The following is a 72,089-nucleotide window of genomic DNA, read 5'->3' as shown; positions in this document are numbered from 1 at the left end:
CTCAAAAAATTTCATGAATTTCTTTTAATGTATGAGCATTTCACAATGAAAATGGCAAAACATGTAAAAAATATACACAAGTCAAAGATCAATAGGACAGGTCAACATTTTTCCATGCACAACTTATGTAACCATGCCTATAAAAAACTAGAGAGAATTTGGGATCCATCAAAAAAATCCTCACTATTTTTGGACTTATAATTAATTTTTTATGAATTTTATAAGTTTGGTTAGTTTTTGAAATAATTATTTAAGTGTTATTTGAATTAATATGGAATTAATGGCACAATGGTAAATACTAGGTCCAAGGCCAAAACGCAGCGTAGCCACTTAACGCGCTGGCATGCTGTGAGTGGAAGGCTTCCGCGGGAAACAGCATTCGAATTTGGCCAGGCACTGTAGCAAATCAAACACACAAAAAATCCAGAACTCTTCTTCTTCTTCGCGCGGCATACATGTTCATCACCTTCCAATTCGGTTTCAATCATTCCTCAACCAAAATACGCAAATGATACATCGTTCTCTTCCTCTTCCAACTTACATCAAGAATATGCTAACTATTTCGCCTAAATCTCACTACACAATCCGGATCGAGCGTTTAAAGATATGAACACAAAACTTCAAATCGTGATATCTCTCTCAATAATCAACCAAATCAAAAACTACGAGTTGCAGCATGCTCAGCAATGAATGAACTACAAAAACCATATCTCAATTCAATAAATAATGAGATTCGAATTCGCACCTTAGTTTGATGACAACCGTGATTCCTTGAGCTTTTGCGCGCAACAATCCAAAACAGATGAAGAAGATGCTTCAGGAAGGTAATTGGAGAAGATAGAACAGCTCGAGGATGCTCCAATTATGAGAAATTGCAATTTGCCATTGATGAGCTCCTTTGCAACAGTTGAGATTCGTGAGGTTTCTTGATGCAACTTGCCAAAACAGTTTGAGAAGAAGATGAATGGAGGAGAAAGCAAAAAGAATCACACGATTTGGTGAAGAATTGGAAGAGTTTGGATGAATTTTGCTCTTGAATGTTCTTGATGAATTGTGAGAATTGGAGGGAAAATTGGTTACAATTTCTTGTGAAATGTGATTCTGATCAAGAGTTAGTTAGGATTAGATGTTTATACCTCCAACTAATCACCTCTTAATCATCAATTTAACCAAATGTCATGTGATTAGCAAAATGCAATTTCCTTAAGCAAGGGCAAAATGGTCTTTTCACATAAGCCCTGTGACAGCTGTATGACAGCTCACACACCCTCCAAATATCAGTTATGATGAGTTGGCATTGGTCCCACCTTGATTGGCCATGTAATTTTCATTTTCCACATGTCATGCCACTTTATGCATTTTTAAAGGCAAGTTCAAAAATGACTTAACCAAATAATGAACCTTGACATGTTATGACCATTCAAACAATTTCTATTTATCATTTGTGAGGTGTTGCAAAAATCCCCATTCCAAAATTCTCATTATTTCTCAAGTTGGACCATTTTGCCCCTGGATTTTTAACTGTACACTTGAAAATTGACTTTTTGCATTGACCATTTTTGATGAATTCCAATTATGCACCAAGAAAGGACATGTCAAATGGAGTTTGCACATAAAAAGATCACTCAATTTGGACACTCCGTGTGGAAGTTATGCCACTTTGATTATGGGTCATTTTTGAAATTGAATGGACCATAACTTGCCAACCATACATGGGAATTTCAAGTTCTTGGACTTTTTAGAAAGGTGAGATCAAGATCTACAACTTTCATGTTGAACAAATTTTCATTTGAAGCTTCCTTGGACATGTAATTTTGAGGTCAAAAACTTTCCATTTTTGGAAACTTCCATTACAAGTCACTTTCTATTTCTGGCAATTTTTTGTCTGACTTGATTTTCTCCATTCTTGAGCTTTGCAATGTCAAATAACACTTGTTCCAACATGAATGAAGTGTATCCAACTCATTTCCACCTCCAAATCCATTAAATCATGCACAGTTGACCACAGTTGACTTTTCCAACTGATATATGAATTTGGCAATGCATAGATCAAACTGAGCTCCAATTCTCTGATGAAATGGCCCAAGGATGAAACCCTAGATTCAATAATCTCAATAAAACCATGGGATGATCCCCATATACATCATAGACCCCATCTCCTGATCATGCCCTGATTGGCCCAATGCAACTGATTAGGGTTGACCAGTGGTCAAAACCCTAATCTCAAGGAACATGCTTCAAACACTTGATGATGACAAACCATGATGATGATGATGTATCACTTCAATCAAGATGAAGACCAATCTCCTTTGAGAATCACAAAACCCTAATTTGGACCTCCACATCCTCAGATGATTAATGACCAGTCCAATGAACCCTAGCTTGCACCATGACCTCTCTATCTTCTGACCAAGACTTGGGAGAATGGCTTGCACAATGTAACCATATGATATGCAATATGCAATGCCTAATGATCTAAAATGATATGCAAATATGTTAAGCTAGTCCCAAGAGAGGAGGGCAAATTTTGAGGTGTTACAAAACTCATCAAACTTATTTTCCGCCCTCGTGCGACCCCAAAAACATTTTCTGAAAAGAGTATGCAGCATCTATTTTGATGTGAAACAAACAAAGACTTCAGCCTCCAAGAGTGAGCAGCAAGTAAAGGTTTAATCGCTCAAATGTGATCCAAGCATCACTCTCTTTAAAAGCAATCCATCTAGTAGTTCTCTTTGGGTAGAACTACGTATGCCTTGAGTTCTTCATAGCACCTGGAGATACGTAGGAGCAGGATTGCGAAATCTTGTCAGGCACATTAACATTAAAAACCCTAAGTCTTTCCTTCCTTTCTTTCTCTTTCCTCACCCGATAAGTAGAAGATCGCAAACGATATCACGCTAACACTCTAACACGAAACTAACTAAATGGGTCCCATCGAGTACGATGGATGTGAGGGGTGCTAATACCTTCCCCTTGCATAACCGACTCCCGAACCCGATTTGGTTGCGACGACCATTCCTTTTTTATTTTTTGTGGGTTTTATCGATATTTCCCCTTTCCCTCTTTGGGAATAAATAAAGTTCGGTGGCGACTCTGTTTTATTTATATTTCGAGCGTTCCCTACGCTTGGGTATTTTTTGTGTCGCGATAGCTGGCGACTCTGTTGGGGAATAAAGTCCTCCTAAGCGAGTCAACCCTAATTTAGTTTGTTTTGTGTTTGAGTTTGCTTTTATCTGTTTGCTTGCTTCTTATTTATTTTATCTATATATGCCTTTATTATCTGTATTTGCAATTACTGTATTATTGATATATGGTATCATTGGAACTTTCTGGAGTATTGGCATTTGTGTGAGGAAAAGCTTTATACCCGAGCTATGAGAAAAACTTAAGTTAGGATGGTGGTTGTGTAGTATTGACCTGCGAGACATCGGACTCGTTAGGTTGATGCGAGAACCCCACTCAGATGAGATCCCTTGAAAGTGTTATTGTCTTACGATTAGTCGTTTTGGCGGTGATACTTTCAACCTCGATCTATGATTATGAGGACCTTTTGTAGAACCCTGAACCTATGGCTTTTAGGACCGATGGTTGTGTAGTTTTAACCTATGAGACTTAGGACTCGTTGGGTTAATACAAAGACCTCACTCAGAATAGATCATTTTTGAGGATATTGTTGTCTTACGAGTAATCGTTCTGACGATAATATTATCAGGTGTGATCCATGACTCTGGGAACCGTGTCTAGAACCGTGGAGTCGATGGTTGTGTAGTATTAACCTACGAGACTTAGGACTCGTTGGGTTAATACAAAGACCTAACCTGGAATAGATCCTTTTTAAGATATTATTGTCTTACGATTAGTCGTTCTGACGATAATATTCTTGAATTGGGTCCATGACTCTAGGAACCTTTTAAACCCTAGAGCCTACCTGTTTGGTTTTCCTATTCCTGGAACCTTTCCTCCATGAAGTAATTAATCAGAATGTTCCAATGATCACCTACCCAATTGTACATACATAAACATAAAACATTTCATAATCATAACACATATGACATGTGCATATTTTCAAGGGACCTAAAGACTCGTTTGATTTCAGGCATTCAGAAGACATGGGTAGCAATCAAAAAAGTACTTATTCATTCAAGTTCAGAAATCCAAAGCTAGGATTGATTAAGGGGTTGATCTCAGATGTGAAAAAAATCAGAAGGAACAACTTTTGTGTTGAGTATGGTGACCTGTTGACTATCATGAACACCGAGGTGGATGCTTGGGCCATTTTCACTTTGGCACAATTCTATGATCCTCCCTTGCGGTGTTTCACATTCCAGGACTTCCAGTTGGCGCCAACACTTGAAGAGTTCTCACATATAGCAAACATTGGTATCAAGGATGAAATCCCTTACATCGGTCTAGGGGAACTTCCTACACATCAACAAATAGGTTCAGCTATACGTCTAGATAAAGCGGAAGTGAAAGCTAATCTTGGACCAAAAGGAGGCACTTCAGGTTTCACTTTGAAGTTCTTAGTGGGAAAAGCTTCAGATTTCAAAAGTAAAGAAGATTGGGTCGCTTTCAATGTTGTGTTAGCCTTGATACTCTATGGGATTGTCTTGTTCCCTAACATTGATGACTTCGTGGACATGACTGCTATACGCATTTTCTTGCTCAAGAATCCCATTCCCACCTTGCTTGCAGATGTTTATCACTCTATCCATTGGAGAAATGAGAAGAAGGGGGGGATGATCCAGTGTTGCGCTCCTTTACTGTATAAATGGTTCTTATCTCACTTACCAAGCGAAAGGCCTTTTATTCAGAACAAGGATAACCTCAAGTGGTCTCAAAAAATCATGTCTCTCACTGCCAATGACATCGCCTGGTACTCTCGTGTTTATGATGATGTGGACATAATCGTCAAATGTGGCAACTTCCATAATGTGCCACTCATAGGAACTCGAGGTTGCATCAATTACAATCCTGAGCTTGCTATGCGGCAACTTAGGTTTCCTATGAATGACAAACCAGAAGACAAGTTGTTAGAAGGTTTCTTGCTGGGAGAAGGAGTGAAGGACGTTGATCTGGTGAAGAGGATAGGTCGTGCCTGGACTAAAGTTCGTAGAGAAGGAAAAAGGGAGCGTGGAAAGAAGAATTGTATGGCTAGAGAGCATATACAAGTTGGGTCCAAGCCAGAGCTTCTCAAGACAAACTACCATACCCTTATGAGCCTCCAATGCATATAAATCCTCCAGAACCTACTCACGTCACTATGGAGGAAGCTAAAGAGCTCAAAGTTGTCATCCAAAGTTTGGAAAAAGAGAATGAAGAGCTACGGTTGAACCTTCTCCGGATTACTGAAGAAAGGGATAATCATAAGTGGGAGCTTGGGCGGAAGAAAACACAACTTCAAGCAAATGTGGAAAGGACTGATAAGGAGGAATATAAGAGAAAAAGAGTCAAACAGGGGTTAGATCAGGCTGAGAGCTGTTTGAATACCGTCAAAAGCCAACTAAAAGAGGCTGAGAGGGATTGTCGTGAGAAAGAGAAATGGTGGAAGCTCGCCACAAAACAAAAGAAGGAGATAAGAGAGACACTTGAGGCTGAGATAGCCAACCTCAGTGTTTCACTCCGTGAATCAAAAGAAAGGGAAGAACGAGAACGCCGCAGTAAAGAGAGTGATATGGCTGCTACTCAGGTTACACCTGAAATGTGGAATGGAAAGTGCCAGGAGGCTGAAAATGCTAATGAGTGGGAACGATACTGGAAAGGCCGACATGACTCTTTGCTACAAGAAGGTGAAGATTGGATGAACGCAGGGGCAAATGTGAATGCTAGTTTGGCAGCCTTCGAGGAAACCATCCAGTTTTTACATGAACAAAGAAATGAGTATCGAGACAAGTTTGCCAGTTTGATAGACTTCTGTAATGGCATGGCTACGAATGTGCCTTTGATGCTAAGATGTGCTTTGGAAGACATAGACAATGACAATATCCCTCGTTCAGTGACTGAATTTATTTATCTTTGTGAAGACATGATAAAAAGGTTCAAAGGAGAGTTAGAAGATCTCAATAAACAGAAGCCTGCAGTTTGACCTTTTTTTTTGTACTTTCCTTTATGTTTGAAAGAATATTTTGTACTCAATCCTTGTACTCTATTTTAAATTGAATGAATGAAGGATTTTGAGTTTCTTTTGTACAAAAAAGTTTGGTTCCATTCTTGTTTTATTCCCCGTGATCTCTTTGAATGATTGCTAAGTTACAAGGAATCTAACACGGTTCCCTGAAAATAAAATTGAACATAAGCATAAAAGACATTTTTAAATCCACGTGCATTAACATATGCATCATGCATTTCATTTCTCAAAACAAAAACTCATTCCATTTTTCCTCGTGTCCAGTAGTTCAAGCTGATTCCTCAACGTACATACGCTACTCGCTCTAACACAAGAAGAATCATGGATGTAGTTAGAGAAGAACAAGTTGCCTTCAGAGAGGAGATGGACTTTGTCAAAAGCAAGATCGAGCAGATCTTTGAGGCTATACAAGCTCTGGCTAGAAGGGAAGAAGAGGCTCGTGTTGCCGCTGCTTCAAGGAACGATGCTCTGGTTCAAGGGGTTGCTCTTCAGTCAGGACCTTCAGTTCCTATTCCAAATCCCGTTGTCTACGGTCTTCCTCCATGTTTTGTTCCACCGTCTGAAAGAACTCATGTTCCTCCACCTGCGCATACTTCTGGAGTAGCTGATGGAGTCGCTGCGCAAGGACCTCCGATAGTCAATCAAGTAGTCATGCCCCGCACTGATGAAGAGCTCCAGGACGAGTTTGAAATGCAGAATTACAATGGAGCTACTCCAGTGGTCATGCCTACTGCTGCCCAAGATTCTGAGACTATCTTGATGTGTCGTGCTCTGGCCGAAAAGCTAAGAATCTTTGAAGGACATAACTCAACCCGTTTAAGTGCCTTGGAGATGTGTCTAGTCCCAGACGTTGTGATTCCTCCAAAATTCAAAGCGCCTGAATTTGAAAAATACAAAGGACTCACATGTCCTAACATACATTTAAAAATGTATTGCAGAAAAATGGCTGCCTATGCCAGAGATGATAAGCTCATGATCCATTGCTTTCAAGACAGTCTAACTGGGGCATCTTTGGACTGGTACATGCAGTTGGAATGTAGCAACATCCACACTTGGGATGAGTTGGCTGAAGCATTCGCAAAGCAATACAAATATAATACTGACATGGCACCAAACCGTACTCAGCTTCAGAGTATGGCCCAGAAAGACAATGAATCTTTTAAAGAATACGCACAACGCTGGAGAGAATTGGCTGCAAGGGTGCACCCGCCGCTGGTTGATCGTGAATTAATTGACATTTTCATGGGAACCTTGCAGGGCCAATATTATGAAAGATTGATCAGTAGTGTGTCCACAGGATTTTCTGACATGGTGATCGTGGGAGAAAGAGTAGAAGAAGGACTGAAGAGTGGTAAAATCCAGGGAGGTTCCAGCAGTCAACCAATCTTGAAGAAACCTTTCAACGGATTCAAGAGGAAGGAGGGTGAGACTAGTGTCATTTCTTCTCAGAGGGGGCGACCACCATACAAAGCTCCTGCTTCTGTGCCTTATTATCAGTACCCTTACGTAGCGGCTGCTCAATATCCAACCATGCCTTACCGTCCAATTTCTCCTGTTCCTATTCCAGCTCCGGTACCTCACTATCAAGTTCCAGTTCCTCAATATCAAGCTCCACAACCTCAATTCCAGGCTCCTCCACCTCAACATCAACAGAATAATCAACCACGTCCAGTTCAGCAGCAACGACCAAATCAACAGAGGCCATATCAACAGTACAATAATGTGAATACCACTCCTATCTCAATGACTTACACTCAATTGCTACCGTATCTGATTCAGAATGGGACTGTCGTGCCAAGGGCATTACCTCCAATGTCGAAGCCGCATAAGCCTTGGTATGATGAGAATGCTAGATGTGCCTTTCATGCTAATTCAGAGGGTCATACAACAGAGAATTGCAAGGTGTTCAAGCTTCGGGTCCAAGAGTTGATAGATCAGAAAATATTGTCTTTTGCTGATGTTCCAAATGTGGGGAACAATCCTTTGCCTAAACATGATAGTTCAGGTGTCAATGCTATAGAAAGTTCAACTGATGATGGATTGATAAAGGATGTGTTCAAGTTGAAGACTCTTTTAACAGTGGTCCATGCTAGATTGATGGAAGCAGAATTGATGAATGGAGTACATGATAATTGTGTGGTATGTTCGTCCAACCCCGATCAGTGTGGTGAATTCAAAATTTATCTTCAATGTTTGATGGATCAGCGGGTTATTCAGTTCACTAGAGCAAAGATTGATGAGGACGTTGCTGTGATTGTGCCTGTGTTTGATCAAGAGAGGCTTCCCAAGCCTTTTGTGGTCCCTTATCAGAGAAATGTTGACCTAGAGCCAGTGAAGAAGATTGAGCCCATGGTTATCCATGTTCCCGCTCCATTCTCATTTGACAGTACCAAAGTCGTGCCTTGGAACTATGAGCCTGTAGTTTATGTGGGTAACAAACCAGTAATCTTGAAAGAGCCAGACGTGACTAACATCGCTGGAGCTAGTGGTGTGACTCGAAGTGGAAGGGTTTTCGCTCCTGAAGTGATCCCAAACAAAGAAAGTGCACCAACAGTTGAACCAACAAAGGGGAAAGAGGTAAATCCTCCAGAAGAAGGAGAAGGCTCATCTAAGAAAGTAGTGACTACTGAAAAGGATAGAGAATTCTTGAAGATTATCAAGAAGAGTGATTACAAGGTCGTAGATCAGCTCAACCAGACTCCTTCAAAAATCTCCATTCTTTCTCTACTTATGAGTTCTGAGGCTCATAGGACTGCTCTATTGAAGTTCTTGAACGAAGCTTATGTGGCAGAAGACATCAGTGTTATTCAGTTTGATAATGTGGTTGCTAATCTCAATGCTAGTAGTTGTTTGATGTTCACTGATGATGATTTACCCCCTAATGGGCGAGAACATAATATGGCGCTTCATATCTCCATTCAGTGTACAGATGTTACTTTGGCTCGAGTACTGGTGGATACAGGTTCATCCTTGAACGTGTTACCTAAGACTACCCTGGCACAATTGAATATTGAAGGGGTGCAGATGAGACCCAGTGCTTTGATAGTTAAAGCTTTTGATGGGTCTAAGCGAACAGTTATTGGGGAGATTGACGTCCCAATCCTGATTGGCCCTCAAACTTTCCGTGTTACCTTTCAGGTAATGGATATTAGGCCTGCCTATAGCTGTCTATTAGGTAGACCTTGGATCCATGCTGCTGGAGTTGTCACCTCGACACTTCACCAGAAGCTGAAGTTTGTTACTTCTGGTAAGCTGGTATCAGTATCCGGAGAGGAAGATATTTTCGTCAGCCATTTGACTTCTTTCAGATACATTGAAGTAGGTGAAGACATTGTTGAAACTCCTCTCCAAGCCCTTGAAGTGGTCAATGTGGTCCAGACTAAGCCGAAACTTATTGAAGAACCCAAGGGGGTCATGACCTCGTGGAAGAGTGTGAAAGTTGCAATTGAAGCTGGTTGCCCTGGACGTTGGGGCACAATGATTGAACTACCAGAGAAGAAAGACAAGTGTGGATTAGGATATCAGCCGTCTATTGAACTTTTCAAAGATCAGAATATACATCAGGGGAAGGTTCCTAGCATCCAGGAAATATTCTCCAAAGCTGGTTTCCGAAGTGATGATCAAGTGAATGCTCTTGAAGATGAAGATCTAGATTTGTCCAAGATGGTGTTTTGTGGACCTCCGGATGCTGCTCTCACTAACTGGAAGGCAACAGATGTTCCGGATATAGTTTCTTGTTCAAAGTAATTTACTGTTTTCTAAAACATCCAATGCCATGCCCAAGGCATATGGATAGCTTTGTAGGGCCCATTTTGTGTTAATATTTAAGCCTTATCATCAATACAAAGCACATTTTTTGAGATCCCTGTCTTTCATCTTTTTAATTTATTTATTTTTTTTACGAACAAATAAACAACAAAAAATGGCATTTTTTTATTTCATATCACTTTCATTTTTCAAAATCTTCCTCTAAAAAGAAAAATCATTTCCATGCAGATCATTAATAACTGGATCCATTGAACACGACAATGCTATAATTCCCTATGACTTCGACCTCCCGATTAACCAAGCTGAAGAGGATGGCAAGGAAGACTGCGAACTCCCAGAAGAGTTGACCAGACTTTTGAAACAAGAGGAAAAGATGATTCAGCCTCATCAGGAACCAGTGGATGTGATCAATCTGGGGACTGAGGAGGATAGAAAGGAAGTCAAGGTCGGAACTGCTTTGAAAAAAAATGTGAAGGAGGAACTAGTCAAGCTACTACATGAATATGTGGATGTGTTTGCCTGGTCATATCAGGATATGCCAGGACTCGACACCGACATAGTTGTGCACAAGTTACCGTTGAAGCCGGAATGCCCGCCCATCAAGCAGAAGTTGAGAAGAACTCGACCAGACATGGCTGTCAAGATCAGAGAAGAGGTCAAGAAGCAGTTTGATGCATGTTTTCTAGCTGTTGCAACTTATCCACAGTGGATTGCTAATATTGTGCCAGTTCCAAAGAAAGATGGGAAAGTTCGAATGTGTGTAGACTACAGAGACCTGAATAGAGCTAGTCCCAAAGATGATTTTCCTTTACCTCACATTGATGTATTGGTAGATAACACAGCTCAGTTCTCTGTATTCTCCTTCATGGACGGATTCTCAGGATATAATCAGATTAAAATGTCTCCCGAAGATATGGAGAAAACAACTTTCATTACACCATGGGGCACTTTCTGTTATAGGGTAATGCCTTTCGGCCTGAAAAATGCTGGGGCAACCTATCAAAGGGCCATGGTGACTCTTTTCCATGATATGATGCACAAGGAGATTGAAGTCTATGTGGATGACATGATTGCTAAGTCTCAGACAGAAGAGGAGCATGTTATTCATCTGAAGAAGTTGTTTGTAAGATTGAGGAAATACAGATTGCGCTTAAACCCTGCTAAATGCACTTTTGGAGTAAGATCTGGAAAGCTTCTAGGATTCATTGTGAGCCAGAGAGGCATAGAAGTTGATCCTGACAAAGTCAAAGCTATTCAAGAGATGCCAGCACCTCGGACAGAGAAGCAAGTTCGTGGTTTCTTGGGCAGATTGAACTATATTTCCAGATTCATCTCGCATTTGACAGCCACTTGCGAGCCAATATTCAAGTTGTTAAGAAAAGATCAAGCTGTTAGGTGGAACGATGATTGCCAGAGTGCATTCGATAAAATCAAACAGTATCTGCAAGAACCACCAATCTTAGTGCCACCAGTTCCAGGAAGGCCTCTCATTATGTATTTGACAGTACTAGATGAATCCATGGGATGTGTACTGGGGCAACATGATGAGACGGGTAGAAAAGAGCATGCTATCTACTACCTGAGCAAGAAGTTTACAGAATGTGAAATCAGGTACTCCATGCTAGAAAAGACTTGTTGTGCATTAGCATGGGTTGCTCGTCGTCTGAGACAGTATATGATTTGTCATACAACAATGCTAATATCCAAGATGGATCCCATCAAGTACATCTTCGAGAAACCTGGATTAACTGGCAGAATCGCTCGCTGGCAAATGTTGTTATCAGAATATGACATTCAGTATGTAACTCAGAAGGCCATTAAGGGTAGTGTGTTATCAGAGTACCTTGCGCACCAACCAGTGGAGGACTATCAATCGATGAGACTCGACTTCCCAGATGAAGACGTCATGTACATAAGAGACTATGAGATTTCAGGCCCGGAAGAAGGACCCGAACCAGGATCGCGGTGGACGCTCGTGTTTGATGGTGCCTCAAATGCATTGGGTAACGGAATTGGGGCTGTTATAACTTCTCCAAAGGATTTTCATCTTCCCTTCACGGCAAGGTTATGTTTCCAATGCACCAATAACATGGCGGAGTATGAAGCATGTATCTTGGGAATTGAAGCAGCTATTGACCTACGAATCAAGATTCTTGAAGTGTATGGGGACTCAGCACTTGTCATCTATCAAATCAAAGGAGATTGGGAGACCCGCCACCCCAATTTGATCCCATACCGAGAGCATGTCATGAAGCTAATCCCCTACTTTGATGAGATTAATTTCCATCATATTCCTAGAGAGGAGAATCAGCTAGCCGATGCCTTGGCTACTTTGTCATCTATGTTTAAGGTCAAGTGGGCTAACGAATCACCTGTTATTACAATTCAACGTCTAGACGAGCCAGCACATTGCTTGGCAGTTGAAGCAGAAATAGATGGAAAGCCTTGGTTTTATGACATCAAGCGATATCTTGAGAAGCATGAGTATCCAAATGATGTATCCATCACAGACAAAAAGACCTTGAGGAAATTATCAACCAATTTCTTCCTAAGTGGTGGTGTTCTATACAAAAGAAACTTTGATTTAGTTCTGCTCAGATGCGTGGATAGACACGAAGCCGACCTACTCATCAAAGAAATCCACGAAGGTTCTTTCGGCATTCATGCAAACGGACATGCAATGGCAAAGAAAATCCTTAGAGCTGGTTACTATTGGTTAACAATGGAAACAGATTGTTACCACTATGCCAGGAAATGCTACAAGTGCCAAATTTATGCTGACAAGGTGCACGTGCCACCTACTCCTTTGAATGTTTTATCAGCTCCATGGCCATTCTCAATGTGGGGAATAGACATGATTGGTATGATTGAGCCTAAAGCTGCAAACGGACATCGGTTCATTCTGGTTGCCATCGACTACTTCACTAAGTGGGTAGAAGCAGCTTCTTATGCCAATGTGACAAAGCAAGTCGTCACTCGGTTTATCAAGAAAGAGATAATTTGTCGCTACGGAACTCCTAGCAAGATTATCACTGATAATGGATCAAATCTGAATAATAAGATGATGAAGGAGTTGTGCGAGAATTTCAAGATTGAACATCATAACTCGTCACCTTATAGGCCAAAGATGAACGGAACTGTGGAGGCAGCTAACAAGAATATCAAGAAGATCATTCAGAAGATGGTGAAAACTTATAAAGATTGGCACGAGATGCTACCCTTTGCTTTGCAAGGATATCGAACAGCTGTTCGCACTTCAACAGGGGCAACCCCTTTCTCACTAGTCTATGGCATGAAGGCTGTGCTACCGATAGAAGTTGAGATCCCCTCATTGAGAGTCTTGATGGAGACAGAATTAGAAGAAGCTGAATGGATTCAAACCAGATTTGACCAGCTCAATCTAATCGAGGAAAAGAGGATGACAGCGTTGTGTCATGGTCAGTTATATCAGAGGAGACTCAAGCGGGCGTTTGACAAGAAGGTCCGACCTCGAGAGTTTAATGTGGGTGAACTAGTTTTGAAAAAGATAATCTCCCTCCAGAAGGATTCACGTGGCAAGTGGAATCCAAACTATGAATGACCATTTGTGGTGAAGAAAGCTTTCTCTGGTGGAGCTTTAGTTCTCACGAACATGGACGGAGAAGAGTTGACACACCCTGTCAATTATGATGCAGTCAGAAAGTATTATGCGTAAGAAAAAGATATGGATAATAAAAGCTTGCTAAGTTGAAAACCCGAAAGGGCGACTTAGGCAAAAAATGAGCATCCCGGTGAGTTGAAAACCCGAAAGGGCGGCTCAGGCAAAAATTAGGGATAAACAAAAAAATTAAGCCCGGTAAGTCGAAAACCCGAAAGGGCGACTTAAGCAAAAAAGGGTAAAATCTCCCGGTGAACTGAAACTCTTAAGGAGCAGTTCGCGCAAAAGTTAGGGAATATCCAAAAGCATAATACTGCAGCGACATAAGTCAACACTACAACGAAGCTCAGACGGAAGAAAACAGTCCAATTACCATCTCCAGAAGCAAAGTAATAAGGACTAGAGGACATAGGGGAAAGTAGCAAAGTTGTATTTCGTTGGAAAATCAGTTAAATTTTTTGTTGCCATTTACTTGCTTTCTTTCTCTGTAATCTCCTCTTAGAGGGGTTTACATCTTCATGAACCTCATGTATGAGTTATTCTTCTCATCAAATAAAATTGTTCAGTTGAACATTGCTTTACCAATTGTTTCTGTTTTTCTGCTTAATGTCGCTTTTTATTTTTGATAAGATAAAAACATTAAAATAGTGGAAACGACAAAGCTTTTGAAAACTTTAAATTGTTTTGATTTTGAAAGTATAAAAGGAATTTTTGTTGGTTTACAATAACGCATCTGGTTCACAAGACGTGGGACATTTCCTGGATCATTGTAATCTAAAGCAAGTTTGAAGTGGATTTTCTTCCAAAAGCAAGAAGTCCTCATTGAAGCCCGCTTGGCGGAAAAGCAGAAATCAGAGTTTTTCGCAACAAAAAAAATTATTTCATGGTGTCACTGCTATTCAAGACAAGGCGTTGGGGAATCCGAGCTTGATACCTACAAAATGCATAAACTAATATATTCATGCATTCATATTCATTTTGCATATCATGTACAAAAACAGATCATGCATAAACCTCAGCCGGATTCAGCAACCTCTAAAGGAAGTTCAATATAATCCTCAGCAAACCAAGATGCAAGAGGTGTTCTCAAGAGTAGAGCAATTATCTTCTCCAGCACTATAGTATTTTCAGAATACAGTCATTGTTGGTAATGATTCTTAAGACGAGTTTCTTCTCCAGCAAGGTGATTGATTTTCTTCCGTTGGAACTTTGGTGTAAACAGATTTTCTACTTGGTTTCCCCAGTAGATATCTCCACACAGAGTTTTTCCAACATTGTATTTTCTCCAGCAAAATTTCATGAACTCCCCAGCAAGTCTCTGGGATCTTCTCATTCCCCAAAAGAGTCTTCTGTCAGCGAAGAGCAGCTGAATATGCGGTTATTCCCCAAAGGAAGCATTTTGTTTATTTCCCAACAATTCGCTTCAACCAAGAGTAGTTGAATGCATTAGTTTCAGCCAAGAGCAGTTGAATGCATTAGTTTCAGCCAAGAGCAGTTGAACACTATTTTATTTTATAGTTTTTGCTTCAACCAAGAGTCGTTGAGTGCATCAGTTTCAGCCAAGAGTTGCTGAATATGACATCTTTAGCCAAAAGCAGTCGAATATGATCATTTATTCCCCCAAGAGTGTCTGCCTTCAATGAAGAACGTCTGAAGACCAGTCGAGCATGTTACCTTATAACAAATCCATCCCAGATATCTAATTTTAGTCAAGAGCAACTGAACATGATTCTCTCATCCCTAGTCATTTGCATATCATCTGAGAAATCAAGAGCATTTCCCAGTACATTTACATTCATGATTAAGAAATTAAGAGTATTTCTTAACTCATCCACATGCCATATGAGAAATCAACAGCATTTCTCAATTCATTTACATTCATGATTAAGAAATCAAGAGTATTTCTTAACTCATCTGCATGCCATTTGAGAAATCAAGAGAATTTCTCAATTCATTTACATTCATGATTAAGAAATTAAGAGTATTTCTTAACTCATCTGCATGCCATCTGAGAAATCAAGAGAATTTCTTAATTCATTTACACTCATGATTAAGGAATCAAGAGTATTTCTTAACTCATACTCATATGCATTATCATGATTAAGAAATCAAGAGTATTTCTTAACTCATACATATTTCATTTACATTCATGATTAAGAAAACAAGAGTATTTCTTAACTCATACATATTCATTTACATTTATGATTAAGAAATCAAGAGTATTTCTTAACTCATACATATTTCATTTACATTCATGATTAAGAAATCAAGAGTATTTCTTAACTCATATGCATGTCATCTGAGAAATCAAGAGCATTTCTCAATTCATTTACATTCATGATTAAGGAATCAAGAGTATTTCTTAATTCATTTGCATATATTCTAAGAAATCAAGAGTATTTCTCAATTCATCTGCATTTTCATTCAACCATATGATTAAGAGATCAAGAGTATTTTTTAATTCATTCAGCTGTAAGGAGTCAAGAGCACTTCTTAGCATACATAACATTTTTCATTCATATAGTTGAGAAATCGAGAGTATTTCTCAATTCATGCGCATTCATTTTTAAGGAGTTAAGAGGACTTCTTAACCTTCATTTACATGCATACCACCAAACGATTAGGAAATCAAGAGTATTTCTTAAATCTCATTGCATTTATTCGCATTACCGTCAGCTGATTAAGAAATCAAGAGTATTTCTTAAATCCAAGTGCATTCGGTCATAACCATGAGCTTATCATTCTTCTACATAAAAAGGAAAAATTTGGGTCTGTTTGGTATTTAAACTATCTTTCACCATGACGATTTGAAGAAGATTTCTTCATATCCTCTAGTTAAAGATGTTTAAATAGGGGCAGCTGTCATACCCTAAATTTCACCCTGAGTTTTTCATTTGCATCAGCATAGCATAAATCAATCCGTTTTGTCGTGTATTTCATCAATTTAAAGCATTCGTCAGGGTTCAGGCAAAAAGTCCGGAGTTCTGGCATTTCATCTGGTCTTGATGACATTTATTCAGTCATCTATTGATTAAGAAATCAAAAGATTTAATTTCTCAAATCTCAGTGCATCATTCATGCAGTTGCATCTTGTTTCAGAGGTTCAGAGATTGATAAATCAAGAGTATTAACATCGTATGAATCTTTGTAGGTTTTAATTGTGATGGAGAATCATAAGTAAATGGTCCAAGGACGATTCATTTGCATCTGATTGTCTGTTCACGATTATTCAGTCAATAATTCAGTTCATTTACATGAAATTTGCATTTTTATACTTGTCACAACATGCATTTTGTTTTGCATAATGTTTAAAATATCAGCCAAATAATTTTTTCAGATCTACAAACAAACCGATTGAATCATTTCCCAAATATACGTCGAATTAGTGGCCGAAAATTGAGCTTTCAGACGTCAGTTTTATTGATCTATGGGTTGCGTAGTTCAACCTGGCATGCTCATTTTATTTTATTCGACTACCTTTCAGTCGCATTTTTTATGCCCGCCTGAGCCTTTTAATCGATCAATTTTTATTTTAAATTTTGATCAAAACCTGTATGTTTCCGAGAAGTTTATTTTGCGCTGATCATTTTTATGCTGTCATTTTATTTATTTTTTTATTTTTATTTTTTTTATTTTTTATTTTTTATTTATTTTTATTTTTTTTATGCCCAATTTTTATTCCTTTTTTATCCGATTATTCTTTATCTTTCGCCAAAATAATATGAGGAATTATTTAGAATTATCTATGTTGTCAATTTTATTTTATTCATATTTGTATTTATTTATTTATTTATTATTTAAATAGTAAGAACAAAATTATTTAATTTTTTTACCAGCGACCCAGAAAATTATTTATTTTTATTTTAAAGTCATTTTTTAAAAATTAAAAAAAAAAAACTCCTTTAGCCATTGGTGGAGTGCTACTTGGTATTATTTTCATTTTTCCTTTTTTCCTTTTTTTTCTTTTTTTTTTCTTTTTTTTTTCTCTCATAACTTCTTTTCCTTTTTTTTTCTTTTATTTTTTCTCTCTCCTCTCTTTCCTTCTTTTCTCTCTCCGCGTATACTTCTTTTTCTCTCTCCTCTCTTTCCTCCTTTTCTCTCTCCGCGTATACTTCTTTTTCTCTCTCCTCTCTTTCCTTCTTTTCTCTCTCCACGTTTCTTCTTTTTCCTCTCACTCTCAGTATTCTTTTTTCTTCCTTTCTCTCTTTCCTCTTTTCTTCACATCCACACTTACACACAAAAAAATATCTAACATAAAATATATTAAACTTCTTTCCTCAAAAAACTCACTCTTTCTCTACTATTCATAACCTTTCCCCATCTTTCTCCTTTTCCCTCACGTGCACTTTTTCTTTTCTTCCTCCTTCACATCAATTTCTTCTGCTACACCAATGTTCATCATCATCTCTTTCACTCACACCTCACATCTCTCACATCTCTCACAACTCTCACTCCAAAAAAATTAAAAAAAATATAAAAACTTAAACCTCTTTTCTTTCTCTTCACCCTTTAACGCCATATAACTATCATCATATCTTCTCTTCCCTCACCACACCTTATCACTAAAAAAAAACTAAAAAAAGAAACTTCATAAACAAAAACATCATCACTCTAAAAACTTCGAGCTTCATAAAACAACAACAACACCATCACTCAAAATCTTCAAGCTTCATAAACCAAACAGTTCCATTATCACCATCATCCACAGTTTAAACACACAACTCCATCACCACGAAATATAGTGAAACCGACGGTTCAAACACGTCATCGCCATTTTACGACATCGCCGAAAAACTTGTCATTCCGTCTCCACTTGCGAAAACGAGCTTTGACTTGGTAGTCGTTCTCTTCCTTTTCATTGTTTTGCTTTCATAAACTTTTGCTTTTGCTTTGATATGAGAGTTTGTTACTTTGAAATTTTTAAAAAAAATCATGTTGTTCCCATTAAAACCAAGTGAGAGAGAGAGAGGTCTTAGAAGCAATCAAGTTTTGTTTTTGTTGAATCTTCATGCTGTTTTTTATTCACCATGATGAGTGGGGCTTGAAATAGATATAAATTTTGTTTTGTTTTTCAAGAAAGAAAAGAGCAAAGATGGTTGTTTTATAAAAAGAAAATGAAGAAAATATGTTGTTGTTACTGTAAGAGTGTTCCAAGGATTAAGGAGAAGTGATTTTTTTTAATTAATTAATTAAATGCTCCCCTGCCACGTGTCAGACAGGGGTTGGTGGTCTTAAAAATCATCTTTCTCACTCTCTAATATCCAACGTCCCACTCATTTATTTATTTATTTATTTATTTATTTTTATTCTTATTTTATTTTATATATTATACTGATTGTTGTTATTTTGAGTATTATAATATTATTACTATTATTATGATTTTTTTTCTTTCTTTATTATTTCCATTATTATTGTTATTATTATTATTATTATTTACTATTTCTATTATTATCATCTTTAATATTATTATTAACTTATTATTATTATTATTATCATTATTATAATTAACCATTATATATTATTGTTATTTAGTATTGTTAAATGTATTATTAATATTATTGGATTATTTATTAAATATTGATATTTAAAGTTTGTTATTGATCACTGTCATTATTATTATTATTATTATTATTATTGTTCGTTAATTATTTATTTATTTATTATTTTTTTTTCTTTTCCAGTTATTATTATTACTATTATTATTATTAATGTTTATTGTTTTTTCTTATTTATTATTATTAATATCTATTTGTTTTCTAATTTATTATTTATTTATTATTATTATTGTTAATATTTATTATTTTTGTTTATTTATTGTTATTATTTTGTTAATATTTATTATTTTTGCTTATTATCATTATTTATTTATATTATTTTTAATTATCATTATGTATTATTATTATTGTTAATGTTATTTATTATTATAAATTAATTATTGTTGTTAATTTTTAATTTTTAATTTCTGATTTTAATTGTTAACAAAACGCTAATTTTCTTTTAAGTTTAATTTCTGATTTTAACATCGAGTCCCTTGGCTTTCTCTTGGGCCTTCTTACAACGAGATTCTTTTATTTTTGCAACTGTCTTTTAAAACTTGTATGATTCAGTTATTGTGTTGTATTCCCATTCGATAAAATGTACCCCCATTCCCGAAAATGTGTAATAAATTTTACTGCTTTCGTTTATTTTTATTGTATTAGTTGATTGTTAATTCCAAGATTAAAATCAACCCTTTTTTAGAAAAGAACAAAAACAAACACTCGATCCAACGTCGAGTGTTCTGTCCTAAATGAAATCCAAATTGATTACAAAGTCAAATATACCCCCGCCACATCCAAATTATTTTCATAAGTTAACTTCTGACACTTGATCCAACGTCAAGTCGTCCCCCTGTTTTAAAAATCTTTTCGCAATAAAAATGGAAGAAACTGATTAAGTTTAGACTTTCTCTGTTTCGAATGTTAGGATACTGCTGTAGAGCTCAATGTCCAAACATTTGTCTTCCATATTAACATACAGTAATTACTAGAATTAGGTCATTTCTCTTATAGAAGAAAAAGATTGATTGGGTATCGACCTTCTCTTTCCCGATTATTTGGACACTGCTGTAGAGCTCTCTGTTTGATTAATCGTCTTTCGTTAATGAATTTTGACCTAATTTGCCACACATTTTCATAACAAAATTTTGGATGAAAAAAAGAGTGATTGGGCTTAGGTCTCTTCCTTTTCGAGCATCTGAGTACTGCAGTAGAGCTCCCTGCTTAGATGCTTGTCTCCGTTTAAAATAAACTCAAACTCATCAAACTTATTTTCCGCCCTCGTGCGACCCCAAAAACATTTTCTGAAAAGAGTATGCAACATCTATTTTGATGTGAAACAAACAAAGACTTCAGCCTCCAAGAATGAGCAGCAAGTAAAGGTTTAATCGCTCAAATGTGATCCAAGCATCACTCTCTTTAAAAGCAATCCATCTAGTAGTTCTCTTTGGGTAGAACTACGTATGCCTTGAGTTCTTCATAGCACCTGGAGATACGTAGGAGCAGGATTGCGAAATCTTGTCAGGCACATTAACATTAAAAACCCTAAGTCTTTCCTTCCTTTCTTTCTCTTTCCTCACCCGATAAGTAGAAGATCGCAAACGATATCACGCTAACACTCTAACACGAAACTAACTAAATGGGTCCCATCGAGTACGATGGATGTGAGGGGTGCTAATACCTTCCCCTTGCATAACCGACTCCCGAACCCGATTTGGTTGCGACGACCATTTCTTTTTAATTTTTTGTGGGTTTTATCGATATTTCCCCTTTCCCTCTTTGGGAATAAATAAAGTTCGGTGGCGACTCTGTTTTATTTATATTTCGAGCGTTCCCTACGCTTGGGTATTTTTTGTGCCGTGACAAGATGAAGGCCACATGATTATTCTAAAGAGCTTATATGAGCCAAGGTTCATTTCGAAGCAACTTTACCAAGTGGTAGAGGCCCAAATTCATCAGTGCATCTCCAGGTCATCTGAGGCCCATAAAAGTCAACTGTGCAGTCAACTGAGGGCTTTAAGGTGGAGAAATGGTTTGAGACTCTCATTCATGTCCAAAAGAGGCTTATTCATCATGTCAAACACTTACCTTGAAGATTTTGAAGTCAAATCAAAAGTTTCCAAAAATGGAAAGTGACCTGTAATTTCAAGTTTCCAAAAATGGCAAGTTTTTGGACCACATTCAACTTGACTTTCCAACATCAAAGAAGCTTCAAATGAATTTTTGTTGAACATGAAAGTTGAATATCTTTCTCTCCTCTTTTCAAAAAGTCCAAGATCATGAGCATCTGATGAAGGGTTGAGAAGTTATGAGCAAAGGATCACCAAGTGTGCATGGAAGTTCAAAATGCCATAACTTTTGATCCAAAACTCCAAATTGAGTCACCCTTTTTGCAAAATGCTTCTCATGACCTATATTTTCCAAATCCATCATTGCATTGCATGAAACAACATCACGTGATCATTTGTCCATGCATGAGTATTTTGGAGGGAAAATGCCTAATTCAAATTTGGTGCATCATACATGCTTAATTCCAATCCAATTGTGTTCATGAACTGATTTTAAATGATTTTACACACTCACATGGCACTGTTCACGTCCATTTTGCCATGCATAAGGTGCACTTACCAATTTTGCATCACACTTCATATTTTGTTAATCTTTCATTAGCCAATGCCTAATTATCATTACAACTTGATTAACATATGGTATAAAAGCTTAATTGTAACAGAATTGCTCAGATGACACATTCTAGATCTAGAATTTTCTTTTCCCTCCAAATTTTCTCTCAATTCAAACTTCAAAATTCTTCATATAACACATCCATTTTCTTGCATATTCGTGTTCATTGATCATCATTTAGTAGGAATCAAGGCCTGGATTGGTGGATTTGGTCAAGAATCATGCATGCTCAAAGCTTGAAGATGAAGATGGTGTTCTGAAATTAAGCAAGATCCAAGCCTTTTCAGCTGATAATTCGTGCATAAAGCTTCAATACACAAGTTGAGGAGAAGATCTGGACATTGCTGGAGCTTGAATCCACTGTTTCATCATTCTGTTCTTCAAGAAGGTTGGATTTCGAATCTCATGATTCTTCATTCTATTGCCATGTTTAGGTAGAACTTTCAATGCTGATGATCCTGATGCTTTTAGATTTTGAAATGGCTAAGTATTGCATGAGATATATGAACTTGAACTTTTGGTATGCAAACTGTTTTCACTCGATCCGTGCTTGTTATTAAGAATTAGATCAAATAAATGTTGGATTCGTGTTCTACGTGAAAAGATCTTTCGATCCATATATGCCATGCTTGATTCTGGAAATTTTTCTGATGTTGCTCCGCCAAACTCAACGAAGAAGACGGTGGAAACCACCGTCCTCCACCGTCCTGGAACAATACCACATGCCTCTGGTTCGTGCGTTAGGGCTTTACTGTAGAAGCGCCCATAACCTATGCGTCCTGCGTTCGAATCCGCTCCATGACATGTTTGAAATTCCAATTCCATTTTATTTTCCAAACCAAAATGCTGCGTGTTGTGCCTGCCGCGCCTATAACCACTGAAACCTCTGTTCGAATCCTGGCATTGTTATTTTGTAGATTTCATCTGTTTTTACTTGAAGCGCCTGTGATCTGCATGGCGTGTGTTCGATCCTTGCCTGTGATTGTTTTGAATTGCTTTAATTGTTTTATGGAGTGCTTCTCTTGACCTGTTGATCCTGAGTTCGAACCATGGCTGAAGCAGTTTCCAATTTCATTTTTAAATAACATTTTCCACATGTTTTCCATTATTTCCATTTATTTACATCAAATTACAAAAATCATAAAAAATAGCATATGAGTCCAATTTAATCCATTCTTTTTTCCACATGTTCATTTTAATGTCTATTATTTTGTGACATTTATTTTTTGATTTGTGCCTTGCTGGAATTTTGAATGTGCTGGTTGTTTGAACATGATGCAAAAATGACATGATGTGCTATTTGATTTGTGAAATGCTAATACTTGATCCAATTGCCTTGAAATTTGACATTCTTATTCTATACATGTGACATGATCTTTTGGCTTTTGTTTGGCATTTTTAGCATATTCCATCTCTGTTTTGGACACATGAATATATGGTGTGACAATGTGTGTCACACATTTGGGTGTTGCTTGTGTTCATTTTCATATGCATGTCAATTGAGCTCTTATGATTCCAATTTTTGGTATGATGTTTGTGTTTAACATGTTGTGTGCACATAATTTTTTTCATGATCATTAGATTCATTTCTGTTTTAATATGGGATTTTTATTCTTGATGTCCAATTGTGAACACCATTGTGTGCCTTTGTGTTATCTTGTGCATGTGAGGGCTTTGCCTTATGATTTGAGCTTGATCCTTTTTAGGACATGTTCTTGCTTGATTAAATGTGCTTCATGTGGAATATTGACTTCTGTTTTGACTTTTTGCTTTGCCTTTGACCCTAGTCTTTGCACTAGTGGTTTGTACTCACCTTTTGAGCTTTGTATTTCAGGTTCAAGCAATTAGCTCTAGTGGTTGATGTGATCTCATTACTTGAGATGCAAATTACTTTGTCCACTAACCTTTGTTGTGTTGTAGGTTCATTGGTGATGAACTCACTTGAGTTGTTTACACATAGGACTTGTATTGTGCATATATTGGAAATGTCCCACTGTTGATTGTCTGTTTGGTTTGTCTGAATACAATATTGACTTGTTTGACTTTTGTACAGGTACATTAGTCGCTTTTAGCTCATTGCTTGAGCTTTGCTTTGCTTGTGGTTGGTTTACCACATAGGTAATCACTCTCTAACTCCATGTAGTCTGGAAGCCCTGTCGTTTCTTTTGGCAGGCATTTGGCTGAAGTCCTCCTTAAGAGGCAATGATTGTGCTTGTTTATATTTGTGCTAAAGACCTCCTTGTCGAGGCATGTTACTTGTTAAGTCCTCCTAAGTGAAAAGGCAATTGACAGATAGAAGGGACTAGCAATCAGTCCCCTGTTAGTCGTTGAGTCGTTCATTATGCTTGTACTACGTGCTGATGCTCTTGAACCTAACCCGAGATCTTATATATAGAGTCAGTCCAATGGAGTAGGGTCCCTCATTCTGGATCCCCACGTCTTCATTGATTCAAGCTCACCCAGGCCCGGGTTAAGAGCTATGAGGTCTTATCCTCATTACCTTTCATCTGCTCACCCTAATGGTCAATGTCAGTGGTTAAGAGCCCTCAGATACCCTTCCAGGTGGCTTGTTTGTCGAGGTTGATATGACCCCTCTTGACTAACACCCGACTTGTTTGTCGAGGTTGATATGACCCCTTGACTAAAGCCTTACCCTTTGATGTTTGAGCCCCTTGTTGGTGTGTTTATTTCATGTTGTATGTTTTTGCATGGTGTGATTGTATCCCCATAAGATTGCTAGACTTCGTATAGTCTCTCGTTTGTATGTCAATTAAGGTAGCACGGTTCCTTCGTCTAGGACTTCCTTTCTTGCGTGAGCATTCTTAAAATACAAATAAACTTTATCTTCTCTTAAGGACACATTGACTCCTTTTACTACAGGTGAGTAAGTCTCCAAAGGTCGAGCATCTGGTAGATTGCGTAGTAACGTCGTTCACCTAAAAAACACAAAACAAATAGAAATAGTTTAGCCGAACTACGGCAACTCTGATTCTCATGTTCAGATGAGATACGTAGGCACGAGATGCAATGTCTTGTCGAGTTTGACTGACGACTAACATTTAATCCTTGCTGGTTTTCGCCCTCATTGCGATTCTTTTCTCTCGCCCTCGTTGCGATCGAGACCTTCCTTTTCTCTTGCCCTCGTTGCAATCGAGACTCTTTTTTCCTTTCGTGTGTGTCTGGAGTCGGATGTAAGCCCATTTATTGGCATTTTGTTTCCTGTTCGCGTTTGTTGTTTGGAGTTGGATGTAAGTCCATTTATTGGCATTCTGTTTCCTGTTTGCGTTTGTTTGTTCGGAGTCGAATGTAAGCCCATTTATTGGCATTCCGTTTCCGTTTGTGTGTTGTTTGACGTCTCAGCGTTTTGTTTCAGCGTGCATTAGCCGAGATACGAGTGCTCTGATTCTTACTCTGGTTAGGGAAGATACGTATGCATAGGATGTGATATCCTAGCGAGCACGTTCCCCATTTCCCCGAACTACGTTGACTCTGATGTTTGTTTTTGACAAACTACGTAGGCCCAGGATGCGACATCCTGCCGAGTCCGCTTTCTCCGTCCTCTTTCACCTTGTTTATTGTTCCAGTGTGTGCAATTTTTGAGCAGTTTGTTAGCAACCTTATTCTATTATTTTTGAGTGTGGATCCCGTCGAGTACGGCGGACGTGAGGGGTGCTAATACCTTCCCCTTGTGTTACCGACTCCCGTACCTAGCAATCTCTGGTCGTAAGACCATTCCTTTCCCTTTTTCAGGTTTACTTCGAGCGTTTCCTTTCCCTCCTTTGGGATAAATAACGCGCGGTGGCGGCTCTGTGTCTTTTCCCGCCGGTTGTTTTTCGCGTGTGCGACATTATGCAATAGACTATATTTGATCAAACTTTATAAACATTTCCATAATACAAGAGGAAAACGATGTGGGACCTTGAAAATGCTTTACTGCAACATTTCATCATGTTAGGCTGAAGCTGATACTCAAACCTGCAAAACCGAAAAAATGCATCATCTACCTTTCTTTATTGCAACATTTCTTATTACTACTTTCAAGGTCACCAACCTCTTCTTCTGGAAGTCTAGAGTTTCGAATTCCACAACTAACGATATTCATAAACAAAGTAACAGGAAGAAGACCCAAGCTAATGGAAAATGATAATTTAACAGCTAGAGGATGAGATTCCTCCAACACCAATTCCTGCATAATATTCCAAATTTAAGCATTAGACAGTGAAAAATATAAATAATTGAAATTTAGGAACAAATGTTAACATCATGACAATGTTTCACTAATGTTGTAAATAAACATTTCCTATTTATATCTTTAATTTAACTGCTATAACTTAATACGACAAATGTAAGGAATATTTGGTTTGCCCAAATACTAGTACATTGTTGTAATTCTGCAATACTACTTGTAAGCATCAAAGTAAAAGACTTGCATTAAATAAGGTATGTATTTTGTGAACTACTTAGAAATTAGAACAATTGCTCACATGAAAGAATTGAGCATTGGTCTTGCAATGAGAAATACTCAATAAATAAATAGAAAAGATAAAACTGCAATGAGGTTTACAGATTGGTCAATACTACATGAAGATAAAAACCTTTTGCGAATAGGTAGATTGAAGCATAAACCATGGAGATAAATCTTTATTTCCTTCCTTTGGGTTAAAGAACAGTCCAACTGCCATAGATGCCGTTGGTGATGCAGTAAAGCATTTACAACGAAAATGCATCATCTATATTTCATCCTAGATAGATGTTGCAGTAACGCATTTGCAAAGTTCCACATTAGTTTCTTCTTGTATTATGGAAATATTTATAAAGATTGATCAAATATAGTGTATTGCATAAGTGGTTTGGAATGGAAGTTGGTCTTTTAGAGTTAAATATATCTTGCAATGAAATGGGCTTTAGGTCCTAGATAATTTTCTAAAATTTTAATTAATTAAATATCAGTTAAAAACAACACAATCAAACAAATAACACTCACATCATTAGTCTCATAGACTCTACTTCAAATTTAAAAACACAAACAAGAGAGTTATATTGTTCAACGCTCAACAACATAAAATCAAAACTCCAACAAAAAATAACAAGTGAAACTAACACGAATTATTCTCATCCCGATGTTACATGATCAGAGCAAGACCCTATTAAATAAACGATAACTAATGGAAGTCACTTCAAGAGCTATCCTTCCACTTACTTTAGTCAAAGCTACTCTTGAGTATTTGCATGATGCCCATGTAAAGGCAACATTCAAACATAATGAGTGAGAAATTATAATCAATTATAAAAGGCATAACATGAAAGATAGATTGCACTCAACATAATCATTCACAACAACATATTGTAATTCTCACACCCAAATCATCATCAACATCATACACAATAACTTCTCAATTATCATCAACATCATACACAACCAATATAAATGCAACACTTATGCAATGTACTAAACACCAACTCGACATGCATGTGGTACAAAATATGAACACTCAAGTTCATTTTATTCCATGATCCCCATCATATGATCGATTCCCTCTTGGCACCAGAGCACACCAAAATCGCTACCATCACCATAGGTAACACTTCACTAATCCCTTAGAATAGGAATTACTTACTCACACCCGACCCATCATCATAGAATCGAGGCTCACCAAATAAATAGAACCAAAGCTCCGACAACATGGATGCATGACTCCAAACATGCAACAATAACAATAACATCAACACATCCACATCAGTCAACTCTTGACCGTGTATGCCAACATCAACACCACATCATCAACATAATTTCATCATGTTCATATTGTCATCATAAAAACACCAACACAACAACATTAACATAATCATCTTAATAACATCATTATAGTAGCACCAACATAACAACATTATTGTCATACAACAATTATTCATGTTTAGTTAATCATTTATCATTGGCATATATTCATAATCCATCAGTTACTACATCATACTGATTAAAATCATGATAAATTAGCAATTGACATCAAAATAACATCATACAGCAGCTAATAGTAACCAACAACCAACAAAACACATAAAATCGATAATTGCAACTTTCACATAAATAACTTCCATATAACAACTAAGGCATATACAATAATAATGCATTACCAGTTAATTCAATATTAAATACATCATATTCAGCATCTTAAGGCATCACCATGAGATAGTATTATGCGTTAGCTTTCTAACGCTTTGAATCGCACGTCAAATGGAGCTACGAAGTTCAAGTTACATCATTTTCAATTTCCTAAATTTTTCATGTAATAGTGGTAACTGATTACCGCAAACCGGTAACCGATTACGGGCTTCAAGAACAGTCCAAAAACCTATTTTTCAAGTGGTAGCCGATTATACTCAGACCGGTAACCGGTTACAGGTTCGAAGAACATCCTAAAAACTTATTTTTCTCCGTTGGAGGCCTTATGGGTCTCCGATTTCGATTATGTAAAAAGTCTCGATCTCAGAATTAGAAACCCAACATTTATTCAATGATTAAAACATCAAATTTACGATTTATCACATATTGGAATCAATTAAATCATATAATTCATAACTTTATCAATTCCATAAACCTTTGAAACTCTCAACAATGGTGAAATTATCCCAATGTTCAAAACAGAAAATACAGTCACACATAGTGCACGAAAATCATCAATAATCACAACATATAACATCAAGATATCATAAAAATTCAGAATTTAGTAAAATCCCAAACGCCCCCTATTGAAGTTTAAGGACTTTTCTACCTTACCTTTCATGCATATACCTTTATTATTGAAATAATTTCCCATCGTTACCCGAATTCCTTACGAAATTCTGAATTGGAACTTTCACTCTTTTCCCTTGATCATCTTGCCTCTTCCCTCTTTGCTCCTCTTTCTCAAATGTCACGTACTGTGAAAATCTCCCTAAACCTAGGTTCTTCTTAACTTTTTATTTTCAAGGTAAAATTTTTCAAATCACCAACTTGGCCTAAACTTAATGATCTCTTATTCCTTCTTCCCACTAACTTTCTCAATTTCTCATATTTGACCAAATTATTCTATTTTCACTAGTTAATATATAAAAATAAAAAATATTATTTTTAATTACCAAAATAACTCTAAATTATTCTACTCACTTCTATCATCTCTTTATACCCCTAACTCAAGGATATATAACCCGCCAACACCCAACCATAAAATAAATCATCAAAATGCATAATTCAAACAATTAAAATATAACAAAGTATCTAATAAAAAATGTGATGTTACAACTCTCCCCCACTTAAGAAATTTTCGCCCTAAAATATTACCTACGAAAAATAGAGTTGGGTACGACTCTCTCATTTGCTCCTCACGCTCCTAAGTCATGCTCCTTACCAACTTGTCCTCCCCACACTACCTTCACCAAGGCAATCTTTCTACCACGCAACTGCTTCACTTCCCGATCCTTTATCCGTATGGGTGATGTCTCAACAGTTAGGTTATCTCTCACATGCACATCATCCACCTAGATCACATGAGACAAATACATAATGTATCTCCTCAAATGAGACACATGAAATACATCATGAAGATTAGCAATCGGCGGCGGCAAAGCAATCTGATAAGCCACCTCTCCTATCCTCTGTAAAATATGATACAAACCAACAAAATGCAAAGTGAGCTTTCGAGACTTCAAAGCTCGACCAAGATCAATTACCAACGTAACTCTAAAAAACATGTGATCTCCCTCATGGAACTCAAGTGCTTTCCTCCTCTTGTCTAGGTAACTTTTTTGACGACTCTGCAATGCTTTCATCTTTTATTGGATCATCTTGATCTTTTCAGTCATCTGGTAAACAATCTTATGTCCGATCATAACACTCTCGCTTGACTCATACAAACACAAAGGTGTTATATACCTCCTACGTACAACGCTCATATAGTGCCATTCCTATACTAGAATGGAAATTGTTATTGTAGGTAAACTCAATCAACGACAAGTAGCTATCCCAAGCACCTTCTTATTCTAGCACAAAAGCCCTTAACAAATCCTCCAAAGACTCGATAGTCTTCTCTGTTTGACCATCCGTCTGCGGAAAGATAAGCAAAACTCAACTTCAGCTTAATACCCAAAGAAACATGTAGACTCTCCCAGAACCTCGATGTAAATCTCGAATCTCTATCTGACACAATACTTGAAGGAATACCATGCAGCTTCACAATCTCATCAATATATAATTCAGCCAACTTCCGCAAAGGATAATTGATCCTCAGCTATATAAAATGAGCTGATTTGGTCAATCCATCCACAATCACCTAAATTGAATTGCATCCCTTCAAAGTCTTCGACAAACCTATTACAAAATCCATCAAAATGCTATCCCATTTCTAGTTTGGGATATTCGATGGTTGCATCAGACCTAACGACTTCTAATGTTCAATCTTTGACTTTTGGCAAGTCAAACAAGCATATATGAATTTAACAGTCTCTTTCTTCATCTCTGGCCACCAAAACATCTTCTTCAAGTCTTGGTATATTTTGGTCGCACCTGAATGAATACTCAACTTACCACGATGTCCTTTCTCAAGAATACTCTTCTTAAGTTCAAACACATCCGGAATACAAATTACGTCTCTAATTCTCATCACACCATTCTCGTCAATCTTGAAGTCACTGCCTTCACCTCGATTGATCAACATTAACCAGTCAATCAGTCCCAAGTCGATCTTTTGTCCTTCTCTTATCTCGTCAAGAATACTACTAGTCAGTTTTAACATACCCAACTTCACGCTGTTAAGAGTTTCTTCACATACTAAACTCATGTATCTGAATTTCTCAATCAATCCCAACTTTTAAACCATAAGCATTGACATGTGCAAAGAATTCATACTCAATGCATCAACAACGACATTAGCCTTACCAGGATGGTAACTTAAACCAAAATTATAAGCCTTCAGAAGTTCAAACCATCTTCTCTACCTCATGTTCAATTATTTTTTATCAAATAGGTACTTCAAGCTCTTGTGGTCATTGAACACCTCAAATCTAGAACCAAAAAGATAATGTCTCCAAATTTTCAACACAAAACTACAACTGCTAACTCCACACCATGCGTAGGATAATTCCTCACATGAACTTTCAACAACCTTAAAGCATAAGTCACAACATGACCATTCTACATCAACACACCCCTCATACCCATCTTTGAAGCATCATAATATCAAACAAATGACTCACTTGGATTCAACAAAAAAAAAGGGAGAAAATGTCAACTTCTTCTTGAGTTCAACCAAACTTTCTTCACATGCAACATCCAACACACAAGCTTGACCCTTTCAAGTCAATTGAGTCAGTGACAGTGTTAACTTTGAGAAGCCTTCTATAAACCTGCAATAAAAACGAGCTAGGCCAAGGAAACTTTGAATCTTAGTAGCAAACTTTGGAGTCTTCCACTGCAATACAACATCAACCTTAGAAGGATCTATAGAAATTCCACCACTTGAAATCACATGGCCAAGGAAACTCACTTCCTCAAACCAAAACTCACACTTGGATAGCTTGACATAAAGCTTATTCTCTCTCAACACCTACAACATAATATTATGATGTTCAACATGTTCCTCATAAGACTTCGAATATATCAAAATGTCATTGATGAAGACCACCATAAACTCATCTAAATATGGAGGAAATATCCGATTCACATACTCTATGAACACGCCTGGCGCATTATATACTCCAAATAACATTACAGTATACTCATAATGACCATATCTTGTCCCGGATGTTGTCTTCAAAATATCACCTGGTTTAACACAAATATGATGATAATCAGACCTCAAGTCTATCTTGTTAAAAACGCATGCACCAACCAACTGATCCATCAAATCATAAATTCTTGGAGGTGGATACTTATTCTTGATGGTCACTTTATTCAACTGCATGTAGTCAACACATAATCTTTACTTCCATCATTCTTCTTAACTATTAACACAGGTGCGCCCCACGGAGAAACACTTGGTTGAACAAACTTCTTCTCATCAATTCCTCCAACTGTTTCTTCAAGTCACCCAACTCTAAAACTAACATTCTATAAGGAGCCATTGACACTGGACTCGTACCTGGTACTAAATCGATGGAAAACTCTACCTCGTGCTCTAGAGGCAAATTACTGATGTCTTCAGGAAACACTTTAGGAAATTCACATGAAGACACATCTACCTTTTCTGGATGTGTTGTTTTGCTCCAAGCATGAGGTTGGTCAAAACTACCGTCCATAGCGCCCGTCAACAACAACCCTTTCACATTCCCGTATGCACAAAAATAAGTTATTTAAAATGGTATATATTTACTTACTTTACCGATTATTATCTCTGACTAATATTTTTACCTTTATGGTCCAGATGGTCGGCACATGGTATGAGTTATAACAGATGTCATAGACACTGTATTACCCAGTATCGTAATCTCTTGGATCACCTTCGATCGACAGATGTATGGATAATAACCTAATTATTTTATAATAATTTGTTAATTTCTTTTACCAAATTTATAATCTAACATACGTTCACATTTCAGTTCATTTGACGTCCATACTTAAATTTGGATCATGACCATGAAATCAATGAAGAAGACGCATCCGTATGGACTTCATGCACATCGATCATAAGATTCACCACTGTGGAGATGCACAATAGTTATCGCGTGAAATTGCAGTTCGGTATGTGTAACACCCTTCTAAAATACCCCAAAAGTTTAATTAAAATAACAACATATATCGATCAGAGTAAATATGCAATTAAGGGTGTCACACAATTACTTCACACCATACACCATGATAACTGTCATGCTCTTTTATTAATTCAAAACATAAAGCATTTGCACAATACGCAGCGGATAGAGATTAAATCAATCATGCAAAACATGTAGCATATTACATGTAAACTGGTTCACAACCAACAATAAAACATTTAAAACATCCCATCCCGATGTTACATCTACCAGAGCATGACCCACTAAGGAACTACACTAGACTCCAAGCACTAGCTCCTACTCAATCACTGCTCGTTACCTGAAAAATAGTTGTAAGGGTGAGTTCCTCAATCGATATAATAAGCATTATAAAATATCATGCAATGTTAAGTAATTTAACACATTTCATCACCCTAATCATAACACACATTCAGTAACGGCACATCAACTCAAACATCATACTCAACACCAACATAAGGCACACGTATAATCTCAATTCATACTCAACACCAACACAAAACACACGTATAATATTGGAATATATCCATTCATATTATACGCCATACATACATTATGCAATGAGACTCCATGCATGCGGTACCGACTATTCGTGAACATATAGTTCAACTTCACCGACCAAATCCAGGTACGGCTACCAAGCTCACTAGTCCCACTCATTTGAGACCTAGTGACTCACATCACTAATTCCTCACCATGGGAATTAGCTACCATCCCAAGGGCCATGCTATGCACGCTAATCACCTAGCATACAAACATCAACAACAGTCCAAAATGACTAACATCACTAATTCCTCACCATGGGAATTAGCTACCACCATAAAGGCCACATTATGCTATGCCAAATCACCTAGCATGCAACATCAACAACAATCCACAATGGACATATGCTCACACTCTAAGCCATAAAACAGTCCATCCACAATTACATACATAATATATACATTCACAACATTATGCATATTTTCACACATCATCAGCATATTTATCACATAATCATATTATGTCATGCCAAATAATTCAGTCACAGTATTAGCACACTCTACTAATACCTATCCTACTCAAAACAACGGGAAATAATCCCTACTATATCACACACCGATATAGGCCAATCACCAATTATGTTCACAACATTAAAATATCAATTTTTCCAATTTCCAACAGTGTTAACCGGTTAACGCCCTGGGTTAACCGGTTAACGCAGGACAGAACACGCTTCCTGGCCAATTTTAACAGTGTTAACCGGTTAACGCCCTGGGTTAACCGGTTAACGCAGACAGAACAGCAATTTCTCAGAAATCACAACAGTGTTAACCGGTTAACACCCTGGGTTAACCGGTTAACGCAGACAAAACAACAAATTTTCACAATTCATAACAGTGTTAACCGGTTAACACCCTGGGTTAACCGGTTAACGCAAGACAGAAAGCTGTTCCTGCGCTAACACGAAGCAGAATGCAGAATTCTCCGCATTTTCCGCCGTTGGAGGACTTCCGGACCTCCGATTCCAATTCCGTAAGAAGCTACGTTTTCGGAAAATCACTACCCATCCAATTACAGATTCAATTTCAGTTTTAACACAACTTATCCAACACAATTTTTCAGCATTCAACATCCCAATTAGGGTCAAATCAACGGTTCATCACTACCCATTACATGTTAACCCATAATAGCCATTAAACGACGATAAACCCCCCTTACCTGAGTTAATCCGGCGAATCTTTAAGCTTCAAGCTTTTCTCTTATCCAACCTTCTTCCTCTTGCTCTGTCTCTTTGCCCTTTTCCTCTTTTCAGCCGCTTCTCTGCTTTTCACGTGAAACCCTTTCTTTACCAAATGGGACTCTTTTTCTTATTTCCAACTTATATATATTTTCCAATAATTATTATTCCAATAATAATAATGATAATAATCCAATAATTCCAATTATTTAATTAAATTAATAAATATAATATTAACTTAAATTAAATAATTATCTTATTTTTATCGGGGTGTTACAACTCTCCCCCACTAAAAGAGTTTTCGTCCTCGAAAACATACCTCAAGCGAATAACTCCGGATAAGACTCCTTCATCTGACTCTCAAGTTCCCAAGTCACATTGCCACCTGTTGGTCCTCCCCAAGCTACCTTTACCAAAGCAATCTCTTTACCCCGCAACTGCTTCAACTCTCGATCCTCGATCCTCATAGGTGATGTTTCAACAGTCAAGTTATCTCTCACCTGTACATCATCTATTTGGACTACATGCGACGGATCAGGAATGTACCTCCTCAACTGAGACACATGAAAAACCTCATGCAAATTCGCAAGTGACGGCGGTAAAGCGATACGATAGGCTACCTCCCCTATCCTCTCCAAAATCTGATAAGGACCAATAAATCGAGGTGTCAACTTCTTCGACTTCAAAGCTCGACCAACTCCAGTTATCGGAGTAACACGGAGAAACACATGATCCCCCTCTTGAAACTCAAGTGACTTCCTTCTCTTGTCGTGATAACTCTTCTGACGACTCTGAGCAATTCTCATCTTCTCCTGAATCATCTTAATCTTTTCCGTAGTCTGTTGAACAATCTCCGGTCCAACCACAACACTCTCACCGGACTCATACCAACATAAAGGTGTCTGACATCTCCTACCATACAAAGCTTCGAACGGTGCCATACCAATGCTCGAATGAAAACTATTGTTGTAGGTAAACTCAATCAAAGGTAAATAACAATCCCAAGCACCTCCCTTTTCCAAAACACAAGCCCTCAAAAAGATCCTCCAGTGACTGAATCGTCCTCTCAGTCTGACCATCAGTCTGCGGATGATATGCAGAACTCAATCTCAACTTAGTTCCCAAAGCCCTCTGCAAACCTTCCCAGAACTTCGATGTAAATCTAGGATCTCTGTCCGAAACAATACTCGACGGAATACCGTGCAAACTCACAATTTTCTCAATATACAGCTCAACTAATCTCTCTAACGGATAATCCATTCTGATCGGAATGAAATGAGCCGATTTTGTCAATCTATCGACAATCACCCAAATAGCTTCAAAATTCTTAATTGTCCTCGGTAAACCAGAAACAAAATCCATACTGATATTATCCCACTTCCACTCTGGAATAGCCAACGGTTGCATTAGCCCAGACGGCTTCTGATGCTCAATCTTTGACTTCTGACAAGTCAAGCAGGAATAAACAAAACTCGCAATTTCTCTTTTCATTCCCGGCCACCAAAATAACTTTTTCAAATCATGATACATCTTCGTAGCCCCAAGATGAATACTCAGGCCACTACGATGTCCTTCTTCAAGAATACTCTTCTTAAGTTCGGTAACATCCGGAATACACACCCGATTACCAAATTTCAAAACACCATTCTCATCAACTCTGAATTCACCACCTTGACCTTGATTCACTAGAGTCAACTTATCAACCAAAAGCACATCAGATTTCTGACCCTCTCTAATCTCATCCAGAATACCACTCGTTAACTTCAACATTCCCAGTTTAACACTATTGTGAGTACTCTCACACACCAAACTCAAGTCTCTAAACTGCTCAATTAAATCCAATTCCTTAACCATTAACATAGACATATGCAATGATTTCCGACTCAATGCATCAGCCACTACGTTTGCTTTACCCGGATGGTAATTCAACCCAAAGTCATAATCCTTCAGAAACTCTAACCATCTCCTCTGTCTCATATTCAACTCTTTCTGATCAAACAAATACTTTAAACTTTTATGGTCACTGAAAACCTCAAATCTTGACCCATACAAGTAATGCCTCCACAACTTCAGAACAAAAACCACAGCTGCCAACTCTAAATCGTGTGTCGGATAGTTCCTCTCATGAACCCTCAGCTGTCTCGAAGCATAAGCTATAACCTGCTTATTCTGCATTAACACACCACCTAAACCCAACAATGAAGCATCACAGTAAACCTCAAATAGTTCTGACGGACTCGGTAATATCAGAATATGAGCAGTAGTTAACCTTCTCTTTAACTCTTGGAAACCTTCTTCACATTTTGAGTCCCAAACAAACGCTTGCCCCTTTCTAGTCAACATCGTCAACGGTAACGCCAACTTAGAAAATCCCTCAATGAACTTCCTATAATAACCAGCCAAACCAAGGAAACTTCGAATCTCAGCAACAGACTTCGGAGCTTCCCACTGAGATACCGCTTCTATCTTAGAAGGATCAACAGCAACACCACCTCTTGAAATCACATGACCAAGAAAACTAACCTCTTCTAACCAAAATTCACACTTAGACAGTTTAGCAAATAACTTCTTTTCTCGTAGAACTTCTAAAACCACTCTCAAATGTTCAGCATGCTCTTCTTCGGATTTCGAATACACCAAAATATCGTCAATAAACACCACAACAAACTTGTCTAGATACGGATGGAAAATCCTATTCATATACTCCATGAATACTCCAGGCGCATTAGTCACACTAAAAGGCATTACAGAATACTCATAATGTCCATACCTTGTTCTGAAAGCAGTCTTCTGAATATCCTCAGTTTTCACACGTATCTGATGATAACCCGATCTCAAATCTATTTTGTGTGAAAGAATTCTTTAACTTGAATTAACTTTTAATGATAGCAAATTGTGTGATCATCATCCAAATTGGTTGTGCATTGCATTACATGATATATTTGTGTTCTTACTTTGTAATTCATCCCATTCTATTGTTGCATAACCACACATATAAGCCTACATTGAAAATTTCCTTTAAAATAACAATTAAAATGCATTTTATGTCAGTATGTATCAATACATGACCCTTTGCATCGATACATGTAGCCTGTGATTAATCACAAAACAATTCTTGTTCAGTATGCATCGATACATACGAACCATGCATCAATACATGGAAAGCCAAAAACTCTGTGCATCGATACACACGACACCTGCATCGATACATGACTACTTGAGTCAGCCTGTGCATCGATACATACGCATTGAGCATCGATACATATTAGTGTAAAATTCACATGCATCGACACACACGATTCCTGCATCGATACATGATTTGTTAATTTCACCAAAAATCTATGCAACTTACAGTATGCATCGATGCACCCTTGTATGTATCAATACACAGAGTTATTTTAAGTCATAACAACAACTGTTTTTTTTAAGGATATAAATACAGGTTTCAACAGCAGGTGAAAGGGACGAATTCATTGAGCAAAAAGACAATTGAACACAAGATCAAAGAAGTGTTGGAGCAATTGTCAGTGAGCACATAGAAACCTGAAAGAGACTTCATCTTCTTCATCTTCTCAATCACTTCTCTTCAAGAACAATTACACATAACAATTCTTGTTCTTTGGATTAAAGAAGTATCGAGATAACGTTCAGTGGTGTGATCAAGGATCTAGCTGTGGGTTGCAGTGGAACGATCGAGGATCTAGCTGAGTCGAAGATTGAAGGGGGTTTCTAGGAAAAACCTACTGGTTTGTCCTTCAAGAACTGGTGTGTTCTTGAGGGTTTGGGAGTCACATTTGCAGAACACATTCAGCCGCAGCGTTGCGTTTGGAGATCGGGGGATTTCGCAAGCAGGTCGTGGAACCGGTGAATTGTTTGCAACTTTGTGCAGGAAAATCTTGATCGAGCTCAGATCAAGTGAAGGTTTATACAAGAAGAGGTTCTTGGAGTTTAGAAATTCTGTCTTTGTATCAAAACCTTGTATCAACGGATTCGGCAATAATTGATAATCAAAGTTCTCAATTTCATTTGAAATTGAGAGGGAGACGTACCCACACGCGAGGACGACGTGGGGAACTTCCTTAACAAATCTCTGTGTATCTTACTCTTACCTTAATCTTCTTTACGTTTCAATACTGTTTTGCAAATTCTGTTAGTGTGTGGTGATTGATTATATTTCTGGACAGCAGTGATAACAAAACCTTTAGTCATACACCATTGCTGTTTATCATCAAACACTCACACACCAACTGTTTGACAAAACGGTTAACTTGATTGTGTTCATTGGAAATAGTATTTGAGGATAAGCGCATTCAATCTGTTAATATTCTGTGTGTATTATTTCTGTCATTCTCATTAAAATCCAGCAATTGCACTTGCGTGTCCGGCTTTCTAGTAGCGGTTCAGAATAGACGGAAGTCGATTCGGGACCGATTTTTCCGCCATTTTTGAAAACTCTGATTAAACGTCAAATCCGTTAACTTTTTAAAGAGGTGATCTATTCACCCCCCCTCTCGATCACTAGCCACACCGTCTAACAAGTGGTATCAGAGCGCCGGTTCGCTGGTGCTCTGTGGCTGCCTGTAACAGTATGGATTCTGAACCAAAGGGGGCGTATAATAGAGCGCCTATTTTCAACGGTGAAAATTATGGCTACTGGAAAGACTGCATGCGAGTTCATATAAATTATGTGGATAGGTTAGTATGGGCTGCCATTGAAAACGGTCCGTTTCAAATTACAATGACTAATGCGGCTGGCGCCATAGTACCTAAACCAGAAGATGATTGGAATGAGAAAGATGAGAAAAAGTGGTCGTGTGATTGGAGAGCTCGAAACATGTTAATTTCAGCACTTGGTGTTGATGAATATTATCGAGTATCACATTGCACGACAGCTAAAGAAATGTGGGACGCTTTAGAAGTTGCCCATGAGGGTACTACTGAAGTAAAACAGTCCCGCATTAACACACTCAATCAAGAATTTGAGCTCTTTCGCATGAAACAAGGAGAATCCATCTCCGACATGCAAAAGAGATTCACCCATCTAACTAACCGATTGAATGCTCTTGGAAAACCTATTTCCAATGAAATTGCTACTAATAAAATTCTCAGGTGTCTTAGCAGGGAGTGGCAACCTAAAGTTACAGCAATCAAGGAAGCCAACGATCTTACAAGACTTACGATTACTACACTGTTTGGAAAGCTGGAAGAACATCAGCAAGCTTTGGAAAGTCTTGAAAAATATGAGAATAAAAGTAAGAAGGAGAAGGAAAAGAAAAGAGACAAAGAGGGAGAGAAGAAGCCAATAGCTCTTGTGGCCTCTAGCTCTAAGTCCTCACGAAAAGAGCAAAGCGACAATGATTCAAGTAGTGACAAAGATACGGATGATGAGGAAATGGGACTGTTTGTAAGGAGATACAATAGGTTCATTCGAAAGAATGGAGTTAAGCATTCCGACAAAAATCTCATGAAGTTTCGAAAACAATCTACAAATTCGAAACAAGAAGAGAACAAGAAGAGTAGAGGAAGAGGATCATGCTTTAATTGTGGTAAATCCGGACACTTTAAAACGGACTGCCCTATGAAGTATAAGGACCAAAGAAAAGACTCACCAAAAGGGTACAGCAAGCAAAGAAGGGCGTATATTGCATGGGAAAGTGATAGTGATTCATCAAGCACACAAAGCTCAAGTGATGATGATGAAGCTGCAAATCTGTGCCTTATGGCTCACACAAAAAATCAGTCCTACCACAAGAAGAAAAACAATGACAAAAAGGTAAAACAAGCCTACTTCAATAACTTCTCCTCTATGTCTTTTTCGGAATTAAAAATAGCTTTTGAAAAACTGCATAACGAAGCTGTAGATGCTTTTAAACGACTAGCTTCCGACAAACATATCTTCTCTTTTTTGGAAGGTAAAGTAAACAAAGCTGAAATTGATTTAGAAACATTGAAAACTAGTATTGCAGAAAATTCAAAAACTATTGACATTGACGGATGTAGTAGAGTTAGGTATTGTGACGCTTGTTATGTTTGGCAAAAAGAGGTAAACACTCTTAAGGTCAAACTAAAGAAAGCGCTACAACCTAAAATTACTTATGCCGTTGACCCCAAGTTGTTTAAGAAGTCATTGAATCCTCCATATGCAAAATACTCTTTTATCTTAAAGGATTCAATGAACAAGAAACAACAAACACATCATCATGGTTTATGTCATTATTGTTGTCATGCTGGCCATACCATTGAGAAATGCAAATTTAGGAGATTTCTAGTCCCTAAAGGTATTTATCAATGGAAGCCAAAAGGCAACCATGTTAACACTTACCCTCTTGGACCCAATGAAAATTGGGGACCAACTTCTCTCTTTTGATGTTGTAGGATGAGTGCCTTGCCTCCGTAGATAGAAGGTGGTTTCTTGACAGCGGCTGCTCAAGGCACATGACCGGTGACATATCGCTTTTTATAGATTTCAAGGCAAAGAAAAAGGGATATGTTACTTATGGAGACAACAACAAAGGAGCCATACTCGGCAAAGGTAGTGTAGGTAATCCCTCCACCACTACTATTTCAAATGTCCATTTAGTTGAGGGACTTAAACACAATTTGTTAAGCATAAGTCAACTATGCGACATGGGCTATAAAGTTTCGTTTACAAAAACTTGCTGCATAATTGAACATGCTGAACAAAACATTGTGTTTAAGGGTGTAAGGGTAAACAACATCTATATGCTTGACTTGTTTGATGTACCGTTAACAAATACTAAATGTCTAGTCACCTTGAATGATGATTCTTGGCTTTGGCATAGACGTTTAGCTCATGTTAACTTCGATCTGCTAAACAAGGTTGTATCTAAGGATCTAGTAGTTGGTCTACCAAAAATAAAATTTTCAAAGGACCACCTATGTGACGCGTGCCAAATGGGAAAGCAAACAAGGGTGTCTTTTAAATCTAAAAATGTAATTTCAACTTCACGACCCCTTGAGCTTCTCCATATGGACCTCTTTGGACCTTCTAGGACAAAGAGCCTAGGTGGAAACTACTATGGCTTTGTAATAGTTGATGACTACTCTAGATTCACTTGGACTATATTCCTTCATAGCAAAGATGAAACTTTTTCTGCTTTTAAAAATTTTGCAAATCTGTCCCAAAACAAAATGAATTCCAAAATAGTTACAATTCGTAGCGATCATGGTGGTGAGTTTCAAAATTATCACTTTGAGAAGTTTTGTGACAAGTATGGCATTGAGCATAACTTTTCAGCCCCTCGCACTCCACAACAAAATGGCGTTGTGGAGCGTAAAAATCGTGTTCTAGAGGAGTTGGCAAGAACAATGCTTAATGAGGGTGGATTACCAAAATACTTTTGGGCTGATGCTGTTAGCACAGCCTGTTATGTCCTAAACAGAATCTTAATTCGCCCTATTTTGAACAAAACTCCTTATGAACTTTTGAAAGGAAGAAAACCAAACTTGTCACATCTTCACGTATTCGGTTGTAAATGTTTTGTTTTGAATAACGGTAAGGAAAACATTGGGAAGTTTGATGCAAAAGCGGATGAAAGTATTTTTCTTGGTTACTCAATGTCAAGCAAAGCATATAGAGTGTATAATAAGCGTTTACTTACTGTTGAAGAGTCGGTTCATGTTTCGTTTGATGAGTCTTATCCGAAAAATGTCGGAAAAGGTATTTCTTTTGATGACGCAGGTGTATCTACAGAAGACATACTCAAGGAAGCTGTTGAGGAAATTGATCAGTCCAAAACAGCTGCCCATGAGAAGGAGGAAGATACAAGTCATGAAGAAATTGAGGAAGAAAAGACAGCTGAAGTGAATGATCTTCCAACAGCTTGGAGATCCTCAAAAGACCATCCCATCGACAACATTTTGGGAGACATTTCAAAGGGAGTAATGACCCGGTCTAAGATAAGTAACTTTTGTTCTCACTTCGCGTTTGTTTCACAAGTAGAACCTAAAAATGCCAAAGAGGCCTTGATTGATGAATTTTGGCTAATGGCCATGCAAGAAGAGCTTAATCAATTTAAAAGAAATGACGTTTGGGAACTTGTCCCTCGTCCGCGAGATCATCATATCATAGGCACTAAGTGGGTTTTTAGAAACAAGCTTGATGAAAACGGAGTGATTACTAGGAACAAGGCACGCTTAGTAGCACAAGGATATAACCAAGAGGAGGGCATAGACTATGAGGAAACTTATGCTCCAGTTGCTCGCCTCGAAGCTATACGTCTTTTGCTCGCCTATGCGTGTTCTAAGGATTTTAAGCTTTACCAAATGGACGTAAAGAGTGCCTTTCTTAATGGTGTCATAAATGAAGAAGTGTATGTTTCACAACCTCCCGGTTTTGAAAATGCTGAAAATCCAGATCATGTTTTCAAGTTAAAAAGAGCTTTGTATGGTCTTAAACAAGCCCCTCGGGTTTGGTATGAAAGGCTTAGCAAATTCCTAATTGATCATGGATATTCAAGAGGTAAAGTGGACAATACTCTCTTTATTAAACACAAAGGGAAGCACATTCTTTTAGTTCAAGTTTATGTCGACGACATCATATTTGGTTCAACTAACATACACTTGGTCGAAGAATTTTCTAAGGTTATGCAGGGTGAATTTGAGATGAGTCTAATGGGGGAGCTAAACTACTTCCTAGGACTACAAATAAAGCAACTTGATGAAGGTACTGCAGTATGTCAAACAAAATACTGCAGAGAACTACTCAAGCGCTTTGGAATGAATGACTCAAAATCAATCGACACTCCAATGCCTACCAACGGAAATCTAGAAAAGGATGAGCACGGTAAGTGTGTAGATGTCAAAAGATTCAGAGGTATGATCGGATCTCTCTTGTATCTCTCTGCTTCTAGACCTGACATCATGTTTAGTGTTTGCATGTGTGCACGCTATCAATCAAATCCTAAAGAATCGCACCTAAAAGCGGTGAAGCGCATATTTAGATATCTTCATGGAACATCTAAATATGGGCTTTGGTATTCTAAAGGAAGTGATTGTAGCCTAGTAGGGTACTCCGATTCTGATTTTGCTGGCTGCAAATCAGATAGGAAAAGTACAAGTGGTACGTGTCACCTATTTTCAAACTCCTTGGTCAGTTGGCACAGCAAAAAGCAAGTTTCTGTGGCTTTGTCAACTGCAGAGGCTGAATACGTTGCAGCCGGTAGTTGTTGCGCTCAGATTTTATGGCTTAAGCAGCAACTACAAGACTTCAACATTCAACTAAAACGTATTCCTATCAAATGTGACAACACTAGTGCCATAAACCTTACTAAAAACCCTGTTTTACACTCACGCACTAAACACATAGAGATTAGACATCATTTCCTTCGCGATCATGTTGAAAAAGAAGACGTTGTCTTTGAGCACGTTGACTCCAAAAATCAGCTTGCTGATATTTTCACTAAACCATTGGCAACGGAACCTTTCTTCAACATACGTCGTGAATTAGGAATCTTAGATCTATCTCATTTGATGTCATAAGCATGTTACATCTTAATTATATTATGCCTCACCGTGTGTGACAAGCACTGTTTTAGATGTCAATTATCCTTCACAAGATCTCTCCAACAGAGGTAATATCAATCCTTTCTACAATTTTCTTATTGATTAGTGATTGTGTTTGTTAGAACAAATATGCTTACTCTAGTTGATGTAAAGTTTGCTTGAATATACTTCCTGTCTATAATGTGTGCTCATTAACAATCTGATTTCTGAGCAAAATTATCATGACAATGTGCAACTGCATAATCATACTGCATAAAAACTCATTAAAAACCAGTTCAGCATCAGTATGTATCGACACATACGAAGCCTGCATCGATACATATGCTCTGAAATTAAATTTTTTGAAAAACTGATTCAGTATGCATCGATGCATCTATCGCATGTATCGATACACAAGGCAATTGAAAACACTAGGCATCGACGCATCCATCGCATGTATCGATACACATGACAATTTTGAAATACTTGGCATCGACGCATAACTCTCTGCATCGATACTTACTGCTGTCATCTGAATTAAATGCATTCTTTTTCTCTCTCATGCATCGACACATCAACCAATCATATCATCTCTTATCTCATTACTTCATCTCATCTGCCCTCAAAAACCCCAAAACCAGTGGCTAACCCTAATCCTTCTCATCTTCACTCTCTCACAAACTTGGTAAAACCCTAAATCTCATATCACCATGCCTCCACGCACCATTCCAGCCAGAGCCAAAGGAAAAGGAAAGGGAAAGGAAGCAGCCGGTACGTCTCAGCAACCACCAGATGTTCCTTCAAATGCCTTAGACATTCTTCATCCTGCCATTGCTGCTGAATTTGAGGAATCCTTCAAGGCCAGGTTGGTAATGAAACCTCATATCTTTGATAAAACAGATGCTGTTCATCTGCACTTAAATGAAGTAGTTGAACTGTTACATGCACAAAGACTTGGGTCCTTTCTATCTACAAAAGATGACTATCATGAGGATTTCATCCGGGCCTTTTATGCTGGTTTACAAACTGGTACAGGCTATATGTTCCGGTGTTCTATCGGAGTCAGAACATATACCTTTGAAGCCTGTAATTGGGAAACAGTGTTTCAAATGCCGCTTCCGTCGATGGCTTTCAAGTCCTGGCATGACCTGCATTTTGATCCTGAATTTGACCTGAAGGACTTTACAACTTCTATCCTAAAGATTGATAGACCGTTGAGTGAGGACGAACACGTCACGTCAGGTATGATCAAACAAACTCCGCGTATTCTGCACTGGATCATTACTCACATTCTGCGTCCAACCAACAGTGGCCACTCTCGGTTGGATAGGCCTAGCATACATCTTCTCTACATTCTGCAAAATAAGATTCACTTAAATTGGGCGAACTACTTTGTAAAACGTCTATTTCATGTGCGAGACAGCTCCAAAACTGTGGCTCTAGGGTATGCCTCTCAAGTAATGAAAATTCTCAAGTTTTGGAAAGTTACATTACCTATTGTGCCTCTCCTATCTCCATCTGCAGCTCAAGAATTTGACTCTGCCACTCTATCGCATATGGGATATCGATGGGACAAAGACCGCAAATGCTTCTACTTTTTTGAAAGAAAATCCAAAACCAGAATTTACAACTTTGACGTGCCTTCTGAACGCATCCATGTTGCTGAAGAACAGCCTGATGAAGAAATGCAGGATGCGCCTGAAACAGATGTGCCTCAAGCTGAGGCCAACACTGGTTGGGGTGAGTGGGTGCCACGAAGGTGGTCTCCCACCAACTACGTACCTGAACCTACAGCCCCTCCATTCGCCGGTGGTACTTCAGCCTCAACACCAAATGCGGACATCACTCACATGCTTCAACAGATGGAAATCGTCAACAAAGAACGCCATGAAGAAGCACGGTACTGGCATGTTCAACAAACTGAATGGCACAACGAGCATCGGGACTGGCATGATGAGCATACACGGATGTATCACAATCAACACGCTTGGCACCAAGACTTGGTAAAATGGCATCAGGTGTTCTACAACGAAATGTCCGGCTTTATGGATGATTGTCGTGAAAATCCTGGGATTATGGACAGCTTTAGAAGCATTGAAGTTCAGAATCGATTTAGGCGATACTCCTTCATGGGCCAAAATCCAGACACAATGCCTCCTCCTCCGCCTCCGCCAAGCTACCGAGATCCTGACAGACATGATGAGGAGTCTTGTGGTGGCAACAATCCAAATTAACCAATCACCCTTTCATCTCACTGCATCTCATTTCATATTGCTCATGTTTTATTTTGTTGCACATTATATGGTTTCGCTTATGTAACTCTTAAACTTGTTCGCACACTTAAAATGCTTTTCAATTTCTGTTTACCTCTATTTGTTATTGCCCTTACTGTTTGAATGATTCTTTGTGAATGATTCTTTAACTTGCAGCTTCTTTCTTTGTGATTGATAGCCTATTATCCATTTTTGCCATGCCCTGCTTCACTTTCTGCTTGATAACTATGGTTCTTCCTCTTTTTGATGTTGACAAAGGGGGAGAAAAATGCAGATATGCACAAACTCAGGGGGAGTATCACACATCTTGCCAAGAATTTGCCATCATCAAAAAGGGGGAGTTTGTGAAAGAATTCTTTAACTTGAATTAACTTTTAATGATAGCAAATTGTGTGATCATCATCCAAATTGGTTGTGCATTGCATTACATGATATATTTGTGTTCTTACTTTGTAATTCATCCCATTCTATTGTTGCATAACCACACATATAAGCCTACATTGAAAATTTCCTTTAAAATAACAATTAAAATGCATTTTATGTCAGTATGTATCAATACATGACCCTTTGCATCGATACATGTAGCCTGTGATTAATCACAAAACAATTCTTGTTCAGTATGCATCGATACATACGAACCATGCATCAATACATGGAAAGCCAAAAACTCTGTGCATCGATACACACGACACCTGCATCGATACATGACTACTTGAGTCAGCCTGTGCATCGATACATACGCATTGAGCATCGATACATATTAGTGTAAAATTCACATGCATCGACACACACGATTCCTGCATCGATACATGATTTGTTAATTTCACCAAAAATCTATGCAACTTACAGTATGCATCGATGCACCCTTGTATGTATCAATACACAGAGTTATTTTAAGTCATAACAGCAACTGTTTTTTTTTAAGGATATAAATACAGGTTTCAACAGCAGGTGAAAGGGACGAATTCATTGAGCAAAAAGACAATTGAACACAAGATCAAAGAAGTGTTGGAGCAATTGTCAGTGAGCACATAGAAACCTGAAAGAGACTTCATCTTCTTCATCTTCTCAATCACTTCTCTTCAAGAACAATTACACATAACAATTCTTGTTCTTTGGATTAAAGAAGTATCGAGATAACGTTCAGTGGTGTGATCAAGGATCTAGCTGTGGGTTGCAGTGGAACGATCGAGGATCTAGCTGAGTCGAAGATTGAAGGGGGTTTCTAGGAAAAACCTACTGGTTTGTCCTTCAAGAACTGGTGTGTTCTTGAGGGTTTGGGAGTCACATTTGCAGAACACATTCAGCCGCAGCGTTGCGTTTGGAGATCGGGGGATTTCGCAAGCAGGTCGTGGAACCGGTGAATTGTTTGCAACTTTGTGCAGGAAAATCTTGATCGAGCTCAGATCAAGTGAAGGTTTATACAAGAAGAGGTTCTTGGAGTTTAGAAATTCTGTCTTTGTATCAAAACCTTGTATCAACGGATTCGGCAATAATTGATAATCAAAGTTCTCAATTTCATTTGAAATTGAGAGGGAGACGTACCCACACGCGAGGACGACGTGGGGAACTTCCTTAACAAATCTCTGCGTATCTTACTCTTACCTTAATCTTCTTTACGTTTCAATACTGTTTTGCAAATTCTGTTAGTGTGTGGTGATTGATTATATTTCTGGACAGCAGTGATAACAAAACCTTTAGTCATACACCATTGCTGTTTATCATCAAACACTCACACACCAACTGTTTGACAAAACGGTTAACTTGATTGTGTTCATTGGAAATAGTATTTGAGGATAAGCGCATTCAATCTGTTAATATTCTGTGTGTATTATTTCTGTCATTCTCATTAAAATCCAGCAACTGCACTTGCGTGTCCGGCTTTCTAGTAGCGGTTCAGAATAGACGGAAGTCGATTCGGGACCGATTTTTCCGCCATTTTTGAAAACTCTGATTAAACGTCAAATCCGTTAACTTTTTAAAGAGGTGATCTATTCACCCCCCCTCTCGATCACTAGCCACACCGTCTAACATTTTGCTGAACACACTCGCACCAACCAACTGATCCATCAAATCATCAATCCTAGGCAAAGGATACCGATTCTTGATCGTCACTTTATTCAGTTGCCTGTAGTCCACACACAACCTCATAGTACCTTCTTTCTTCTTAACCAATAACACTAGTGCACCCCACGGTGACACACTCGGACGAATAAATTTCTTATCCAACAGATCTTCCAACTGACTCTTCAATTCAGTTAGCTCAACAGCAGACATACGGTACGGAGCCATCGATGTCGGCCTAGTACCAGGTACCAAATCAATCGAGAACTCAACTTCACGCTCTGGCGGTAATTCATTCACTTCTTCAGGAAACACATCAGGAAAATCACACACCACGGCCAGATCGCAAATCATCAGTCTATCTTTAACTTCCAAAGTCGCTAACAGCATAAACAACTCTGCCCCATCTGCTACTGCCTCATTCACCTGCCTTGCTGATAGAAACAAACTCTTTCCTTCCTCAATCTCGGGAAAGATCACAGTCTTATCAAAACAGTTGATATAAACTCGGTTAAACACCAACCAGTTCATACCCAGAATAACATCAATCTGCACAAGTGGAAGACACACTAGGTCCATCCCAAAGTCTCTACCAAAAATACTCAAAGGACAATTTAAACAAACTGAAGTAGTAGTCACTGAACCCTTCGCAGGAGTATCAATCACCATACTACCATGCATCTTAGATATCTCTAATTTAAGTTTCACAGCACAATCCAAAGATATAAAGGAATGAGTCGCACCTGTGTCAATAATAGCTACAAGAGGAAAGCCATTAATATAACACGTACCTCGGATCAAACGATCATCTGCATAAGTCTCAGAACCCGATAAAGCAAAGACCTTGCCTCCCGACTGGTTCTCTTTCTTCGGCTTAGGACACTGTGGACTGATATGACCCACCTCTCCACAGTTGAAACAAGTCACAGTCTTCAACCGGCACTCTGCAGCCAAGTGACCACCTTTTCCACACTTGAAACACTTCTTCTCATTACTGGTACACTCATGGATACGATGTCCAGCCTGACCACATCTGTAACACTTAGCAGGGGCACTGGAGTCTCCCCCACTAGGTCTCTTCATCCCACTCTGTCTCTGGAAACCTTTGCCAGCTGCATACGGTTTCCCACGATCATTCTGATTCTTGCCTTTCCTATCAACCCTCTGCTGATAGCTCTCCGCTCTGGCCTTGGTATCCTGTTCAAAAATCCTGCAACAGTCAACCAAATCGGAAAACACTCTAATCCGCTGATACCCAATAGCCTGCTTGATCTCGGGACGTAACCCGTTCTCAAACTTCACACATTTTGAAAATTCCCCAGTGGCCTCATCATAGGGAGTGTAATACTTCGACAACTCTGTGAACTTAGCAACATACTCAGTAACAGACCGATTGCCCTGCTTCAATTCCAAGAACTCTATCTCTTTCTTTCCTCTGACATCCTCTGGAAAGTACTTCCTCAGGAATCTCTCTCTGAACACCGTCCAAGTGATCTCAGCATTCCCAGCAGCTTCCAACTCAGTGCGGGCAGCAACCCACCAATCATCTGCTTCCTCTGACAGCATATGCGTACCGAACCTGACCTTCTGGTTATCGACACACTCAGTCACTCGGAAGATCCTCTCGATCTCCTTCAACCACTTCTGAGCACCATCTGGATCGTATGCTCCCTTGAACATTGGAGGATTGTTCTTCTGGAACTCACTCAGTTGACGAGCAGCTCCCATTCCCACAACATTCGGATTCCCTCCAAGTACTCCAGCTAGCATACTCAGAGCCTCAGCAATCGCAACATCATCTCTACCTCTTCCAGCCATCTCTATTCTGAAAACCCAACAAGCTAAAACAATAAGTACTAATAGGGTTACACAACACCTATCACGTACAGGGAAACAGAATAATTACGACTCGACTCGACCGACTATGCTCTGATACCACTAATGTAACACCCTTCTAAAATACCCCAAAAGTTTAATTAAAATAACAACATATATCAATCAGAGTAAATATGCAATTAAGGGTGTCACACAATTACTTCACACCATACACCATGATAACTGTCATGCTCTTTTATTAATTCAAAACATAAAGCATTTGCACAATACGCAGCGGATAGAGATTAAATCAATCATGCAAAACATGTAGCATATTACATGTAAACTGGTTCACAACCAACAATAAAACATTTAAAACATCCCATCCCGATGTTACATCTACCAGAGCATGACCCACTAAGGAACTACACTAGACTCCAAGCACTAGCTCCTACTCAATCACTGCTCGTTACCTGAAAAATAGTTGTAAGGGTGAGTTCCTCAATCGATATAATAAGCATTATAAAATATCATGCAATGTTAAGTAATTTAACACATTTCATCACCCTAATCATAACACACATTCAGTAACGGCACATCAACTCAAACATCATACTCAACACCAACATAAGGCACACGTATAATCTCAATTCATACTCAACACCAACACAAAACACACGTATAATATTGGAATACATCCATTCATATTATACGCCATACATACATTATGCAATAAGACTCCATGCATGCGGTACCGACTATTCGTGAACATATAGTTCAACTTCACCGACCAAATCCAGGTACGGCTACCAAGCTCACTAGTCCCACTCATTTGAGACCTAGTGACTCACATCACTAATTCCTCACCATGGGAATTAGCTACCACCCCAAGGGCCATGCTATGCACGCTAATCACCTAGCATACAAACATCAACAACAGTCCAAAATGACTAACATCACTAATTCCTCACCATGGGAATTAGCTACCACCATAAAGGCCACATTATGCTATGCCAAATCACCTAGCATGCAACATCAACAACAATCCACAATGGACATATGCTCACACTCTAAGCCATAAAACAGTCCATCCACAATTACATACATAATATATACATTCACAACATTATGCATATTTTCACACATCATCAGCATATTTATCACATAATCATATTATGTCATGCCAAATAATTCAGTCACAGTATTAGCACACTCTACTAATACCTATCCTACTCAAAACAACGGGAAATAATCCCTACTATATCACACACCGATATAGGCCAATCACCAATTATGTTCACAACATTAAAATATCAATTTTTCCAATTTCCAACAGTGTTAACCGGTTAACGCCCTGGGTTAACCGGTTAACGCAGGACAGAACACGCTTCCTGGCCAATTTTAACAGTGTTAACCGGTTAACGCCCTGGGTTAACCGGTTAACGCAGACAGAACAACAATTTCTCAGAAATCACAACAGTGTTAACCGGTTAACACCCTGGGTTAACCGGTTAACGCAGACAAAACAACAATTTTTCACAATTCATAACAATGTTAACCGGTTAACACCCTGGGTTAACCGGTTAACGCAAGACAGAAAGCTGTTCCTGCGCTAACACGAAGCAGAATGTAGAATTCTCCGCATTTTCCGCCGTTGGAGGACTTCCGGACCTCCGATTCCAATTCCGTAAGAAGCTACGTTTTCGGAAAATCACTACCCATCCAATTACAGATTCAATTTCAGTTTTAACACAACTTATCCAACACAATTTTTCAGCATTCAACATCCCAATTAGGGTCAAATCAACGGTTCATCACTACCCATTACATGTTAACCCATAATAGCCATTAAACGACGATAAACCCCCCTTACCTGAGTTAATCCGGCGAATCTTTAAGCTTCAAGCTTTTCTCTTCTCCAACCTTCTTCCTCTTGCTCTGTCTCTTTGCCCTTTTCCTCTTTTCAGCCGCTTCTCTGCTTTTCACGTGAAACCCTTTCTTTACCAAATGGGACTCTTTTTCTTATTTCCAACTTATATATATTTTCCAATAATTATTATTCCAATAATAATAATGATAATAATCCAATAATTCCAATTATTTAATTAAATTAATAAATATAATATTAACTTAAATTAAATAATTATCTTATTTTTATCGGGGTGTTACAGTATGCTTCAACACATCCCATATCCCCCAACAAACCTAGGAGAATGACATCTACGCAAAGTTAACGACCAATGGAACTTCAACCCATGACAAAGTTTCGCTAGATCTGAGTGTCGCAAATGGAAGCACCACCATGACCATGTCTTAACTGACGTTGTGATGTCAACTGAAGAAAAACCAAGTCGTACTTATATGGCTTGGTACAAATCGGTTGGTTTTGAGTTCATCGTTGAGGATATGTACCTATACGACCCACGCCAGACAACTTACACACCAGACGCCTCAACATCTAACCCCCAACAACATTGTCAGACCGACTACACACAACCCCATACCCGTCAAACTTTCCGTTCCACAAACACACAAACATACAACCCTAACATGCCATACACTTAACCACAATACCAAGAGCATACCCTGTACCACCACCAACAACTAGATCATCAACCAGAGACCCAACATCACTTCGCATCCAACACATCACCCCACCAAAGTCGCCTTAGCCAAAACACTCAACGATCATTTAGCACCAACCGTCTCTCCTCATACCATAGTCAAGAAGCCTAAACATCTCAAAACCGAAATCTTAAATAACCCCATCTCTACCAAACACCACAACAATCTTTCCAACCTTTTCTCGACGCATCATTCACACTAATGTCTCCCTTCAATCGTTCTGGTCGCCCACCAACAAGTCAAACTACTCTGACATGGGTCATGAACTCAGTTATGACGGTACACCTTCGATGCATACATAAGACTACATTGATTTGTCTGACTATCTCAACAGGCAATCTCCTGCAGTTGATAGTGATGTTCTTGGGCCCTCAGATGCTCAAACACCTGGGGTGAATCATCAACGTGGGTTATGGTCACGAGTTCAGGTAATTAGGGGATGTGGGACCGGAGGTCGGTTAGGTGATCTCGGTCATCAACATTAGTCTTTTTTTTTATGTAAACGGGAATTAATATTAATATGAATTGGTCTGATTTCGACTTTATGTATCACGTAGACTATTTTTGAAAAAAAATTACAAAACACACAGAGGTGCCAATCCAATTGGCGTCTCCCTTTAACCTTTACACATGAACGCAAATTGGATTGACAACACCATGTGCCCTATCCAATTCAATTGACGTCTCCTCTTTAAGTTTAAGAGGAGACGTAAATTGAATTGACACCTCCTCTTAAAATTGGGATAAATTGAGATTTTTTTTAAATTAAAGTTATTTTGGAAGTTTTTTTTCAAAATCTGAAATATTTTAATAAAAAATTCGAAAGTTACTCTCACGATTAAGAAAAACTTCTCTCACGTTTAAGAAAAATTACTCTCATTTATTCCACAGGTTAAAACGTCGTCGTTTGTTGTGCATTACTTTTTTCCTCTCACTCTTTGCTTCCCGCTCCCCTTTCATCGTTCTGCTTCACTCCGGACCAGAATTTGGGGTTTAGGGTTTTTTTCCCTCTTCTCTGCAATTCCAATTCCTCATTCTTCCTTCACCTCATAAAGTTGCAATGATGTACAATGACCCTCATAACCCTCAGCACCAGCACCCGTATCAACAACAACAGCAGCAACAGCAGCATTTTCACCATCCGCAGCCAGGTATGGAATTCCACCGTGGACCTCCTCCGCCGATGCCTCAGCAGCCTCCACCTATGATGCGGCAACCTTCCGCTTCTTCCACTAACATCGCCCCGGAGTTTCACCATCCAGGACCTGGAGGCCCCCCAGGTCCTCCTCCTCATTACGATGGTTCGATTTCTTCTTCTCATGTGTGATTTATTATCATTTGATATTTATTTATTATTTTAGAAGAAATTTTGATTGTTTTAATAATGCGCGCACTTCATACCTCTAAGATCAGTGTTAGATTTCGTGATTTTTTTTTCTGATGACATTGCCCTAGTTGATGACTGGAGTGAAGTAGTAAATTTATTATTAACTTGATTTGTGCTCAAAAAGTTTGCAATTGAGTGGTTTCCAGTTAATTGTTAGTAAGGCAGATGGAGTAAATGAGATGCAAGTTCAGTAAGTTTTTGAGTCCTCAACATTTTAGAGTCGAGCTTTGCTTTGGGTAATGGTTTCCCGCAAGCAGGAGGTTTTTAGGTATGATGGATATAACTTGCAGAATGATGGGGCGACGAAGGGGGTGTTACTGTGCTTATGATTAAAATTGGGTGATTGAACTAGAGAAATACTTTAGGTGTAGTTTGTGATAATGATAACAAGTTGCTTATCAAAACACAGGAATATATGACCGTTGATGCTCTATGGTGTAAGTGAACTGTTCAAGAGTGGATTAGTGACAAGAGCAAAATACTAATATTTCTGTGACGAGAATGTTGAGGTGAAATTGTAGGGAAAGATAAGATAAGAAACGAAAGGGTGTTGGGGGAAAAACCGGAAAAAAAGATAGTTTAAACTGGCCCTAGATGGTTTAGTTGCGGGTGAAGATGACCACTAAGAGTGAGAGGTTTTAACTTTTAAAGCCCATTGGGACCTGCTGATAGCGCAGTTTGTTAAATGTTTGCCATAATTATTGTTTATGTTTTGGTAGGAGTCATGCTTATCAACTTTGTTTTCTTTGGATAAAATAGTACATGTTTTTGTATAGTCTTTTTCATATATGGTTATGAAGATTTTTTTCCTATGGCATTGAGTTGAATGGACATTACGTGCTAATTTGTTGAACTTTTGCTTCTGAAGTCGTATTTATATCCTCTCTTTGGGAGGATACCACAATTTGATTTTGCTACTCTTTCCCTTTCATTAATTCTTTTAATTCACAACAAATCTATCCTCTACTGCATCATGTATGAGATGAATCTTGAGATGCAAGAAAAATGTCTCTACCCTCACATTTAGTTCAAGGCATTAATATTTATATATCTTCTTCATTGTCTATAAGCTTAGCTAAATTTGTTGAATTTTTTAGTTTGGGGTATTTCAACTATTGTTGTTGTAATTAAATAGCAAACGTTTTTAGTTACAGTTCATAATGATATCCATGGTGCAAAAAGAATGAGAAAGCTCACTCAGAGGAAAGCAGTTGATTATACAAGTACAGTTGTGCGCTATATGCAAGTAATGATTATGCTTTAATCATAAACCACAGTTAAGTTGGAAATCTCTGTGTATTCCTCCTTGGAAATTCATGGGTAATCTAAATCTTCTTTCAGATACGTATGTCGCAGCGTGATTCAAGAGATAGGACAGTACTGCAGTCTACGCCAGCAGCAGCAATTGATGTGAGTGAGCTTCTTTTTTATGCTGTGTTTTCTATTTAGAAAGCGTCATGGTCATGAGCCAACTGCCCAAAACTTAAAGCATGAAAATGAGTAGTCATGAATGATTTTTATATTATATCTTTAACACGCCATCTCATGCAAGTGTCCCTCGGGCTTGAGAGGTGGATAATGCAATGACCCACCTACCTTTCACTGAAATTTAACTTTTCTAAAGAACGGGGTGGCAAAGGTTGAGCAGTATACTGTTAGTCAATGAGGCTCCGATACTATGTTAAGAATCAACTGTCCCAAAAGTTCAAGCACTTCGGTAACTGATACATGAATGATTTTTTTACATTGTATCTTTAAGTTTAAATTTGAAAGTGTAATATTCCTTTCTTTCACAAACACAGCTTGGTAATTTTTTGATAAATTTTTGTTGTAATGGTCAACCTTTTCTTTATATTATAACCTTGTGCTATTTTTCATGCAGATGTTGCCAGCAGCTGGCTATTCAGACAATCCGTCCACAAGCTTTGCTGCTAAATTTGTTCATACCTCTCTAAATAAAAATCGTTGTCCTATCAATCGTGTTCTTGTAAGTTACTTAGTTATAATGTTATATCAAAGGTTGTGAACATGTGATTGACTTATATTTTGTGATAATTAGTTAGAAATATACCAGCTGTATTTTTTCTTCTTGATTTGTTCAAACACTTCTAAGCAGACGGTGTTCTGTATTTGATTTGATCTTATTATGCTTGGATAGAAACATTATGACAAAACTTGGTCCGTGTAGCCGACCCTACTTAGTGGGACAAGGATTGGTTGTTGTTGTTGTGTAGACCAAAAATCTGATGCCGATTGTTTAGCACGTAAAAAAATAGATATTCATTTGACTTGTTTTCTTATTTCCTAACTTAGATTTATTGAAACAACATGATCTCCAAAAATGCATTTGTTATGACAACTTACTTCAATTTGGTATTTTCTTGTCAGGCACGTTGAACTTCTCATTTTGAGTCTTATTAGATTTGAGTTATTTCACGTAGTTCTATTAGTTTTAGAGAATGACACATTTGGTCAATCAGTTTACATTGTCCCTTGAAAACCAAACGTACAAGTCTATAATTCCATGCTGTGAAAACTGGTGTGCATGCAATTTTTGTGTGCAAAATGCACACCCTTCTACTACATCATGAGAAAGAATTCATCTTTGGAGATTGGTTCATGTGAATGTTCTTCTGAAATTTGCTGAACCAAACCAACCATACAATTACTTGTGTTCACGATTCTAGGATTGAATTGATGGTATTTTTTTTTGGTTAGTGTCTCTCACTTAGTAAACATCTACTATGCGGGTCATGTTCTATTCGAATAGTTAATACCAACGGCACTTCGCCTCTCAGTTCAGTTCTTGGACTGTCTTGTACTCTTCTTATATAAAATTTGTTTACTTATCAAATTAAAATTTGTTTACCTAACAAAGGGAATCTGTCTTATTGATAATAAGTTAAATGGAACCTGTCTGCTTTGTTTAGCAAATTATTTGACAGCTTTATACAACATATTATCAAATGTATGGTTGTGTTGTTTTATTGGATCTTGTTATTTTAAGATCTTTGTACAAAATCCTATGTGGCATATTATATTGAGTTGCAGGACCATGTGTTTCTATAATGTCTTCAGTTAGTTTAGGAAAATGGTAGTTATTTATTGCAAATTTATTCAATGTGCCACTAAATTGCATTTTACTGACTTTGTGATGCTATCCCACTATTTATATTTCAAAAAAGTGGACTCCTACAGGTCGGCGTCTCATTACTGGCTCACAGACCGGAGAATTTACTCTTTGGAATGGGCAGTCTTTTAATTTTGAAATGATACTTCAGGTACATAACTTTAATTATTGTTTTGATGTTACTACCATAGTCTTCAGTAACTAAAGAGTGTAAGAAGCCAAAGTTTGAATTCGAAACCTGCGCAGGCTCATGATCAAGCAATCAGATCCATGGTCTGGAGTCACAATGACAACTGGATGGTCTCTGGTGATGATGGAGGAGCAATAAAGTAAATATTCAATTTCATATACCATGTCGTTTTTTAGAAGCTTCATATTGCATATATTGAATTAGATTTTGTGTTTAAAGGCACAAATCTAATTATAAATATTTATATTTGTGGGTCAACTTTCTAGGTATTGGCAGAACAACATGAACAATGTTAAAGCCAACAAATCTGCTCATAAAGAATCAGTCCGTGACTTAAGGTAGATTTTTTTATATTTTAAAATATTATCTATTAAAATAAATTTTATAGCATTGTGTGGAGGAAAGGTGCTGTAATTCTTTCATAAACAGTTTCTGTAGGACAGATTTGAAGTTCTGTTCGTGTTCTGATGATACCACAGTTAAAGTTTGGGATTTTGCACGCTGTCAAGAAGAGTGTTCATTAACCGGTAATGTGCTTTGAATGGACCAGATATGAGAATGGATTTTCTGTCTCTAATCTGTACAGACCAGATGGGGGGAAGGGTTTCCCGTCTCTTATCTGTTCAGCTTATTATTATTATTATTATTATTATTATTATTATTATTATTATTATTATTATTATTATTATTATTATTACTTGTCTCTTGTAAATAGTTAGATTTTTGTGCAAAAGTTTTTACATATTTCTATTTTCCATGATTATTCCTCTTGAATTTCATACTTTAACTTTTACTTTAAAGCCAATCAATTTGATACAACTACTCTAATTTCTTGTAAAATTAGTTCATAAATATAATTTTTTGAAATCCTTGAATATCTACACTTTGTTTATATTTTAGTTTCCCCAGTTTTATGAACTAACCTTAGAGTTATTGTTGTGGCATTTGAACTCAGCCAGGCCATGGTTGGGATGTGAAGAGTGTTGACTGGCATCCAACAAAATCTCTATTAGTATCAGGTGTTTTAAATATTTGTTTATCAAATTTATTGTGGTTGTGAGATTCAATAATGTGAATAATTATCTTATGAGATTTTCACGAGGCAGGTGGGAAAGACAATCTTGTGAAACTTTGGGATGCTAAAAGTGGGAAAGAGCTTTGCTCATTGTAAGCGTTAACTTAAGATCCGATGTCTACTGTGTAGTATGTTGTGTTTATATATTCATATTCATATTTATATCTTGCAGTCATGGCCACAAAAACACCGTGCTTTGTGTGAAATGGAATCAAAATGGAAACTGGGTGTTAACGGCTTCTAAAGATCAAATAATAAAGGTTGGTAACTGTGTCATCTTTCCATACTGCCACCTTCAGTTTTTCGCTCATCATTCACACTCTCTGTCCTGTTCTTTGACATTTGTGTCTGCCTTTTTTTTGGATTATTATCTAACCTTATAGAAATTAAGTTGGATTTTACTACCAATTAATCTCACCTTGTCAGTTTTCTGTACTGCTGTTTTTTCTCCTCCCAGAGTTACTAACTGTCGCATGAACTATGGATTTGCAGCTTTATGACATAAGGGCAATGAAAGAGCTTGAATCATTCCGTGGACACCGGAAGGATGTTACTAGTAAGTGACATGTTTTTTTTCTTCTTTGAATAAGAACAGGACAGTTCTTTTATATAAATTATATCTTGCAAGAAATATTATATTTAACTGTAGATAAGATATATAAGCTCAACAGGAAAAAAACCTGACAAGTAATTCTGTAACCCCGGTTATGTCTTTTTTAAGTGTGGATGAGAAAAAATTCATTGCAACAGGAATGATATTCTTGGATTTTTATAAATGTGTGATGTTATTTAGCTGAGACTAGGTTTGAAAATCTGGACTTGTGCTATAATACTTGGTGACAGAGTGCTACCTGAAGCTTGGTTAAGTTCAGATTTGAAGGATTTGATTAGTTTTATTGCTTGTAGTTGCTGGAAACTTCAATTCGACCTGCATTACTATGAATTGACATTCCTATTGATATTTGGGAAGAGTGATTTCAATTCAAGGCTAGCTTCATCTTAATTGTATTACGTTTTTTTTTTGTGATTAGTTTCCTAGCAAGTTATGGCTTTCATCAATTTACTATGTATTTGGTACTACGCTGGGTAAGAATGTACCGTGCTGTCCAGTTGAAGCTCAATACATAGCTTCAAAGCTACTGTACGATGACAGTGGAATCTGTGAAATTCGAACACAAATTTTTTTTGGTCTAGTAGTCTAATGACCAAAATTTCAGCCCTTAAAGGTGAATAAGTGGGGGGATGTCTTGGGGTTTGAACACACACCCATGCAATCGGATATCCCTACACAGCTACCAACTAAGTAGTTAACAGGTTAATGTATTATATCCTTTGCATAATTGCATCTATGGTTGACTATGCCTAATATCGTTAAGAGATTATCTCTACCAGTGTTAAGTTGCTTTGAAAAAACATGTTCATTAAAGCTTGATCTGAAAATTGTAAGTGGCGCCTCGATTTTGTCTCGATCACGTTGTAATCCCTTATTTGAGTATTGTGTCGTGCATGGTTGTCAAAATCTGGATATAATACATTAATTGACAATGACCCTACAATTTCAGTGACTAAATTGCTTAGTTGACAATGAAACATAATTTTTAAACTGCAATATCCCTACATTAATTTCAAAATCATTAATTGACAATGACCCTACAATTTCAGTGACTAAATTGCTGATTCACTTCAATATGTTTTGTTGGGTTATTGGCTAGTGTAACATTGCTAGTATTGTAGGGAAAATTGCCATTTTCTATAATCCTCTTGCAAGTATGAGTGGAATATGAATTTTATGACTGACTCTTGAATCTTCTGTTAGCTTTGGCTTGGCATCCATTCCATGAAGAGTACTTTGTCAGTGGGAGTTATGATGGTTCCATCTTCCATTGGCTTGTTGGGTAAATTCGTTTTCTCACTTACATTTCAGTCTTCCTTTTTTTCTTCGTAGTTCTTATTCCTACATTAAGCTATATTTATAAATTTGATTACTTGTATTTGTACTTTGTAGGTACGCTTAAATGATTTTTTTTCCTCACATTTAGTTAACTTATTTGGTAATTTTTATGTAATTTGCAGGCATGATACTCCACAAATTGAAATTTGCAATGCTCATGATAATAATGTGTGGGATCTTGCTTGGCATCCTATTGGATACCTTCTTTGCAGGTGAACAAAATTTCGCAGCTCAGTGCATAGTTCTATGCTTGTTTCTTTCCTCTTTCCATCTGTTCTTAGCTTTGCTATGCTTTTTGCCAATGGCTATTGAAGAAACTGACTGTGAATAAAATTTATTGAAAAGAAATGGAAGGAGTATGTTAAAGACTCTCACATCGGACAATATATTGTCCGATGTGGGGCTCTTTAACACTATTAAATCACTATTCAATTATTCATTCATTTGTTTTCATTATTCTAAGATTTCATGCAAACAAAAAATTGACAATCCATGATTAATTGAAGTTCTCTATGCATTATTGCAAACATATCAGCAAATAATTAAACAGTGGGAACGATAAATTTCATTTCCTACATGAAGTTATTTGTTGGTGTAAGTCTCCAAGTTTGATACTGGCTGTCATAAAAAACACATAAATAGGTAGAAAATTTATAAATATCTAGAACAAGTTGCTAACCATTGAATAGAGATTATAAAATTGGACACAATATAACATTTTAACAGGTGTCCCTTCCCACTAAAAATGTAAACCACCTGTGTCAGATCAACTTTTTTAATTGAACACCCGAATTGGGTGTCTGGCACTTCGTTGTCTGATTCAAGACACTTAAAACCAGCTGTGTCCATGTTTCACAGTCAATTGCTCTCAGTTATGAAATGGTGCGTGACTTGTGATTTTGTATTCTGAGACTTGTGTATGTGTTTAAGTTGTCAACTCCTATACATATTTTATACATTGAACACTGCATATTTTATATGGCACATTTCAATGTAATTTTCATTTTGTCCTTGAATCTTCCGATTTGATGATTTGCAATTCAAAGCTAGCTTGCAATTCATGATTTGACAACCTTAGTAACCTAGTTAATTAATCTATAGATATGTGAAAAAAGTAATAACCAACTTCAAGTTGCATGTCATGACATTAGTATTTTCTCATGCAGTGGTAGCAGCGATCATACAACGAAGTTTTGGTGCAGAAACAGGCCGGGAGACAGTGCTCGTGATAGATATAACAATGGCATGTCAGGTATGTTTTATTCTGATTAAGGAAAATGATGTAGCATGCTCCCTCCTGTCTTCAGTTTAAAATCTAAATCTTCTACTGTCAAGGAAAATGATGCAGTATCCTCCCTCCTGTCTTCAGTTTAAAATCTAAATCTTCTACTGTCAATTGTTGTCATCTAATTATTGGACTTTATAGTTAGTGGGTTTAGGTTGCTTTCCTTGTTCAACATTTCCGGATTATTAGCCTTATATGGTATAACACTATAACTATAAAGAGAATGTGTGTGTGTGTGTGAGAGAGAGAGAGAGAGAGGGGGGGGGGGATTGAACTGAGTGTTAAGCCTTAAGCCTTAAGGCATGATTATTTAAGTTTGAGAATACAACCCATAATATATAGGTGAGTCCCAAGTCAACAGAACCTGCTGATCTGATACATTTAGTCACAGCTTCCTTAAAGTTAAGATAACTACCAGCTGTATATTCACTTTACATTATGTAGCAGTTAAGCTAACTCCCATCCATTCATTCTGTTTGAAAAAGTATGTAGCAGTATGTATCTATGCTACGCGATACTATGCTCCAATATGAGTGTTAAGCCTTAAGCCTTAAGGCATGATTATTTAAGTTTGAGAATACAACCCATAATATATAGGCGAGTCCCAAGTCAACAGAACCTGCTGATCTGATACATTTAGTTACAGCTTCCTTAAAGTTAAGATAACTACCAGCTGTACATTCACTTTACATTATGTAGCAGTTAAGCTAGCTCCCATCCATTCATTCTGTTTGAAAAAGTATGTAGCAGTATGTATCTATGCTACTCGATACTATGCTCCAATATGAACAATACATATCCATATAAGTGCACTCTTTCAGTATTAAACTATTCTTTAAACTTGAACTAGAGTTTGTAATATTTGAAGGTTCCTTTGTTGTATGCTGAACAAAAACAATTAATAAATTATTTGACATCAGTTTGAATATGTTCATCTGTCAGGATATCCTGAGCAAAATCCTGTTGGTGGTCGCGTGGGTGGTAGTTTTGCAATACCCGAAGGCCCCACAACTCCAGGGCCATTTGCCCCTGGGCTGACTCGAAATGAGGGTACCATTCCAGGTGTTGGAGTTGCAATGCCCCTGTCTATTCCTTCTGTTGATGGGCCTCAAGGGGAGCAGAAGCAGCCCCATCCTGGTTCAATGGGTGCGCCTCCTCTTCCCCCAGGTCCACATCCCTCTCTTCTTAACCCCAATCAGCAACAACCATTCCAACAGAATCCACAGCAGATTCCACAACATCAGCACCAGGCACTATCACAACAGATGGGTCCTTTGCCTATGCCTCCAAATATGCCACAGCTACAGCATCCTTCCCATTCTCCCATGGTTCCTCACCAACATTTGCCCCGCCCTCCCCCCCAAATGCCACATGGAATGCCAGGATCTTTACAAGTGCCTACATCTCATCCAATGCAAATCCCAGGACCTATGGTATGTGTCCAAAGTTCTTTTCTTTTGTTCTGATTTTATCTTTATTAACATAGTAAAGTTCTCTGGAAGTAGTTCCTATCTCATGTGTTAGATTGTTTAAGTATTGTGATTTGTATTGGTGGTGGGCTATAGGGTCCTAGATATATGGTGTTTCGGTTGATCATTTTTGCAGGATTGGCGTGATATACTGCATATTTGGACAGTATCTGATAGATGCAACTGAAAATCTTTTGGAAGTTGGAGAACGTCCATGTGCTAGGCCACTGCTAATAATTAAGATGCTTTAATTTCTCCTTATTTTTGCATCTCATAATGTTTTTTGGCCTCTCTTAGGCTCTAAGCCAACTAAGTTGAGCTATTTATTTTACCTTGTGGCTTTCTTTTAAATATCACTGGAATGACATATCTTACATATTGAACAGATGCGTGCTCTTTACACAATTGAAAAATGTCAGCCATCTCTTTCTGTAATTGGTGTCTCATGTTGTATAATTATGCTGCAAGTAATTCACACCATTATGCATTGGACTTAAGTAATTATGCCTGAATTGTTAAGAGGGTTGGTGTATAATGCATGCAAGTAATCTACACTTGTATTGCATAGTTTCAACTGATTTTTTTTGAAGCATTTCTGTGTATTCCATAGACACGCGTATTTATTTTCTGTCAATGTACTGTCTCTTACACTTTTTTATGTAAACTAAATCATATCTATGTACTGGCTGTTACATTTTTTTGAACTTCTTGCATGGCACATAACTTCAATTTTCTAGTTGGTATAATGCACAATCTGAAATATATAATTTTACAAATAATTGTGATCTATGTTTTTAATAATGAGAGAGTAGGCCATTAATTGTATAGGTTATTTTTTTTTCCAAAATGCACAGGTTCTTTTAAATTCACTATGACTTTAACGATATATAGAAGTATAATTTGTTGAAACAAAATCTGAACTCCTTATTTTTAAAAATTAAGTTACAAATGACAAATTGAAGTCAAGAGTGACACATGTCTTTCTTAACCATAAAGAGAAACACCCGATACATGTCATTCTTTGAGGGATAATGCAATACAAAAGGAAACCACTCAAGTAAATGCGCCCTAACTTAACTGATAGTGGATGATAAGGTATCACTAATTTACAAATGCACATTTAACAAATATTTTTTTGTCCTTCAGGGGATGCAAGGTGGAATGAATCAGATGGGTCCTCCAATGCCACAAGGTCATTATGTGGGCATGAATCAAATGCATTCAGGTCCCTTGCCAGCAAGTGGAGGGCCACCTCTTGGTGGTTTCCCAAACAACATGCAAGGGCCATCAAACACCAGTTATCCTCAAGGTGCTCCATTTAACAGACCACAAGGTGGGCAAATGCCCATGATGCAAGGGTATAATCCTTACCAGGTAAGATAGTATGTTGGTTCATAAACTGCTTATTTTCACATTATGCTTGTAAGTTCAATTGTTTGCAAGTTAAAACTTATTTTTGTTTTGATCCTCTTCTTTCATCATAAATAATACTTCTCCTTAAACTATGTTTTGGCTTCTCAATTGAAATTAAACATCAACTTTTAGAGTCTCAACAAAAACTTATTTTCACTTTAAAAAAATAAATAATATTTCACAAGAGATGTAGCTTGGGACAGCTGTGCAGATAGGAGTGTGCATTGATATTTGGTCCCACATTTTCATAAAGCTTATTCATGACTTATCCCTTTCATTTCGTTAATGTTATGTCCCTGGAATAAATATTTGGATGTGATCAAATAGTCAAAAAGTGCCAATAAATGGCTGTTAGACTTTATGATAGACAATATATAATTTACCAAAAGTTAGATATTTGATGGCTGTCGAACTTACGTGTTAACTTGGAGAATTGGACGAGTTTACCATTCCTTGTAAGTAAATCTAGTTAGTTTGCTTGAAAACGTACCGTGCAATAAACTCGGGTAGACTCCACAAACTCGGGTAGACTCCACAAACTCAGCCAGCCTAGTGAGTCTTAGACAAACCCGATGATTTGAATCAAAACATGCACAAAACATCCACAATTTATACTTCACTCCAGTTTTCAGGAACAGATTATTTCATACTTGTGTTAAGATTTAAGAGTCCCACATTAGATGAGATATGGTCTGAAGAAATGTTTAAGTGGCAGCATTCATTACAAACCGGTTCTATAGGGTTGAGTTAGACCCAACCTAAATTCTAAGATGATATCAGAGATTATCTAAAATCTGTTGGGCCACCTGCCATAATATGGTTACCGCTGTCGGGTCACACTCTAGATATCCAATGAATCAATGTCTCGGATTGAATAGGTTCCATCTCTACTTTGGAACATCTCTATATAGCACGAGGCTCCAATTCCATCTATGTATTTTTTACCTCTGTCATTATGTAACTCTGTTATCATTGGATCAATAGTATTTTAACCATTCTAGAAGTTTGGAATAAGCCCAACTTACACTTATTGTGTTATTTCATTGTTCACCATTTTCTTCCTGCATATCACCTTTATCATTTACTTTTAACACTATCCACTTCTGAAACCTGGAAGAAAGCTCCAAAGAATATGTTTAATTTTGGGTGGAAATATAGGATGAAGTCAGGATTACATTTTTCTTTAATATTGTCTTAAGTAAAGCGAGTTGCGTTGGGTGTGTGGTAAGACTAGACGATATATGTTTAAAAATTAAAATATTATAGAGTTGGGGTAGCACCTATAGTAGAAAAGTAGGTAGAAAAGCTGATGGAAATTAGACTTGAGTGGTTTGAGCATGTAGAGAGAGGAGCTGCAAATTCTCTAGTAAAGAGAGTAGATTAAATGAAGGATAGTCAAATTGTTAGAGGTAGAGGAAGACTTAGAAAATCTATAAGTGAAACTATTAAGAAAGGTTCGAGATTAATGAGTTGGATGGAAGTATGCCATTTGATAGAATATTACGACGTTGTTTGATAGAATATTATGATAGTCAAATTGTTAAGAGATAGAGGAAGACTTAGAAAATCTATAAGTGAAACTATTAAGAAAGGTCTCGAGATCGATGGGTTGGATAGAAGTATGACATTTGATAGAATATTATGACGTCGTTTGATCCATGTTGCCGACCCACTTAGTGGGAAAAAGATTGGTAAACTTACAAGTTTATTAAGTCTAAGGACTCAAGTTTAGGGATACTCCACATATTTACATAGACTCTTGAGTTTTGACTACCATTGATAAAAAAAAGGTCTGAAAGTATGGGAGAAATTCAGCATATGTTATTCAAAGCTAAAACACTTTATTTTCTCTTAAGGTGGAAGTGTTCTGAGAAATGTGGAAATACTCGATGCATGGTCTGTTTATGCCACTGGCCCTATACTAGCATTTTATTGCTGATATATATTCTTAGACTGTGTTCTATTTAATCTGACGAAGCAGGGCATAAAGAAATTGCTACATTATCATCTAGGCCTTGAAATTTCAAAAGCTACATTAGCTGGGATAGTGACTTCTTTGTAGATTGATTTCAACCTTAAACACCACTAATGTTGTTTTATTTGTCTGTGTTAATACTTTGGACTATAATGAAGGCAATGAAGCCATCATCATGCTCTTTGACAGTTGTAGAGAAAATCAAGACCACAATCCCTTGATTCATTTGTTCTTTGGCCTAACGATGTGAAAGTGAGAGTAACTATTGCAGCTGGATAATATCAAGTTTCATACATTCACATTAATATTAAGAAATGTCCAAAGACATTTTGAAACTTGATAAAGTCTAACCCACGTTAAAAAGATTGTAGTACTATTCCAGCTTTAGGGAATTATTCATATCTTGGCATAGTTTGTCGATGCTTGAGTTTACTTTCAAATGATTTCCTAAGGATTTGTTTATTATTTGGTTTTTAGAGAGGATAATGGAGGAAACATTTTAACTTATATTTTGATATACATTTGATATTATATGCTCACTTATCATGTTCTTTAAAATATCGAATATATGTCAAAGTATTGATATAACCTTCCAAACTCTTTGAAAACTAACTCGCAAACTCAGTGTTATCACGATGGTATCCTAATTGGTAATGCTCTGCTGATTATTCAATTACATGTTCATATTTCTGGTTTCATGATTGACTGATTTGTTGGAAATTGAGCGGTACTTACTTACTCATTGTCTTTACTCATTACTGCAGTCTGGAAATCAACCAGGGATGCCACCAAATGCACAACCAGGGGGGCCACACTCTCAAATGCCTCAATAAATTAAGGAAATTGCTTTCTTTATAGTTGCTATTTAAGCTCGTGTAGTTTCCCTCTCTTTTTAAAAACTTTTAATTTGCTTTGAAATTTTGGTCACGAGAAACTATCTTCTTGTGATGCCAATTATTTGTAATTTTCCCTTGAGAAATTATCTTCTTGTGATGCCAATTATTTGTAATTTTCCCTTTGGATGTAATTTATACTTTTGTTCAGGTTCATAATGATCTAGGCGTAATTTATACTTTACATTGTTTAAGTTTTATTGTTTGATTCTGTATCAGCATTGTAAAAAAGAAAGGCGATTTAGACACTGGGAAGATAAAGTTACAGATTCAACCTTGATTTGATTTTTAAATCTGCCATTTAAGTTTTAAAATTTTAATTACAAGGCACATGAAAAATGATTAAAAATAATGGTAGTCAGTAGCACTTAATCTGTCACCCTCTCCTTTATATCTGACATCTTCTATATTTTCGTATTTTTGAAACTGTCCATATTATTATGTCAATCAAAATTTATTTTTCTTTAAAAATTTTAATCGGTCACTCCCTCTTTTATATTTGACACCTATATTTTCATAATGTAATTATCTGTCGATCAAAATTTACTTTTCACTAAAATTTTTCACGTTATTATTTAGAATTTTTTTTTAAATATTCAGATTTTAATTTTTTTTTTCAAAAATACACTATTTTTTCAAAAAATTACAAAAATGGCCATTTTTGACCCTAAAATGCACCTAGGTGCCACCCTAGTTGGCGTCTACCCTTAAGGGTAGGGCAAGTTGCCACTAGGAGTGGCGCCTACATTCATATTATTTATTTATTTATTTATTATTGTTTTTTTTATATTTAATGTTTTTTTTTTTAATTTATTAATTTATATTTATTATAAATTATATTAATTTATATTAATACATATATATAAATAAAATTATTTACAAGATATATATATATATATATATATATATATATATATATATATATATATATATATATGTGTATATATATATATATACACATATATATATATATATATATATATATATATATATATATATATATATATATATATATATATGTGTGTATATATATATATATATATATATATATATATATATATATATATATGTGTATATATATATGTGTATATATATATATATATATATATATATATATATATATGTGTATATATATATGTGTATATATATATATATATATATATATATATATATATATGTATATATATATGTATATATATATATTAATTTAATTTATAAGTAATTAATATTATTTATAAATTTTTGGAAAAAAAATTAATTTATATACGTGTAAATAAATATTTATACACATGTAAATTAATATATATATATATATATATATATATATATATAAAGATATGATAGACAATATCTTTAAAGATAAAGATATAAAGATATAAAGATAATAAACACAAAATATTTTTATTTAAATAATACACAAGACAAATATTATAAAGATAGAATTAAAATGCATTATTAATTTGGGATTTATCACATATGATGCGGTCCCTGGTACGATCCGCACGGGGGAGGTCTAACTACTCGCCTAGACGGTTCACATGGTGGTGGTGCTTCCCTATTACCACCCCTAGTCCTAACGCGTCCCCTTGCTGTTTGCCGTTGTGGTTGGGTCGAAGTCCCTTCAGTGCTGTAGGAAAGACGGGTCCCCTCTGCGCCCTCAAAGCTTTGCCTCGGTGGGACAAACTGACTACTATTTGGTGCGCCCTCGAAATGTGGTCTTTGGTAGTTTAGGGTTGAATCGGGTTGGCCAAAGAACAATGTTTGTTGTGGTGTGTAGTAGTCTTGTTGGTAATCCTCTTGTATACCCGTGTCGGGGCTAGGTGGAGGATTGGAAGAGCTCGAGACATTGTCGTGATGGAAGTGTTGGGATTGGTGGATGTGGGGGGATTGATATTGTGGTAGGTGTTGAGACTGTTGATGGTGGTGGGAATGTTGAGGTTGGTGTTGGTAATCTTCATGGTATTGGGGTTGAGTTTGTGGTATGTAGTGTTGATTTGGTTGGGGGGTGGACATGTGTTGTGGTGGTTGTTGTTGGTAATACGGTGGTGGTGGTTGTTGTTGGTAATAAGGTGGTGGTGGTTGTTGTTGGTAAAATGGTGGTGGTGGTTGTTGTTGGGAATATTGTGGTGGTTGTTGTTGTTGGAAATATGGTTGTTGCATCCGAGGATCGTCCAAATAGAACGGGTCAGACACAATCATTTCTGGATTTGTATTTGCTCTATACCAATCCACATATTCCCTTGTCGGCTTCATTTCGTTGGGCGCCACCGGAAATTGTAGAACATAGTGGGCACGGTCTTTCCACATTTTACGAAACTCCTTAGCAAATTCCTTCCAATGTTGGGCATACCACTGGTGGCTGACTTTTTTTAGATGCCAAGGTTCCAAAGACATTGGGGGGCCTGTGATTTCTTGATGCATTCCGAATTGCAGCTTGACACGGTCACTTTGGTGCATCTCCACAGTGGTGAACCGCATTATGGCCGTTTTTGCTGTCCAAACAGCTGCATCTTCGGGGTTGGGTTGATGTTCCAATCCCAAATATGGCCTCCAAATAAACTGCAAAGAAAAAAGCAAATATGTTATTTATTGAGAATGCATGATATTAATAAATCAGTTAGAAGATGAGTGATTTAGTGGTAATACATCTTGTGCTCGGAGACGATCCAAGAGTTGACGATAAAATATAATTTTGTTTTTGGGGGTAAGACTGTAATCCAGTCCGGTTGTAATGAACCTAAAGAAAAAAAGATAAATAATATTATTTACAAATATTTATAGAATAAATATACAAAATGAAATAACATCATAAATTTACCTAGTTGCGTAGGGGAAGGAGTAGACGTTAGGATTTTCTGGGGCTAGCCTCGGCAATCTCCACCACCCCCATGTTTGGAGCAAAAAAACACATCCAGAAAATGTACAGTGGTCATTTTGTGCATTTTTACACAAAGAACTATATAGGAATGCCAATACAGCAGAACCCCAACTATACGTGCTTATTCTATCAATGTCCTCGAGCAAACTCAAGTACATAAAGTTTATGCTATTTCCCGTGCCTTCGGGAAATAGCAAGTTCCCAAACAATAACATAATGTAAACCCGGGTTTTTATGACTTTTTCTTGTTCGGACGAATCCTCAGCCAAATTTATGGAGTCGTGGTAGAATTGGAGGCTCGATAGTTTAATACCCTGACCCCTAGCTTTTGCAAATCCCTCACCTTCGACCAGATCTACCCCCAACATTTGAACACATATTTCGTTGGGCTGTTGAACATTTCCAGTCACAGGCTTACCATCTATTCTAAGACCCAAAAGCATGTACACGTCCTCTAGTGTGACGGTACATTCACCAGTTGGTAGGTGAAAAGTGTGTGTCTCTGGTCTCCAACGTTCACACAGAGCAAGAATAAACTTGACATCAATTGTGGCATTTACGACATGCATAACATGACCGAAACCCGCACGCTCTATGTAAGGTACGCACCATGGGTCTGGATAAGGCATAGGGTGTGAACGTTGACGAAATTTCTTGGGATCCTTCAAAAACAAACAATATAAACAATCATTCGATTGGACTTTTAAAAAACAAATTACAAACATACGAAAGAGGCAATGTTCAAGAAAAACTTACAAATGAGGCAATGTTTGCCCTAGTGCCTCTGTGTTCTTGGCCCATGGTAAGAAGAGACATGATTGCAATGTAGAACGAAGCTTGGTGGATGAGAAGTTTCGCCGGAGTTCTCTGAATAAAAGTGTCTGTGGTTGATGAAAACTTGCAAGAATGACCTTCTATTTATACTCGTTTTCAAGTAGATTGAATATGCAAAAATGTGACAAGTGTTAGGCATGCGTGACATGCATTGGTACAGATTAGGTTCCACTTGTCTTGTCTTGGGGAAAACTTGGTGGAATCTGATGATGCAAAGGTGTGACACGTGTAAGGCATGCGTGGGAATCTTGCAGAATAGGTGCAGACTAGGTGCAGGCTAGGTGGATAGGTTGGCATGCATTGGTACAGATTAAGTTGCACTTGTCTTGTCTTAGGGAAGACTTGGTGGAATCTGATGATGCAAAGGTGTGACACGTGTAAGGCATGCGTGGGAATCTTGCAGAATAGATGCAGGCTAGGTGCAGGCTAGGTGGATAGGTTGGCATGCGTGAGAATCTTGCAGAATAGGTGGTATTCAGACTTGGTGGTATTCAGTATTTGAATCTTGCAAATAAATAATTAAGCTTAAATAAGATTGAATATTATTTTAAACACATAATTGAAAAAAGAGGTAGTTTAGTATTGGAAGCGTGATATTCAGTATTGGAAGTTCAAGAAGTTCAAGAAGTTCAAGAAGTTCAAGAAGTTCAAGAAGGTTGCACTTGTCTTGTCTTGGGGAAGACTTGGTGGTAGTGTTGAATGCAAAGATGTGAAACGTGTAAGGCATGCGTGAGAATCTTGCAGAATAGGTGCAGGCTAGGTGTAGGCTAGGTGGATAGGTTGGCATGCATTGGTACAGATTAGGTTGCACTTGTCTTGTCTTGGGGAAGACTTGGTGGTAGTGTTGAATGCAAAGATGTGAAACGTGTAAGCCATGCGTGGGAATCTTGCAGACTTGGTGGATAGGTTGGCATGCATTGGTACAAATTAGGTGGTGAAGGCATTTGATGAATAGGTTGCAGACTTGGTACAGATAGGTTGCAGACTTGGTGAATATTACTTATAAATTAAATTAATATATATATATATATATATATATATATATATATATATATATATATATATCTTATAAATAATTTTATTTATATATATGTAT

General features: G+C 37.4%; 1 protein-coding gene across 3 annotated transcripts; it reads left to right on the top strand.

Annotated features, from left to right (window-relative positions):
- The first annotated feature begins 53,425 nt into the window (after window positions 1–53,425).
- LOC127075703 (flowering time control protein FY) lies at window positions 53,426–67,581 on the top strand. Of its 3 annotated transcripts, none has more exons than XM_051017164.1 (18): window positions 53,429–53,814; window positions 55,055–55,146; window positions 55,242–55,310; window positions 55,783–55,887; window positions 57,086–57,181; window positions 57,277–57,359; window positions 57,487–57,558; window positions 57,650–57,747; window positions 58,180–58,239; window positions 58,327–58,387; window positions 58,468–58,555; window positions 58,788–58,851; window positions 60,112–60,190; window positions 60,369–60,458; window positions 61,413–61,498; window positions 62,474–62,964; window positions 64,147–64,374; window positions 67,153–67,581. In XM_051017164.1, the coding sequence occupies exons 1-18, from the start codon at window positions 53,574–53,576 to the stop codon at window positions 67,219–67,221; spliced, it is 2,172 nt and encodes a 723-aa protein (XP_050873121.1). In that variant the 5' UTR covers window positions 53,429–53,573; the 3' UTR covers window positions 67,222–67,581. The 3 variants fall into 3 exon arrangements, with proteins under 3 accessions (XP_050873122.1, XP_050873121.1, XP_050873120.1); XM_051017163.1 differs by having other exon boundaries at window positions 55,049–55,146; XM_051017165.1 differs by lacking the exons at window positions 64,147–64,374; window positions 67,153–67,581 and adding an exon at window positions 63,137–64,057 and having other exon boundaries at window positions 53,426–53,814; window positions 55,049–55,146.
- The last annotated feature ends 4,508 nt before the right edge of the window (window positions 67,582–72,089 follow it).

Source organism: Lathyrus oleraceus, chromosome 4 (genome assembly GCF_024323335.1).
Source record: "Lathyrus oleraceus cultivar Zhongwan6 chromosome 4, CAAS_Psat_ZW6_1.0, whole genome shotgun sequence".
NCBI classification, from domain to species: domain Eukaryota; kingdom Viridiplantae; phylum Streptophyta; class Magnoliopsida; order Fabales; family Fabaceae; genus Lathyrus; species Lathyrus oleraceus.
Note: the sequence above shows the minus strand (reverse complement) of the source record. Positions and strands in the feature narration are given on the sequence as shown.

What these genes read in the sequence shown, in the direction of transcription:
- LOC127075703 (XM_051017163.1), top strand. Translation starts at nt 53,574, where the DNA reads ATGATGTACAATGACCCTCATAACCCTCAGCACCAGCACCCGTATCAA. An exon ending in GTCCTATCAATCGTGTTCTT is followed by an intron (nt 55,888 to 57,085) that starts GTAAGTTACTTA and finishes ATTTCAAAAAAG; the next exon opens with TGGACTCCTACAGGTCGGCG. An exon ending in AGAAGAGTGTTCATTAACCG is followed by an intron (nt 57,748 to 58,179) that starts GTAATGTGCTTT and finishes GAACTCAGCCAG; the next exon opens with GCCATGGTTGGGATGTGAAG.